General features: G+C 41.3%; 4 protein-coding genes across 4 annotated transcripts; all 4 read left to right on the top strand.

Moving 5' to 3' along the window:
• Positions 1-21,611: 21,611 nt before the first annotated feature.
• LOC109215149 lies at positions 21,612-23,081 on the top strand. The gene has a single exon (XM_019379170.1). The coding sequence runs from the start codon at positions 21,612-21,614 to the stop codon at positions 23,079-23,081; it is 1,470 nt and encodes a 489-aa protein (XP_019234715.1).
• A 14,943-nt stretch (positions 23,082-38,024) lies between these two features.
• LOC109215150 lies at positions 38,025-42,475 on the top strand. The gene is made up of 2 exons (XM_019379171.1): positions 38,025-38,438; positions 41,979-42,475. The coding sequence occupies exons 1-2, from the start codon at positions 38,076-38,078 to the stop codon at positions 42,186-42,188; spliced, it is 573 nt and encodes a 190-aa protein (XP_019234716.1). The 5' UTR covers positions 38,025-38,075; the 3' UTR covers positions 42,189-42,475.
• A 3,801-nt stretch (positions 42,476-46,276) lies between these two features.
• LOC109215148 lies at positions 46,277-47,248 on the top strand. The gene has a single exon (XM_019379169.1). It carries the CDS (start codon positions 46,277-46,279, stop codon positions 47,246-47,248), a length of 972 nt encoding a protein of 323 aa, XP_019234714.1.
• A 78-nt stretch (positions 47,249-47,326) lies between these two features.
• Positions 47,327-51,317, top strand: LOC109215147. The gene is made up of 4 exons (XM_019379168.1): positions 47,327-47,462; positions 47,618-47,751; positions 48,110-49,300; positions 51,015-51,317. Exons 1-4 carry the CDS (start codon positions 47,327-47,329, stop codon positions 51,315-51,317), a joined length of 1,764 nt encoding a protein of 587 aa, XP_019234713.1.
• Positions 51,318-72,089: the final 20,772 nt, after the last annotated feature.

Raw genomic sequence — 72,089 nt, 5'->3', positions numbered from 1 at the left:
TATTGTTATCGGTTCAAGTGCATTAATTGTCTTATTCCATTATTACTGTGATTCTTTATGTTGGCATTTTCCCTTATTGTGTTACTTGTTATTATTGGCTCGAGGTATCCTTGCGCAACATTATGTCTTGAATTTATGCTATAATTGCTACATGTTTATGTGACTTAATTGCTACTTGACATTTAGCATACTAAATATTAAATTGCCTATTTGCTCCTTAGAGTCCATAATTAATTGCTTCTTGTCATTACTTGTTTTCCTCAGTGAGTCATAATTATTGTGTACTTGTTGTCTTATGAATTCGTATTAATTGTTGCGTTTGTTGGAGTAAATTTCATTTGGAAGAACTATTGATTTAATGAAATGGGAGCGGGTGGTACGCCTACCACGAGATTTAATGAAATGGGAGCGGGTGGTACGCCTACCACGAGATTTAATGAAATGGGAGCGGGTGGTACGCCTACACGAGATTTAATGAAATGGGATCGGGTTGCACGCCTGCAACGAGTTGTGAACCGAGAGTGAAACCTGCCTTTGTTTTCCTTATCCTTGTTAGAAGTTGAATTTTGGTTTCCTGATAATTCTCTTGAGATTCTATTTCAACTGTTATCTCCCCGAAACATGTTTCCCCCTCCCATCCTTACTTGTTTATTCCTGCTTTACTTTTTGCTGTATATTATATAACTGCACAGGTTTATTTGGTGGTCCGGTCCTAGCCTCGTCACTACTTTGCCGAGGTTAGGCTAGGTACTTACCAGCACATGGGGTAGGTTGTGCTGATACTACACCTCTGTGCTCTTTTGCACAGATCGAGGTCCCGGATAGCAGCAGTAGCTCGGGAGCCAGCCTACAGTCCACCGAGACTCCGAGGTAGCCTTGCACGCGTCCGCAGGCCCGGCGTCTCCTCTATCTTATATTTCATTCTGTTATCTCATGTTTTCAAGACAAACAGTGTTATATTTCTTTCAAACAATTGTATTTAGTACTCTTAGTAGTCCGTGGATGATGTGACACCAGTTCTTGGGTAGAGGCACATGTTGAATTCCGCATTAGTGTTCAGCTTATTTAATTTAAGTCTTTCGCTTTAATTTCATATTCCGCTGTCATTTAAATATTTAACGCTTGTTGTTATGATTGATAAAAGGATTTAAAATAAAGTAGGTAGGAGTTTATGATTTGTGGCTTGCCTAGCTTCTACGAGTAGGCGCCATCACGACCCCCGAGGGTGGGGAAATCCGGGTAGTTCAGTTGGTATCAGAGCTCTAGGTTACACAGGTCTCACAATTCACGGACAAGCTCAGTAGAGTCTGAGGGATCGGTACGGAGACGTCTGTATTTATCCCCAGAGGCTACGGAGTTAGGAAAACTTCACACTTGTTCTTTCCTGTCGTGCGGTTTTATTTCTCAAATGCTAAATTGAAACCTCTACACTTGTCCCTTTGCGAATGGCGAGATCATGTACCGCTTCTTCAACTGAGCAGCAGCACAGACCAGTGATAGATCAGCTACGTCTTCGGAGGCTTTGTGGAGGTTGGATAAGTTTCACCAAGCTCTTCACTACTACATTCAGTGGTGCATCTACTGAGGATCCCCAGGATTATCAACACAGCTTTCATGAGGTTCTCAGAAACATGGGGATAGTTGAGACCAATGGGGTCGATTTTGCTACTTTTCGCTTGTCTGGATCCGCCAAGACTTGGTGGAGAGATTATTGCTTGGCTAGACCAGCTGGATCACCAGCTTCGACTTGGGAGCAGTTCATGCAGCTATTTCTGGAGAAGTTTCTCCACATCACACAGAGAGAGGTATTAGAGGGGGAGGCAGAGGTATTAGAGGTGGAGGTAGAGATGCTAGAGGTGGAGGTAAAGGTATTAGAGGTGGAGGTGCAGGTACTGTTCTGGTTTGTAGCAGAGAAGCTTCGATTTATTTCGCGTCGCATCTGGTCATGCCTAGTGGTTCTTTGAGGGCCCCTGTTTATGTGTCTACGCCGGCAGGTGATTCTATTGTGGTGGATCGCGTCCATTGTTCATGTATAGTGGTTATTGGAGGTCTTGAGACTCGTGTAGATTTGCTTCTTCTGGACATGGATGATTTCGATGTTACATTGGGGATGGACTGGTTATCACCTTACCACACTATCTTGGACTGTCATGCCAAGACTGTGACCTTAGCTTTACCGGGTATGCCTCGTTTAGAGTGGAGAAGGACTCCTGGTCATTCTACCCGCAGTGCTATCTCGTATGTAAAGGCTCGGCGTATGGTCAAGAAGGGGTGTTTGGCCTATTTGGCATATGTTCGTGATTCTAGTGTTGAGGTCCCTCCTATTGATTCTGTGCCCGTTTTTCGTGAGTTTCCTGATGTTTTCCCTTCAGACCTGCCGGGTATGCCACCTGACAGGGATATTGATTTCTGCATTTATTTGGCTCCAGGCACTCAGCCCATTTCTATTCCGTCGTATCGTATGGCCCCGCCTGAGTTGAAAGAGTTAAAGGAACAGTTGCAAGAATTGCTTGAGAAGGGCTTCATTAGGCCCAGTGTTTCGCCTTGGGGTGCGCCGGTGTTGTTTGTTAAAAAGAAGGATGGGTCAATGAGAATATGTATTGATTACCGGCAATTGAACAAGGTTACAATCAAGAATAAGTATCCATTGTCGAGGATTGATGATTGGTTTGATCAGCTTCAGGGTGCCTAGGTATTTTCAAAGATTGACTTGAGATCTGGCTACCATCAGTTGAGGATTAGGGCATCCGATGTCCGTAAGACAGCTTTCTGCACTCGGTACGGGCATTATGAGTTCTTGGTAATGTCATTCGGGTTGACAAATGCCCCAGCAGCTCTTATGGATTTGATGAACCGAGTGTTCAGGCCTTATTTGGATTCGTTTGTGATAGTCTTCATGATGATATTTTGATATATTCCCGCAGCCGAGAGGAGCACGAGCAGCATCTTAGAGTGGTTCTTCAGACTTTGAGGGATAGTCAGTTGTACGCCAAGTTTTCAAAGTGTGAGTTCTGGTTGAGTTCAGTTGCATTCCTGGGTCATGTTGTGCCAGCAGAGGGTATCCAGATTGACCCAGAAGGGTGCCCAATTAAGATGGTCGGACGAGTGTGAGGCGAGCTTTCAGAAGCTCAAGATAGCTCTGACTACGGCATCGGTGTTGGTTTTGCCCACAGGTTCCGGGCCTTATACAGTTTATTGTGGTGCATCTCGTATTGGACTTGGTGCAGTGTTGATGCAGGATGGAAAGGCTATTGCCTATGCTTCGCGGCAGCTGAAGATTCATGAGAACAACTATCCGGTTCATGATTTGGAGTTGGCAGCCATAGTTCACGCATTGAAGTTTTAGAGGCATTATCTGTATAGCGTGGCATGTAAGGTGTTCACAGATCACAAGAGTCTTCAGTATTTGTTCAAGAAAAAGGAGTTGAATTTGAGGCAGAGGAGGTGGTTGGAGTTGGTGAAAGATTATGATATCACCATTTTAAATCATCCGAGAAAGGCCAATGTGGTGGCCGATGCTTTGAGTAGGAATGTCAGCGCATTTCTTTCCTGTGGCAGTCTCCTATTCATCCGAGAGGTTAGCTGAGATCTATATTCGGGAGATTGTTCGTCTTCATGGTGTGCCCGTATCTATCATTTCGGATCAGGGTACGCAGTTTACCTCGCGCTTCTGGAGAGCAGTTCACCGAGAGTTGGGCACACGGGTTGGGTTGAGCACAGCGTTTCATCCTCCGATGGACGGGCAGTCCGATCGGACTATTCAGATTTTGGAGGATATGCTCCGAGCTTGTGTCATTGACTTTGGAGGCTCGTGGGATCAGTTTTTGCCTTTAGCATAGTTTGCCTACAACAACAGCTACCAATCGAGTATTTAGATGGCTCCTTATGAGGCTGTATATGTAGGCGGTGTCGGTCTCCGGTTGGATGGTTTGAGCCGGGAGAGGCTCGGTTGTTGGGTACAGATCTGGTTCAGGAGGCCTTGGACAAGGTCAGGATCATTCAGGATAGGCTTCGTACAACTCAGTCCAGGCAAAAGAGTTATGCAGACTGCAAGGTTCGAGATGTGGCTTTTATGGTTGGGGAGCAGGTATTGCTCCGAGTGTCGCCTATGAAGGGCGTGATGAGATTTGGGAAGAAGGGCAAGCTTAGCCCTAGGTTCATTGATCCAGTTGAGATTCTTGTCTTACGAGTAGGAGCCGGTGGCTATTCTAGACCGGCAGGTTCGTCAGTTGAGGTCGGAGAGTTTTCCTTCTGTTCGTGTTCAGTGGTGAGGTCAGCCTCCTGAGGCATCGACCTGGGAGTCCGAATCTGATATGCGGAGCCGTTGTCCCCATATTTTTCCCGACTCAGGTACTTCCTTCTTCTGTCCGTTCGAGGACGAACGGTTGTTTTAGAGGTGGAGAATGTGATGACCCAAAAGGTCATCACTCGCTTTAAATTAAAATCTGTGTTTCCGAGGCCTTGAAAACCTCGTTTAGAGTCACCTCAATTTGTGTGCGCAGTCCGGACGCGTAGCCGGAAAGCTTAAATATGAAAATCTGTGAAAAATGATAAAATTTGGCTGTAAAATGAGTTAATTTGACTTTGGTCAACGTTTTGGGTAAACAGACCCGGACTCATGATTTGACGGTCCTGGAGGGTCCGTAGGAAAATATGGGACTTGGACGTATGCCCGGAATCGAATTCCGAGGTCCCGAGCCCGAGAAATTAATTTTTAAAGGAAATTGTTTTCTGAAATTGTTTAAGGAAATTTGAAATGAAATTTGATTAGAACGTGTTGGTATCGAGCCCGTATTTTGGTTCCGGTGCCCGGTACAGGTCTTATATATGATTTAAGATGTTTCTGTAAAATTTGGTGAAAAACGGACGTCGTTTGACGTGATTCGGACTTAAATTGCTAAATTTGATACTATGAAGTTTGAGAAAAATGCTTTGATTTTGAGGGTTAATTTGTTGATAATGATGTTATTTTGGCGATTTGATCGCACGAATAAGTCCGTATGATATTTCTGAGGTTGTGTGTATATATGGTTTGGAGCCCCGAGGGCTCGGGTGAGTTTTGGATAGGCCACGGGGTGAAATTTTGGACTTAAGGAATTGCAGGCCTGCAGACTTCGCATTTCCCAAATATTTTTCGCAATTACCAGGCTTGTTCGCATTTTTCAAACTTTCTTCGCAATTCCCAGGTTCGCATTTCCCAAAGATTTTTCGCAATTACCAGGCTTGTTCGCATTTCTCAAATTTTTTTCGCAATTCCCAGGCTTGTTCGCATTTCCCAAACTTTTTTCGCGACTCCCGTGTTCGCAGTTCCCAAACTGTTTTCACAATTCCCACATCTGAGACCTGCAATTTTACGCTTAAACGATTTTGAACCCCATTTTTCATATTTTCTCAAACCCAAACACACTTAGGCGATTTTCCAAGAACAAGTCTTCTTCCAAATCAATTGTAAGTTAGTTTTTACTCATTTCTTTCAATCATCAACATCTTTTAACATGATTTCAACCTAAAATCAAAGATTTTCATGGGGGAAATTGGGTGTTTTGGGTAGAACCTAGGTTTTTCAAAAATTGGGGATTTGGACCTCAATTTGAGGTCCGATTTCAAAACAAATTATATATTTGAATTCGTGGGGGAATGGGTTTAGGTTCGAACCTCGGGTTTTGACCACGTGGGCCCGGGGGCGATTTTTGACTTTTTGGGTAAAACTTTGCAAAACTCATTTTCATGCATTGGGGTTGATTCATTTAGCACTTATTGATGTAATTAAGTAATTTGTGATTAGATACGAGCGAATTGGCGGTGGAATCAAGGGGTAAAGCTATAATTAAGACTTGAGTTGTGTTCAAGGCATCGAGGTAAGTGTTTGGTCTAACCTTAGCTTGAGGGATTAGGAGTTGAGTCCTATTTGCTATGTGATAATTGTTGAGTACGACGTATAGGCATGGTGACGAGTATCTATACGTTGGTGTCAAGTATGACCGTGAGTCTTATATTGTGATTTTCATGATTTCCTTGTGTTCTTCATACTTTGGTGATGATTTCTAGTTGTTGTGAAAAGTTTGTGGAAGGAATTGAGACCTTTGAACATTTTGGAGCATTGGCTCGAGTTATATTATGAATTGTGAAAGTATATGAGATGATTGAACCCTTTGGAGCACTGGCTCAAGAGGTGACGTGAGTTATGGAGTATAAGTGAAAGATAGAGAAAGAGTTATTTAAATGTTCCCTTGCCGGGATTTAATTATTTAATTGTTGTTCCCTTGCCGGGATTTAATTATTTACTTGTTGCTCCCTTGCCGGGATTTAATTGTTAAATCGTTGTTCCCTTGTCGGGATTCCTATATGTTCTTGTTTATTTCCCTTGCCCTTGTTTGTGATTGTTGTTTGGGTGAGGAAGAGTGTTAAAGCACGAAGGGTGATGCCGTGCATTGTTTGCTATTGTGAGGAAAGAGTGTAAAGCATGAAGGGTGATGTCGTGCCGCACGATGTACCGTTCCGTGCCAATTCTATTGATTATATGTGAGGAAAGAGAGTAAAAGCACGAAGGGTGATGCCGTGCACATTTTATTATTCTAATTGCTTTGGTGAGGAAAGAGAGTAAAAGCACGAAGGGTGATGTCGTGCACGTTTTCATTATATTATTGCTAGGTGAGGACGAGAGTAAAAGCACGAAGGGTGATGCCGTGCACTTGTCTTTGATTTTCCTGATTCTTGCTGATAATTGAGTTATGTTGTCCTTTACTTTTATTTACTGATTTTCTTGTTGTTATCGGTTCAAGTGCATTAATTGTCTTATTCCAATATTACTGTGATTCTTCATGTTGGCATTTTCCCTTATTGTGTTACTTGTTATTATTGGCTCGAGGTATCCTTGTGCAACATTATGCCTTGAATTTATGCTATAATTGCTACAGGTTTATGTGACTTAATTGTTACTTGACATTTAGCATACTAAATATTAAATTGCCTATTTGCTCCTTAAAGTCCATAATTAATTGCTACTTGTCATTACTTGTTTTCCTCAGTGAGTCATAATTATTGTGTACTTGTTGTCTTATGAATTCGTATTAATTGTTGTGTTTGTTGGAGTAAATTTCATTTGGAAGAACTGTTGATTTAATGAAATGGAAACGGGTGGTACGCCTACCACGAGATTTAATGAATTGGGAGCGGGTGGTACGCCTACCACGAGATTTAATGAAATGGGAGCGGGTGGTACGCCTACCACGAGATTTAATGAAATGGGATCGGGTTGCACGCCTGCAACGAGTTGTGAACCGAGAGTGAAACCTGCCTTTGTTTTCCTTATCCTTGTTAGAAGTTGAATTTTGGTTTCCTGATAATTCTCTTGAGATTCTGTTTCAACTGTTATCTCCCCGAAACATGTTTTCCCCTCCCATCCTTACTTGTTTATTCCTGCTTTGCTTTCTGCTATATATTTTATAACTGCACAGGTTTATTTGGTGGTCCGGTCCTAGCCTCGTCACTACTTCGCCGAGGTTAGGCTAGGCACTTACCAGCAAATGGGGTCGGTTGTGCTGATACTACACTCTGTGCTCTTTTGCACAGATCCAGGTCCCGGACAGCAGCAGTAGCTCGGGAGCCAGCCTTCAGTCCACCGAGACTCTGAGGTAGCCTTGCACGCGTCCGGAGGCCCGGCGTCTCCTCTATCTTATATTTTATTCTGTTATCTCATGTTTTCGAGACAAACAGTGTTATATTTCTTTCAAACGATTGTATTTAGTACTCTTAGTAGTCCGTGGATGATGTGACACCAGTTCTTGGGTAGAGGCACATGTTGAATTCCGCATTAGTGTTCAGCTTATTTAATTTAAGTCTTCTGCTTTAATTTCATATTCCGCTGTTATTTAAATATTTAACGCTTGTTGTTATGATTGATAAAAGGATTTAAAATAAAGTAGGTAGGAGTTTATGATTTGTGGCTTGCCTAGCTTCTACGAGTAGGCGCCATCACGACCCCCGAGGGTGGGAAAATCCGGGTCGTGACATAACCTAAAAAACCCTATAAAACAAACAAGACCTAGACTCTAAGACCCTAAGACCTAAGAGATCCCCATCCGCCGTTTCAAAGACCCCACCCCCATCATTTCTCTTTTCTTCTTCACAGCATCAGTCGATAACACAGCCCTTTGGACCTTCTTCTTCATGAAAACAATACAAGACTTTAGAACCTAGACCTAGAGAATTAGAACCAGCCGTTACACAAAAGACACCCCACCTAAATTCCTTCTTCTCCAGAGAGCTAACGCATGTAGAGACTTAGGGACCTAAGGCAAAGAATCTGAAAAGAGACCTAACGCCTAGACCCCGCCGCAGAACACCAAACGACCCTTCTCCTTCCTCTCAGCAAACCAGCGACCCCCTCATCCAAGAACACCCATCAGCAGCCGAACCCAACCAGCGACCACCCTCAAACGACCCAGTCTTCACCTCCACTTTGCCACCCAAATGAAGCTCCCCTCTTAAGAAATCAAAAGCGTTTCAGTGTGTGTATGGTCGACGGTCATGAAATCCGGCAACAGCAGTAAGTCCAACTCCAAACTCCCTGAAACTACACCAAATCCGCGTGGAAATCAGCTCAAAATCACTACCCAAATCCAGTCGAGTTGAATCAGTTTGGGTCGCCGATTCCGGTCCAGATTTGAAACGCAATCGAGGTGCTATTATCAAATTCGATTTCTAGTTCATCTTTGATTAATGTTGTTGCTGTATAAACACTGTTATAAACATTTGATTCTTAGAATCTCTTTTTTTTTCTTTTCATTTACGTTTATTGAAATAGTGTGTGTTGTCATTCATAAGTAACTGCTTGGATTTTATAGTTACATTGCATGCACTAAAGTATATGATTAGTGTCTTTTTATTTTATTTTTTTGTTTTTTTTTGTAGTGCTATAATTATATAAATTATATGACTCTTAAATTGTATTCTTAGTAGAGTAGTTGCTATGTTAGAATTACTGATTCTTTAATTTAGAACCTGGAATATGAATTGGTTTGAGTTGTTGGGTTTAGTTATACCAATTGGAATTAAAACGGACATTATCTTGAAACAAGACTGTGATTTAGGCTTTAGACATAATTAAATGGATCTAAGTATTACTGTATATGTTCTTATGTTAGTTCTAGCTTTATTTTGTCCGCTTGGAAAATTCATAACTAGTGTAGAAAATACTTTTAACATCCTAGTTTGCTCTAGGCGCGACTAAACTATCATCGTGATTGTGTACACGTTCGCGTGACACGGTTACAATTCTAAAAACCAATTCGGAGTATGCATTCGCGCAACTTCGATCAAACTTTTCTTAATAATAAAATTATTTTAATAGGCCGCTAATTTAATTTCAGTTTATATTTTGAGGTGTGCCATCCACAATTTAATCATTCATGGCCCTCATATTAATAACCTAGATATAAAAAAATGATAAATGTTCGTAGTTTGCTTTAGGCACATTAATATACTATCGTGGTTGTGGAGACGTTCGCGTGACATGACTACAATTTCTAAAAACAAAACCGGAGCATGCGTTCGTGCAACTTCGGCCAAAATTTCTTAATAATAATAAAGCGTTATTAATTGTGGACACGTTCGCGTGACATGATTTTTGACACGCCAAATAAATGGGTATATGTACGCGTGACCCGTTTCAAGATAATTTTTTAATCAAAAGAGGCAAATGCACATAGGTTTTAAAATCAGTAATTAAACAATTTTAATAAGCCAAGTATGATCAAAGCGACCGTGCTAGAACCACAGAACTCGGTAATGCCTAACACCTTCTCCCGGGTTAACAGAATTCCTTACCCGGATTTCTGTGTTCGCAGACCGTAAATAGAGTTAACTTCCTCGATTCGGGAGTTTAACCGGTGACTTGGGATACCATAAATTATCCCAAGTGGCGACTCTGATCTTTAAATAAATAATCTCGTTTCGATTGTCACTTAAATTGGAAAAAACTCCCTTATACCCCCTTCCGGGGTAGTAAAAAGGAGGTGTGACATCCTCAGCCACAGCGTGCTCCACCAGGTCCTCAGGCTATGATTAAAGCACCAGCTGCCACCCTACTTGCTCAGCCAGCCCGAGGTGGAGGTTGGGGTGGTAGAGGTCGCCCTAGAGGGGGAGGCCAGGACAGATACTATCCTGCTCGTATAGAGGTCTTTGCTTCCGATTCTGTCATTACAGGTATTGTTCCAGTTTGTCATAGAGATGCATCGGTTCTATTCAATACAAGCTCTACTTATTCCTATGTGTGCTCTTATTTTGCCCCACATTTAGGCGTATCTCGGGATTCTTTGAGTTCTCCTGTTTATGTATCTACTCCTGTGGGAGATTCTCTTATTGTGGATCGCATTCATCGGTCGTGTTTGATTACTCTTAGTGGTTTTGAGACCAGAGACGATTTATTATTGCTCAGCGTGGTAGATTTTGATGTTATCTTGGGCATGGACTAGTTGTCGCCCCATTATGCTATTCTTAATTGTCACGCCAAGACTGTGACACTGGCTATGCCAGGTTTATCGCGATTAGAGTGGAGGGGTACCTTAGATTACACTCCCAGCAGAGTTATTTCATTTCTTAAAGCTCAACTAATGGTTGAGAAGGGGTGTGACACGTATCTAACCTATGTGAGAGATGTCAGTATTGATACCCCTACAGTTGATTCAGTCCCAGTAGTGAGGGATTTCCCTGATGTGTTTCCAGCTGATCTTCCGGGCATGCCGCCCGACAGAGATATTGATTTTGGCATTGATTTATTGTCGGGCACTCAGCCCATCTCTATTCCTCCTTATCGTATGGCCCTTCTTGAGTTGAAGGATTTGAAGGAACAATTACAGGAAATGCTTGATAAGGGCTTCATTCGGCCCAGTGTGTCACCTTGTTTGTGAAGAAAAAGGATGGTTCTATGCATATGCGCATTGATTATCGCTAGTTGAACAAAGTCACAGTGAAGAACAGGTATCCTTTGCCTCGTATTGATGACCTATTTGATCAATTACAAGTGCCAGGGTGTTCTCCAAGATTGATTTGCGTTTAGGTTACCATCATTTGAAGATTCGGGAGCCAGATATCCTGAAGACTGCATTCAGGACTCGGTATGGTCATTACGAGTTCCTTGTGATGTCATTTGGATTGACCAAATGATGCATTTGATGCACAGTGTATTTCGGCCTTATCTTGACTTATTCATCATTGTCTTTATTGACGACATTCTAGTGTACTCCCGGAGTCGGGAAGATCATGAGCAGCACTTGAGGACAGTGCCTCAGACCTTGAGAGAAAAGAAGTTATAAGCAAAGTTATCAAAATGTGAGTTCTGGTTGGATTCCGTGGCATTTTTGGGTCACGTAGTGTTGAGTGAAGGGATCAAGATGGATCCGAAAAAGGTGGAAGCAGTGCAAAGTTGGCCCAGACCGTCCTCAGCTACAGAGATCCGGAGTTATCTTGGTTTGGCGGGTTATTACCGTCAATTTGTTGAGGGATTTTCATCTATCAGCGCCTATGACAAGGCTGACCCAGAAGGGTGCTCCGTTCAGATGGACAGAGGAGTGTGAGGAGAGCTTCCAAAAGCTCAAGACAGCTTTGACTACAGCCCTAGTATCGGTATTGCCTTCAGGTTCGGGGTCTTATACAGTTTATTGTGATGCGTCACGAGTTGGCCTCAGTGCGGTGTTAATGCAGGACCGTAGGGTTATTGCCTACGTGTCCAAATAGCTGAAGGTACATGAAAAGAACTATCATGTCCATGACTTCGAGTTAGCTTCTATTGTTCATGCCTTGAAGATTTAGAGGCACTATTTGTACGGTGTCCCTTGTGAGATCTATACTGATCACCGGAGTTTGCAGCATCTGTTCAAGCAGAAGGATCTTAATTTACGTCAGAGAAAGTGGTTAGAGCTGCATAAGGACTATGATATCACCATTTTGTACCACCCAGGGAAGTCCAATGTGGTGGCCGATGCTTTGAGTCTTCGGACACAAAGTTTGGGGAGTTTGGCGTATCTATCAGTAGCAGAGAGGCCCATGGCATTGGATGTTTAGGCCTTAGCCAGCCAGTTGGTGAGATTGGACAGGGATCTATCTTATGAGTTAGAATTGCCCTCGGAGTTGGAGTCTGTCCATCCGGTTTTTCACGTATCTATGTTACGGAAGTGCATTGGAGATCCTACCCGAGTGGTGCCCACGAATGATGTACAATTACAGAGGACTCATCATACGAGGAAATTCCGGTTGCCATCCTAGACCAACAAATCCGCAAGCTACGGAATAAGGAGGTAGCCTCCGTGAAAGTACTTTGGAGGAACAACAATGTGGAAGAAATGACTTGGGAGGCCGAGGAAGACATGAACTCTAGATATCCCTACTTATTTCCTCCTCCAGAAAAGGGTCCGACTGACACGTCATAACCATAAGTTACGTGTATAAATTCTTGTGTTGGTTATTGTCGTTGGTCATGTGAGGCCATTGTCGTTATTCATAATTATGGTCCTGTGTGGCGTTGGGTTATTAAGCTTCTATGGGGAGAATTGGTAGTAGTGTTGTTACAAAGGCGATCTTGCCAAAGTTATATAGATCACGGGGAGTTGAACATTAGAGGACGAATGTTTCTAAGGGGGGAAGGATGTTACATCTCGCGTTTTCGTATGTTAAAGGTTTCATCTTCAGTTAATTGACGTAGACTCGGGGATGAGATCATATTGACGTTAACGTATTTACGCTATTTATAACAAGCGATAAATAAGTGTTATGAAGGATAAAGGGGTGCACGAATTAAAGAAAACGAGTTTCGTTGAAAATGGTTAATTTGGGATAAAATACGCATCGAGCGATAATACCTGATAATTATGAACTAGTACCATGCAAGGTACCATATGATCACGGTAGTATAATGTATAAAGTATATTAAAAAAAATAAATAGAATTTTAAGTAATTTGTGACAATTTTTAAATTATGCGGGCAACTGGTTAATTACCGGATAATGGGACATTACCCAGTTAATTAATAAGTGAATAGAAATTTCTAAATTACACGTGGCAAGGAGCCACAAATTAAGAAGTGACTAAGTAGTCACTTATGCCTAGGTTGCAACCTAGCCTTAAGAGGGAATTGATGATTATCCAAAACAAGACTTATACAAGTCTTGTTACAATTCCATATGGAACAAAAATGAGAACAAAAGTAACGTTAGTCATTCCAAAAAAAGCAAGAATGCTTCCTTTCTTGGTTTGAAAGGTTGGAGAACAAAAGCTTAACAAAAATCGCTCCTCACTTCAACAAGCAAGAAGCTTGAAATTTTCGTTCAATTTGTTCAAAGAAGCAGAAGCTAAATCGTTCAACAATTTTAAAAAACAGAAGCTTAATCCGATTTTTGGGGTTCTAAGTTCAATTCACGAAGGTTTCAACGGAATATTATACGGAGTCTTCCCTGCTCTAGGTATGTTAAGGTCATCCCTTCTTTCTTTTGGCATGGTCCAAATTATATAGAAGAAACGAGCAAACGCACAGTTCCCATAAATTACTCTATTCATAGAAATACTAGGGGTGTCTATATTCTTGATTCCCCATGAGAATTATTATTATCTTCTGTTCATGGGTCTCAGAATAATACGCGTTATCTGGAAGGAATATTGAGATTATTACGTATTTTTCATGCATTTCACCCATTTATACATGTCCATTGACCCATGAACAGATGGAGTTATATACGCGTATATATGTAAATATATGTATATGGGATATGGGAAAAGGTTACGGCGTTATATACGCACCACCACCTGATCAGTTGGTATATGTTGATGATGTTGCCCACAGTGGCCGAGACGATATGATGGGATATCCTCGGTGGCTTGATGATATTATGTACACCCATACCTATGCATGGCAGGACATTTATACGCATGTGCATGACATTATAAATGTTTCAGAATTTACGAAGTTATTCAGATTTAAAGATGTGTTTCTTTATTCCATGTTTCATCTATGTCTTTTACGTACTAATTTTCATGCCTTACATACTCAGTACATTTTTCGTACTGACGCCCTATTTCACGGGGCTTGTATTTCATGCCCGCAGGTGCAGGTAGGCATGCTGACGGTCCCCCTTCTTAGGATCCCTGATTAGCGAGAGTTGGCGTGCTCCACTTGATCTCGAGTTGCGTTTGATTTTGGTACGATACGTTTGTGTGTGTGTGTGTATATATATATATATATATATATATATATATATATATATATATATATATGTGTGTGTGTGTGTGTGTGTGTGTATGTGTGTGTGCGTGTGTGTGTGTGTGTATGTATATATATATGGGTATGACGTGGCTCAGTCTCGTCTTTGTACAGTTATGTTTCTATTAGAGGTCTGTAGACAGTATGTCTAGTTGGGTTGTATGTGGCCTTCTCGGCTTTCAGTTTTTGATGTATAGTTGTATATAGCAGCCTTGCCGGCTCGCCCACTGTATTCTGCATGTATACGTACATATGCCTTGTTGGCAGGTTTTCTTCATGTATGTTACTTTCGTAATTCAGCAGATGTTATTCAGGTTCATATCTTAGACGCATGCTTAGGGGTGTTTGGATGTCTGTAGCTCATTTAGGCTTGAAATGGAGAAAGTCAATTTTTTGGAGTTTTGGGCTGGTAGTGAAAATTTTGATATCGGGGTAAAAATCCGATTCCGAAAGTTGGAGCAGGTCCGCAGTGTTGAATATGACTTATGTGAAAAGTTTGAGGTCAAACGGACGTGGTTTGGTTGGTTTCGGCATCGGTTGTAGAATTTTGAAGTTTCAAGTTCTTTATGTTTGAATTGGAGAGTGAATCACGATTTTTAGCATTGTTTGATGTGATTTGAGGGCCCGACTAAGTTCGTATGGTGTTTTAGGGTTGGTTGGTATGTTTGGTTGAGGTCCCGGGGGCCTCGGGTCAGTTTCGGGTGCTTAACATACGGAAAATGGACTTAGGAGAAGTTGCTGAGTTGTTGGTTCTGGTGTTTTCACACCTGCGGTGGGAGGTCTGCAGGTGCGGCCCTGCTGAAGCGAGACCGAGGTCGCAGGTGCGGGTTTGGCTATAAAGGCCAGGGGTCGCAGATGCGATGAGGGAGCCGCAGGAGCGGAGCCGCATCGTCGCAGATGCGGAGGTGAGAGGGACCCAAGGCTCCGCAGAAGCGGACGATTAGCCGAAGAAGCGCATCCGGCGATACGGACGAAGGCGCGCAGGTGCGGATTCTGGATTTAATGAAAACTCGCAGCTGCAGTCCCTGTCGCGGAAGTAGGACTGCAGATGCGGTCCTGGGAACGCAGAAGCGGAAATCGCTGGGCAAAAAAGAGGATTTTCGAGGGTTTGAAGTTCATATCATAAAATTCAATTTGGAGCTCGGTAGAAGGAAAATTTTCGAGAGATTTTCAAGGAGAGCTATTGGGTAATTATTCCTACCTCGATTTTGATCGTATTTCATTAACCTATTGTTGTATTCTTCATCTAATTAGGGGATTTGATTGAGGCAGTTGGGAAAATGGGGGAAAAGTTCCCCAACCAAGAATATGAGTTTTGAGTGGGATTTAGGCGTTGGTTTTGGATGATTTTTGTACGAGTGAATGGGTGTTCGTATTTGGTGACTTTTACCCGAACCAGAGATGTGGGCCCGGGGAGGCTTTTTGAGCGATTTTTTCTAATTTCTTGCCTTAGCTTAATTTCAATAGCTAGATTAGTTTCTTGTAGTTGTATTTATGTTATGTAATTGGTTTTGGCTAGATTTGGGCCATTCAGAGACGGATATACGTGGAAAGAGCATTGTGACAGATTGATTTAGCTTGGTTCGAGGTAAGTGGCTTGCCTAACCTTGTGTTGGGGAACTCCCCTTAGGATTTGGTATTGTTTGATATATGAGCGACATGTACGTGAGGTGACTAGTACGTACACGGGCTATTTTTTGTACAACTCCATTTTTCACTAAGTCATTGTTTTCTCCTTGTTCGAACTACACTAGCATATGCACTATCCTGTTTAGATTAGGGAAGCATGCCTACGTATTTTAACTGTCTATTTGAACTCTATGCAGCATGTTTAGTGAAATTTCCTGCTCTCCTTGATTTGAACTTAGTCTAAACTGTAGGTTTTCTTACTGTAACTGTTGTTTATATTGGGTTGAGCTGCATATTTACTTTGGGACTACGGAACGCTATTCCGGAAGATCCCCCTGCACCGCATATTTACTTTGGGACTACGGAACAGTATTCCGGAAGATCCCCCTGCACCGCATATTTACTTTGGGACTACAGAACGGTATTCTAGGAGATCCCCTGTACTGCATTTACGTTTGGGACTACAGGACGGTATCCTGGGAGATCCCCTGTTGTTATTTCTGTGTATTGAGCCTTTGACTTCTACGATTTCATTCCTGTTTAATTTCAGTCTTTATTTTATAATGATATTTTATTTCTGCCTTATTTTACTATATATTTTCCAATAGGGCCCTGACCTGATCTCGTCACTACTCGACCGAGGTTAGGCTTGGCACTTACTGGGTACCGTTGTGGTGTACTCATGCCCTATCCTACACATATTTTCCGTTTGCAGATCCAGGTACTAGCTATCATCCTCGAGTCTAGTTGCGTGGTTGCTGCTTCAGGAGACTTCAAGGTACATCTGCCGCGTCTGCAGACCTCGGAGTCCTCTTCTATCCCATTGTGTTGGTTTCCCCCTTGTTTTCTTCAGATATAAATGTATAGAGTAGTTAGAAACTCTTAGAAGCTTGTGACGCTGCGACATTCCGGGTTTTGGGAAAGATGATTATTGTATATGCCGAGTGGCACCGTTTCCGCTTATTAATTATATTTTTTAGCTGTTATCTTTGTGTTTTCATTTCATTTTCGCAATATTAGGCTTACCAAGTCGTAGAGACTAGGTGCCGTCACGACAGTTCACGGAGGGATTAACTAGGTTGTGACATGGATATGCAAAAGAGGAAGTGAATATGATGGAGAGATTCTCTATAAGACACATATACAAAGCTATGCAAGGGGAGTTTCAGAAGGTATCATGGAGAAAACTAATTTGTAATAATCATGGACTACCAAAATGGATCTTCATTCTGAGATTGACAATACAGGATAGGCTTGCTACAAAAGAAAGGCTAGCAAGATGGGGATTAATGTAGACAAAACATGCTCACTTTGTCAAAAAAAGAACGAAACTTTACAACACTTATTTTTTGAATGTAAAATATCAGCAACTTTATGGCAGCAACTCCTACAATGGCAAGGCATCCAGAGAGCAAAGCTTGATTGGCAGGAAGAGTTGAAGTGGATAGAAAAGAAGGCCAAAGGCAAAAGTAGCGAGGCAGCAGTATGCAGAATGTCGATAACAGCAGCAGTTTACCATGTTTGGCAAGAGAGGAACAATGTTATCTTCCAGCAGAAGAAGAGATCTGTTAAGGCCATCCTGAGACTAATCATTCAGGAAATACATGTTAGAGCTATGATGTTTCCTAGTCTAGATAGAATCATGAATACTTTGAATTGGTACCCTGAAATAGTATAGCTGAGAAGAGATGTAGAAGAGGGAGCGTAGCAAGGCTAGAAAACTCTTAGCTGGGGCCTTAATTACTGGGTATTGTTATTGTATGTCATTTATTTTATAGTTTTTATGCTTCTATCACTATTTTTATGATTTCTGCTGACGTTGCTGAAGAATTGTCTCTTCTTGTTTTATTTTCATCTTCCTGAGCCGAGGGTCTATCGGAAACAGCCTCTCTGCCCCATTGGGGTAGGTGTAAGGTCTGCGTACACTCTACCCTCCCCATACCCCACTTTGTGAGATTTTACTGGGTCGTTGTTGTTGTTGTAATGTGGTAAGTTACTAAAAGTTTCATGTCATAATTTGATAATACTAAGTTACGGATAATACAATTAGAATAATCGAAGAACAAAAAAATAATATAAATATTAGAAAAATATAAAATATAAGACTTATAAGTAGAATTATGATAAGAAAATTCGTACATATACTCATAATTGATAACAAATAAAGAGTCATAAAAGAAGAATATTAAACAAAGAAAGAATTCCAAACGATAACTAAAAATTCCATATTGAAAAACAATTAAAAAAATAAAGTAATATTAGAATATTTATACATAAGAATATATATATATATATATATATATATATATATATATATATATATATATAGTGTTATTAGTATAACACAAATAAAAATTATTAAAATATTATTATATTTTTAAAAAAGAAAATTAAAAGGCTTATCATTCTATTGAAAAAAGATATTACATATTTTTAATTACAAGTAGAATGCAAAATGAGAAAACTAATCAAATATCACAGTAGAAAAGAATGTATAAAAAGAGAGGGATAAAGATAATATTAGAATATTTATACTTTAAATTAATTAATAATAATGAGAGGTAAGCAAATAATTGTAACAACTAAATTTCGCTCCTGAAAAATAATAATCAAGACAAGAAATATAGCGACAAATATTATATTCAATTTCAAGTGGTGGGGTTACAATCTCTAAAATATCTCTAAATCTAAAGAGATGTAGTCCTCTGATTCTTCTCCTCACGGATGATGGTTCAAGAGCTTGAAAGCTTGATCTTGAACTTGACGGATTTCAGATTTGTAGTGAGTCACGAACAATTTGAAGGTCGTCACGAACCAGGATTTGGTGTTGGGTTATCACGAACGGAAGATTTGAAGCCGTCCGCCTATGACTTGAGTTCGCCTTTGGAATTTGACCACAGACGACGATTGCAGATATGGGTGGAGATTTTGATGCTATTCTTCAGAGCTTCTTTAGCCTTTCCTTCTGCTTATTTGCTTGTCTCTTAGCCTTCTCCCTTGACCCCTTTATATAGGTGTGGGGTGGAGTAGACTCCAAGAAAACCCTAGTGGATCATTGGGCTTGTGGCTTATGGGCCGGTCCATTTGATAGAAGACCAACTAACGGGTTAGCCCAATAATACATTGGACTTTTATTTAGATCAATATATTTTAGATTTAAATAGTCGACCCGATTATACTAGCTCATAGTATCATTTGGACTAATATGTATTTAATACATGATAAAATCCAAATTACTTGTGGATTTAAATTTAATAAAATTTTATTTGTCTACAAATGCCCCCTGCTTCAAGGCTTGTCGGGATGTAGGCTTGCCGAAATGAATGGCGAGACTTGAAGTACCGTTGATGATGACAATATTTCCCCCATCATTTTGTAAGATACCGCACTGATAATTGTTTACATGTTCTATTTTTGAAGAGTGAATTGACGTTATCAATGATTTGAATTGGCAACTTTTTACTTCATTCAGAGCGAGCCAAAACAATCCCTAATTGCAAGCTTGGCTCTTGTAGCTTAACTCCCCTTCTCCAGTGAAAAAAAAAAAGAAATTTGGTGGCCCTTCTTTTGTAGTATCAACTTAATTAAAGAATAATTAAGCTCATACTGAACTAAGTCAAACACATCCACCCAGGACAAATTAAAATTTAAACCGCTGGATTTACGAGAAATATTTGATTTATTCACTTGAATTCCGGTTCAAAAGGTATGCTTTCCTTGGAATATTTACTCAAAGAAAACTCTCACAACATAGTGCTCCTCCAATATACCGGATTCCCCTATCTCAACAATACAGGAAAATGAACATGTGATTTTGTCTTTTGTTTCATGCCACTGTATTTCATATCGTGGAATTGCAAAATTCTATCTTCTGAGCATAGTCTTGCAATATATTTTTGCACAAGCCTGTCTCATGCACTGGCTGAGAAAGGCACAATGACACAGTTGAGAGTACTGTACTGCACTGGCTGAGAATGGCACAATGACACAATGGCACCATGTCTTGCAGCATAAAATTTTATTTGTCTACAATGAGCTCACTCTTTCTTGATGCGTCTCCATCTCACAGTTTCCAAATGAGTATATCATTGTGGCAATTATGGATTCAAGATAAACTGCAGAACACTTATGCCATATATATAGTTGTCATGTTACATTGGAAAGCATGTCGCTATATAGTTGTCCGATAGCATCAAACATGGAAAATTTTGAAGCTTTTTCCACTTTCCCGTAACAACACTTGGGCTGACAATAATTTTCTTTTCCTACTTTGATGTCCTAGTTTCAAACCTATTCATGTACAAATCGGACATGATATTTCCTTATTTGCACATGCTAGTAGCTTGAACACCAAGAGTTTCCTTAATTTCTTCCTTGCTGGTTCCTATAAATTGGCCACTTTCTGCTTGTATCGTTACCATAGCAATAGTCCTCCGCTCTTTGATGAAAGCAACAGTACTGCTTTTTGGTTGGTTTCAAAGCTACTCTTCAATAGTTAGCAACGCAATCCCGTCGCTCGATTCTCCTTTGCAGCTGCTGCCAAGAATTTCAGCTTTGTGCGTCTTAACCAAAAAAATCATATCTTGGTGTAGGAATATCGAAATCACGAGTAGTTTACGGCTACAGAAACTAGACTAGGAGTACTACAACATGCCAAAGATTTGGATTTAAATTCATATTGTATCATCCCAGGTGAGCTTCGTAATCTTGGTTCAAGTTCTGTCACGCTCAACATTTCAGTTTTGCGCGTCTTAACCAAAAAAATCATATCTTGGTGTAGGAACGCCGAAATCACAAGCGGTTTGCGGAAACAGAAACTAGACTTCCAGAGCTACGACATAGGTAAAAATCATAATCAGAATATGCTGATATATTCCCAGATGTTTTCTCGAATTTAGGCAATATATTAAGACATGCTGCCCCATTCTGTCTTGCTGTTTTTTTTTCATAGATTCTTCCCTTTTTTTTTTTCGCAGACTCTCGGAGCAGCACATAGGGCTGCGAATTCCATCAGCAAGGATGCGTTTCATCGACCACGATACACCATACCCACACCTTGAGATTATTAGCGACAAGCAGAACCCGCGCGCCCAAGTTCTAACTTTAAAAGTTCATCCTCCGGTGATAGGTGCTTTCCCGCTCGCCAGAAAGCCACTTGACGCCTCCCTTGATCTTGCAGAATGGTCGACTAGAGAGACGAAGGATGCATTGGACAGATTTTCGGGCAAAGCAACCAACATGAAGGTCCTACTTTTGAAGTCCTCCACCCATCAAAAGGTCGCGTCTGCTAGTCCTCCTCATCGTGATTACGATGGACGTCTCTCCACTTGGAGTGTTCCTCCTTCCGGATTTGGTGAAGTTCGCTATACGTCCAAATATTGGGAGTGGGTAGAAGATATTCTTGCACGCAACAAGTTGACTCTGGATGGCATCAAGGTCTATGACGCCATCTTTGCTTCGTTGTTCACATATGACTACAATGAGAATGTCCTCCGTGCCTTTTGTGAGCTTTGGCGTCCATCTACCAACACAATTTCTACCTCTATTGGTGAACTCTCCATCTCTTTGTGGGACTTGCGAGCAATCGGAGGCCTCCTAGTGCATGGGTCTTTCTACGACGAAGTTATCCCCTCGGCTAAGGAGTTGACGCAAGAAGACGATCAAGGAAAACCTTTCCTCCCGAGAAGTTGTCTGCACCTGTTTTCGGCATTCCACTAACTCATGAAGGATGATGTCCATGAGGTCTCCATTCGTGATTGGGTGGAGTTTTGTTTTTCGAGGCCCGAGTAGGTATGCCAAGCCTCCGCAAAAATCATCAAGGAATCGGACTACAAGGCCGAAATTGAATCATAATCCTTCTGGAAATATTGACGCAAGCTTCCTACCACGAACCGATGAGGAGAATGCCCTCTTTATTGAGCTTGGCGTGGAGGAGTCACTTAGAGCTGAGACTTATTTGGCGGCTTTCCTTGCATGTTGGCTTTGCAAATTTGTGTTCCCCAACAAGAAGATTGACTACATTCGTGCTAGTGTCTTCAAAATTGCGAGTTTGATGGCTCATGGAGAGAAGTGTTCCTTGGCGGTTCCCGTCCTTGCAAGTATTTATCATGGCTTGAAGGAGGTCTCCACTTCTCAAGATTTGGGCGCCTGCAAAGCACTCTTTCCTATTCATTATGTATATGGATGGATAGGAGCATATTTTGACACCTACTATCGTGTTAAGCGTCCACAACGAGGTCCGCAGATGTGCAAAGTTTCTGGCGAGAAGATGGCCAAGCATTTCGACCTTAGTAATGCCCGTGAGTTGTTTCAACAAGTTAGTGCGCGACAGCTTCACCATTTGGCTATGCTACAAGGGAGGGAATTGCATCTTACCGATCGTGACGAACAATCGAATTCTTGGAGTGACTTTTTTTTAAGTCTTCGCTCAAGCTTCATCACCCTTAGGCATGATGACATTCATATTGTGGAATCTTACAGCCCGCATAGGTTTAGTCGTCAATTCGGCTTTTGTCAAGATGTTCCTGGCAAACTCATAGAGAGACCCTATGACGGCTCGCTGAAAATGCTAGTGCAATTCTGGGATTCTTGTGTTCGTCTTGGAGGTTCGTCAAAAGTTATTGTCCCTACGCGTCCATCAGAAGAGGGCCCTCTAATGACTCGTGAGTATGCAGATTGGTGGTCAGCTCGTCGAGTGCACTCTTCCCGACAAAGCGCTCATATCATTTTGAAAGTTCCAAGGAAAGATGATATTCCTTTATCCTCTAAAGATGATCAACGTCAAAAGGACACCCACGGAGGGTCATCCAAGTCCAAGTTAAGATCTAAAGATCCTTCGCCAAGCACCAAGCTCTTATCCGAGTCTACCCTTTCGACTGGCGGGGATGCCCATGTGGACAAAGGAGCTAAAAACGTTTTGTTGAGTTCCAAGACAACTACTGCCACTGTGGAGGTGACGAACAATCCTTGCAAAAGGAAAGCGCCTCCTACTTCACCAAACAAAAATGTTGCGAAGGAACCCAACGTCGCTCCAACAAACGAGGAAAGGACTCAAGCTTCTGCTTTGCCCAATGAGATTTTGAATGTTAGTGCAACTTCCAGTTCGAACGAGAGTGATGTTAGTCATGACATACATTGGAATCGTTCAAAGAAGAAGGCTAAGGACACGAGCCATAGTGAGTTTGCACTTGGATGCTCTTAGTATCGATACTGGATTTTTCGTAGAGGGCGACCCTAGCTCAACGATGCCGTTGTCTGAACTGGAGAAACGAGTAAATATTATTTCTTTCAAATTTACTCCCTTTCTTTTTCTTTTTGAACACTAATTAATTATTATTATTTTTTTGTTTGCAGTTGGGCGTCAATGAGTTGTATGATGATGTACTTGGTGACGACATGGTGGAAGACTGTGTTACAAGCCCAAATTCCCTCGGTGTGGTCGCAAAAAGTCCTCACACTTCATTTGATGGTGTTGAACATCATGCTGCAAACAATGCTCCGTCGACAGATTTGAGTCTACCCAAAGAGTCGAACCTCGTTCTTCCAGAAGATGTTGTGCCTTCCAAGCCAGCCATGACGAGTAAGATGGAGGTTGCCGCAAGTCAAGCAAAACGTCTAAAAGCCTTCGAGCCTACTCCATGGCCGTTGCATCTTGATGCTCCAAACTTCAAGCCACAAGAGACTATTTCCCGTATTAAACTTTATTTTGTTAACACGATGTGGCATACCTTGTGTGAATGGATCGAAGGGTTCTCTCTTGATTCTCTGGATAGCTTCACAAAGTTGGAGGAAAGTATTGCTTTGAGTCTTGAGGAAATTAAGAAAGAAAATGTTATTGATACTTCTACTTTAGAGGCTCTTGTCGAGGCTTTCTTCAAGACGTATGCAGATTACGATGCTTTAAGATCGTCCAAGATGACTAAAGAATTCCACCAAGAGTCACTTTCTGATGCGCGACGACGCCTCGATGATGCAAAACAGGAATATGAAAAAGTGAGCGAGTCTGTAGAAAAACTTCAAGCCAGTCTTGTGAATGTTGAACAACAGCTAGCTTCCTTGGCCTCCAGAAAGAAGAAGATCGTCGCGCTCTTGGACAAACAACAGGTGAAGTTGGCTAAAAGTCAAGAGAACGTTGACGTTACCGAAGGGGAGATTTATACCATCGAAGCCAATCATCCATTATCTGCCGATGAAGCAGAGAAATTATCCCTCCTGAAAGGGGTAGTTGAGACAAGCCACCAACAAATCCTTAGCTTCAAACCTTTTCCATGATTTTAGAGTTTTTTTTTTCTCTCTCTCTCTTTTTTTTTGCTTAGGATTCTCGACTTGCGATTTTTTTATAACTAATATCATATAATGGAGTACTTATGTCTTGGAGCAATAAAAGTATCTTTATTTTTTTTTAATATGTGATATCTCTCTTTGAGACATGGATTCCCTCTGTTACTCCCAATCGTTTCCTTCTTAAATTTCAGCATATGTCTTGTATGTTGGTTTTGTTGTTTCGCGACAAAGGATTCATATTTTGCTGCAGGAGACTTCAAGTCATGAGCCACTTGCTTCTACCGAAACTAGACTCATAGGACTGAAACATATCAAAAAATTAGCACGAATCTCCTTTTGTATCAGCTGAAATCAATTTTCAAAGTCGATCTACACGTCTGGCCCGTGTTCAGCTTACAGCTTTGCGCACTCTGCGCAAAATAAATCATATCTCGAGATAGGAGCATCCAAATCACAAGCCGCTTGCGGTGTCAGAAAATAGACTCGTAGATCTAAAACTCATATAAGTTTCATAGCAAAACTCCTTTAGGACTGTCAACAGAAAATTCACGAAATCGACTCAACTGCAGTGAATTTTCAGATTTGCGTACCTTCGGCGAAAATAATTGTATCTTGAGCTAGGAGTGTCGGAATTGTAATCCGTCCGTTCCGTTATAAAGTAGGCTCGGAGCTCTAAAACTTATACAAATTTCATAACAGTACTCTTTTCGGACTGCGAACAGAAAATTCACGAAGTCGACTCAACTGCAGTGAATTTTCAGATTTGCGTACCTTCGGCGAAAATAATTGTATCTTGAGCTAGGAGTGTCGGAATTGCAATCCGTCCATTCTGTTAGAAAGTAAACTCAGAGACCTGAAGTATCTACAAATTTCATGGAAGAACTTTTTTTGATCTACCATCAGAAAATTCGCGAAGTTGACGCGACTGCAGTTAACTTTCAAATTCGCATGCATATAGGAGTCTTTGCGGCATAAGACCTTCTGGATTAGTCAAAACTCCAGATCATGTATTCCACACATTTTTTTTTGAAGCTTATGCGACTGAACTTAGAATGAAACTCTAAGCTGCCTACGTACCTCGGTGAAGAGGATCAAGTCATAACGTAGTTCAAAATGGGTGAGTTTTTCTCTTTTTTTTTTTCTCTTTTTTTTTTGTGTCCTAACTTTTGCCTAGGCCGCCTCTTTCGAGGTTTTCAACCTAGCGGACTCCCTCTTTTTTTTTGGGTGCCATTCGCAGTTTAGGCTCGTGCGGGCGAGGAGCATTGCAGCATGCAGTTTAAGCTCATGCATCAAGGAGCGTCATGACTTGCAGTTTATGCTCGTACGTCGAGGAGCATTTGTTCTTCAAGGATAGTACCTCTTCAAAAATTTCCCGTTGATAGGGCCAATTCTCATGCCATCTGCATCAACTAACTTGTAAGCTCCACTTGAATAGGCTTCTTGCACAACATATGGACCATCCCACTTTGAAGTGAATTTGCCCCCAGATTTGCGAGAGGTGATAATAGGTCTTCTTACTGCAAGAACTTGATCGCCAACTTGGAAGGACCTCAAGCGAACCTTTTTGTTGAAAGCATGAGAAAGACGAGCTTGATAACATTCAACACTTTGTTGAGCTTCTTTCATTATGCGAATGGGAAGAATGTTAACTGCAGATCCGTCATCTATCAAGATTCTGTTTATCCTCAGCTCCACACATAACCGACCATAAACAAAGGGCGATTGTGTGGTGTCTCACCAAGTAGGAGATCGTCTTCAGTGAAGGTGATTTTTGCATTACAGACATCTGCTTCTTGGAAGGAGAACTCAACAAGACTATTAGACAGTGATGGAGAGAGTGTTGACTTGACTTCGTTCTTTTCCTCTTCTTCTTTATCCGCATTACAGCACAAGGCTTTGTCATCATCGTCAGAAATCCTCATGCGAAACCAACTCGGCAAAAATTCTCCCAAAGTCACCGGGTGGCGTGGCTTTTGGTGATGGTGTGTCTCTATCTCCACCTTCTTTGGGTTCTTAACCATTTGTAGCTTCTTTAGTCTTATCACCATCTCATTCCTCGTAGGTTGCTTCGTTGATCCTTTTTGCAGACTCGATTTGCGGCGTCTTCGCCGAGTCACCAGGGTCCATCCTTCTTCATCAGGTTGATCAACTCGGACTTTGTCATTCTCCAACAATTCTTTATCTTCATTCCCTTCACAGGTGCATATCTCAATCGGATCGAATGAGCCAAAGGTAATGGACACATGGTTTGTGCTTTCCTTTTCGTCTTCGAGCTCGATCTTCTTTTGACGAGCCAAATCCATAACTTTGCCCTTGAAAACAAAGCACTTCTCAAGAGGGTGACCTACAAGCCGATGGTATTTGCACTAATTCGGGTCATTGTTTTTCTAGCTTCATCTGGCCGCTTCATCTCTGGCAGCTCAATAAGCTTTAACTCGAGGAGTTCTTCAAATATTGCAGGCACATCAGAGTCTAGAAATGGGTACTCCTTTTCTTGCATCTCTTTTGAGAGTCAACTTTCCGATNGTCAGTTGCGGCCAAGATGTATAGATGTCCTCCAGAAGATTTCGGAAGTGGTCCAACAATATCCAATCCCCAAGCATCAAATGGCCAAGATGCAACAGTAGGGTGTAACATTTCAGGGGGTTGGTGTATAAAATTTGCGTGAAACTGGCAAGCCTTGCATCTTCGAGCATAATCTAAGCAATCTTTCACCATTGTCGGCCAGTAGTAACCCATCCTCTTAATGTGGAAGTGGAGCTTCGGCCCGGATTGATGTGATCCACAAACTCCAGAGTGTGCCTCTTGCATAACTTGAGTTGCTTCATCTTCCTCTAAACATCGCAAGAGAACTCCCTCAAATGATCTTCGATACAAAGTGTCTTTGTAGTAAAGGAAGCGAGGGGCACGCCGACGAATTTCGGTCTTTCTTCTTGGATCTTCTGGAAGTATCCCATAACATAAGTAGTCGATCATGGTTTGTCGCCAATCAACCTTCACAGCTTCAGCGATGGCTACCAAACGCTCGAGCTTGCTTTCTTCATCCTCGTTCTCATCTGGCGGCACTATCCATTTTTGGCAGATAGTGATTTGTGTTTGGCCGGGCAGAGTCAATGTCGAAGCTAGAGCAGCTAAGGCATCAGCTTTCTTATTTTCCTTCCTAGGCACATGCTGAAGAGTTACGTTGCCAAGCCATCCAATCAATTTCTGTGCATAATCATAATAAGGACGTAATTCTGGCTTTTTGACCTCGTAGCTACCTAGCAATTGATTGACCACTAACTCAGAGTCTCCAAAAATATGTAATTGGAGTTGTCTCATATCAACGGCCATCTCAAGCCCAAGTATGATTGCTTGATATTCTGCAACGTTGTTGGTGCAATGTTGCGTTAAGGTGAAGGAATATGGCAAGACTTCTCCTTGAGAAGTGATAAACACAACACCTGCACCGGCTCCTTCACAATGTGCGGCACCATCAAAATACATTTTCCATGGTGGTTGCACTTCGATGACCATTGCATCCTCATCAGGTAGTTCATCAGTCAACTCCCAATCATCAGGAATTGGATGATCTGCCAAGAAATCTGCTAAAGCTTGTCCTTTCACAGCTTTTTGTGGGATATACACAATCTCGAATTGTTGAAATTGGAGGTACCACCTTGCTAATCGATCGTTGAGTACGGGTTTTGACATAACAAACTTGATCAGGTTCGCCCTTGAGACGAGACGGATGACATGAGCTTGAAAGTAGTGCTTCAGCTTTTGAATTGTGAAAACCAACGCCAGACACAACTTTTCGATCGGAGAATACTTCAGCTCATTTGGGGTCATCATCCTACTCAAGTAGTAGAGGGAATTTTCTTTACTTTCACCATTTTCTTGGGCCAAAAGGGCTCCAACTGACCTTTCTTGGGCTGCAATATATAGAATCAATGGCTTTCCTGGTATAGGGGCTGCCAGAACTGGAGGTTTCATCAAGTAGGATTTGATGCTTTGGAATGCATTGCTACAAGCTTGGTCCCATTCAAAAGGTATGCCCTTTTTCATGAGACGGCTAAAAGGTTGGCACTTCCCTGCTAGATTTGAGATGAATCTTCTAAGGTACGCCAATTTTCCTTGTAGACTTTTTAGTTCATGTATATTTTTGGGCTCGGGCATCTTCAAGATTGCATCAACTTTGGCTTGATCTATCTCAACCCCTCGATGTCGAACAATGAAGCCAAGGAATTTTCCAGAAGTAACTCCAAAGGCACATTTCAACGGGTTCATTCTAAGTTGATATCTCCGGAGTCGTTCGAACACCATTCTTAAGTCTTGCAAGTGATCTCCTCTCTTTCTTGATTTCACCACTAAATCATCCACATAGCATTCCACATTCTTGTGGAGGATGTCGTCAAAGATATTTTGCATTGCCCTTTGATATGTGGCGCCGGCATTCTTCAAGCCAAAAGGCATTACTTTGTAGCAATAAATGCCTTTAGGAGTTCGAAACGCAGTAAGCTCTTCATCTTTTGGTGCCATACGTATTTGATTGTAGCCAGATGATCCATCCATGAAAGACATTGCCTCGTATCCGGTGGTGGCATCAATCATAAGCTCTAGAATGGGGAGCGGAAATTCATCTTTAGGGCATGCATTATTGAGGTCTCTAAAATCGACACAAACTCTAATTTGGCCATTGTTCTTATTCACAGGAACAATGCTTGAAATCCATGAAGGATATTTAACCTCCCGAATGAAACCAGCTTCGATGAGTTTATTGACCTCGGCTTCGATTGATGGGATCAATTCTGGCCTGAAGCGTCTTTGGGCTTGCTTAACAGGACGAGCTCCTTTCTTGACTGCAAGATGATGAACTGCTACTTTAGGATCTAAACCTGGCATCTCTTTGTAGCTCCAAGCAAAGACATCTCTATATTCTTTGAGTAGCTCCACATAAGTGTTTTCTTCATCTGTGGTTAATAGGGCACTTACATAGGTGGGCCTGGAGTCTTCTGCAGTGCCAAGGTTGACTTCTTTCAATGCATCAACAGTCATTTTAATTCCTTCTTCTAGTTCCGCAGGAGCGTCCTCGACATCTTCGTCTTCTTGAGGATCACCATCACTAAAAGATATATGGCCACACCAAGAGGCATCTCCCAAATATTCGTCAACTTTCCTTAGGGATGAAGTGTATTGCTCCTCATTCGCAGTAATGTGATATGAAGATCCTACACTTTCTTCATCTTCGTCGCGCTCTCTAGTATGTACCACTGTGCGAGTCTTCACTTTGAGTACCTCTCCGCATGAAATCAAAAGTTCTGATTGTCGCCTCATTCTGGAAGGGATCAGGCTTTGACACTCTTTGGAGATACTTTGGACTCTAGATGGCAAAGGTCTTCTTATCTCTTCATAATTTCTTTGGGACTTGTTCTTCTTCCTTTTCAATGACCCCAACCTCTCAAATACAGAAGTTCTTGTAGTTGGTTCTCCAAGTCGATCAAAGACAGAAGGCCTTTTATTAGGATCAGCGGGTTCATCTTCCGTCGTGATATAGTTAATACTTGCTCTTCTAATGGAGATGCGAACTGGTGGGGGTTGTTTGTAACCTAGACCCTCACGTGATTGCTTCACCACATGCTCCTTGTCCTTCATCGTGTTTGCTTTCCTAGTAGCTTCAGGTGGGAGCTTCCCTAGCTTAGATGGTTCATTGGGATCATATCCAGCNCTTAGCCTATCTTTGCAGTTAAGGCTTGCATTCCTCCATCGATTGATAAAGTCAATAACTGGTTCATCTTTTCGTTGGCGAGTGTTCGTAAGTTCCACCATGCTCACAATACGCCTCGTGCTATAAAAGCGATTGAGAAACTCTTGCTCCAATTGGTCCCAACTATCAATGGATCCAGCCTCGAGGTCGGTGTACCAATCAAAAGCATTCCCCTTTAGTGAGCGAACGAACTGCTTGACAAGGTAATCTCCATAAGTCCCTGCATTGTGGCATGTCTCAGCAAAGTGCGCGACATGTTGCTTTGGATTTCCCTTGCCGTCCAACTGCTGAAATTTGGGAGGTTGATAGCCGGAAGGCATCTTCAAGCTATCGATTCTCGCAGTATACGGATTTGCGTACGTGAGAGAAGACTTTGAAGCGACCTCATACTTATCCTTGATAGTTCCCATAATGAATTCCTTCAATTGTTCTATGGGAATTGATCCTTCGGAGGAGACGTGAAGTTCTTTGGCGGATGACACTTGTTTTGTTGGAGGATCAGCCTTCTCGTGGACTTCAAGAAGCTTTCCAGGTGCATGACTTGATTCTCCATCCATCATGCTTTCAGCTATGCCTGTCAATTTTGCGATACGGACATCTTGATCTTGAGCATACTTTGTTAAGCCATCAATCGCCTTTGTCAGGTTTGCAAGTTGCTCCTCCATTGTCGAAGTGTTAGTCATCATTGCCTCCATGATTATTGTAGATGATGAAGAATAACCGAGACCTTCCCACGGATTGAACTCAGTTTGGAACATGTCATGTGGCGAGATTGGCGTAGAACCAACACTTAAGACTTCATCATCAGGTTGGGTAAGCTGACTCTTGGTATTGTATAAAGTAAGTTGAGCAAGAGCTTTCTCCACAACTTCTGCAATATTATCTCCTCTCTCTGACTTGCTAGCAGAGGACCTTTCTTCTTCGGATGATGAAGATCTCAAAGCATACATTGGTGCAGACGACACTTGGAGTGCTTGTTGTCCCAAGACGCTCGCCTTGCTCCGGGTGATTGGCCCAAGACTCCCCATAGTAACGTTCAGGATACTTTCAACGTCAGAAGAGAACTTGGAGTCAGCAACTTTTGAGTTGATCTTCTTTGAAGCCATCTTAGTGATCTTGAATGTTGAGAGCTGAAAAGAGATGAGAGGTAGAGATAGTCCCACCGGGCGTGCCAAAATTTGTAACAACTAAATTTCGCTCCTGAAAAATAATAATCAAGACAAGAAATGTAGCGACAAATATTATATTTAATTTCAAGTGATGGGGTTACAATCTCTAAAATATCTCTAAATCTAAAGAGACGTAGTCCTCTGATTCTCCTCCTCACGGATGACGGTTCAAGAGCTCGAGAGCTTGATCTTAAACTTGACGGATTTCAGATTTGTAGTACGTCACGAACAATTTGAAGCTCGTCACGAACCAGGATTGGGTGTTGGGTTATCACGAACGGAAGATTTGAAGCCGCCCGCCTATGACTTGAGTTCGCCTTTGGTATTTGACCACAGACGATGATTGCAGATATGGATGGAGACCTTGATGCTATTCTTCAGAGCTTCTTTAGCCTTTCCTTCTGCTTACTTGCTTCTTTTTTAGCCTTCTCCTTTGACCCCTTTATATAGGGGTGGGGTGGAGTAATCTCCAAGAAAACCCTAGTGGATCATTGGGCTTGGGGCTTATGGGTCAACCCATTTGATAGAAGACCAATTGACGGGCTAGCCCAATAAAATATTGGACCTTTATTTGAATCAATTAAATAAGATTTAAATAATTGACCCGATCATACTAGCCCATAATATTTACTTTGACTAGTATGTATTTAATTTATGATAAAATCCAAATTTCTTATGGATTTAAATTTAGTAAAATTTTAATTGTCTACAGAGAGTTATGGCTCTCAAATCAGCAAAAGAAATCTGAGATTATCTGAAGGGAGAATATACAGGAGATGAAAGAATACGAGGCATGAAGGTGTTGAATTTAATAAGGGAATTCGAGTTGCAGAAAATGAAGGAATCTGAGACTGTCAAAGAATACTCAGATCGGTTGCTTGGCATTGTTAACAGGTAAGATTGCTTGGTACTAAATTTAAAGATTCAAGAATTGTTGAAAAAATTCTTGTTACGGTGCCTGAAAAATACGAAGTATCCATAACTACCTTGGAAAATACAAAGGATCTATCCAAGATTACCTTGGCAGAATTGTTAAGTACATTGCAGGCACAAGAGCAAAGGAGGCTTATGAGGCAAGATGGTATGGTTGAAGGAGCCCTGGCAGCCAACCACAAAACTCAAAGCAAGAGTAATAATGTTAAAAAAAATTACCCGCCTTGTCAGCACTGTGGCAAAAAAGGTCATCCACCATTCAAATGTTGGAAGAGGCCAGATGCAAAGTGCANGAAACTTTACCTAACTAGCTTATAACTTTATGGTATCAATCTGCTTGATAGGAAGGGTTAATTCTCTCAGTGCATCTTTTTGGAGGCTTGATGATTCTCCTTCATCTTTCTTCACTTTTGGGACGTAACGAGATAAAGGAGCTATTTTCTTGCCTTTGGCCTTTGTGATGTCATCAACTTTTACTCCATTCATGATGTGGTTCTTCAAGTAGAACTTTGCATCACCGAAGTATGCCTCGGCTTCAGCGAACGGCTTGTCGTCAGCAACTATCTTCTTCTCGACTCCATCTTTATTATATTTCAAACATTGGTAGTAAGTTGATGGGACAACTTTGTTCTCGTGTATCCACGGCCTGCCAAGCAACAAATTGTATGAAGTCTTTGCATCAATCACATGCATCCATGTGGTTGATTGCATATCTCCCATGGCGATCTCCAGCTTGATAGCTCCTATGGCCCTTTGTCCCCCTTGATTGAATCCTTGAATCATCAGTCGGCTTTCAGAAAGGTCTTTAGTTGAGATGCCGAGTTCTTTCATTATGCGAATGGGAAGAATGTTAACTGCAGATCCGTCATCTATCAAGATTCTGTTTATCCTCAGCTCTAGCACATAACCGACCATAAACAAAGGGCGATTGTGTGGTGTCTCACCAAGTAGGAGATCGTCTTCAGTGAAGGTAATTTTTGCATTACAGACATCTGTTTCTTGGAAGGAGGACTCAAGACTATTAGACAATGATGGAGAGAGTGTTGACTTGACTTCGTTCTTTTCCTCTTCTTCTTTATCTGCATTACAGCACAAGGCTTTATCATCATCGTCAGAAATCCTCATGCGAAACCAACTCGGCAAAAATTCTTCCAAAGTCACCGAGTGGCGTGGCTTTTGGTGATGGTGTGTCTCTATCTCCACCTTCTTTGGGTTCTTAACCATTTGTATCTTCTCTAGTCTTATCACCATCTCATTCCTCGTAGGTTGCTTCGTTGATCCTTTTTGCAGACTCGATTTGCGGCGTCTTCGCCGAGTCACCAGGGTCCATCCTTCTTCATCAGGTTGATCAACTCGGACTTTGTCATTCTCCAACAATTCTTTATCTTATTCCCTTCACCTGTGCATANAAGCGTCTTGTTAAATGCTTCGGCTAGTCCATTTGCAGCAGCATAATACATTGACGAATTACGTTGCTTGAAGCCGAAAAGTTCACAGATCTTGGTCATCAATTTGTTATCGAACGGTTTGCCATTATCTGTTATTATATAACTAGGAAGCCAAAACGATATATGATGTTCACTCGAATGAAGTTTGCAACATTCTCTTTCTTCACTTCCTTGAGAGCGACAACCTCGGCCCATTTTGAGAAATAGTCAGTTGCGGCCAAGATGTATAGATGTCCTCCAGAAGATTTTGGAAGTGGTCCAACAATATCCAATCCCCAAGCATCAAATGGCCAAGATGCAACAGTAGGGTGTAACATTTTAGGGGGTTGGTGTATAAAATTTGCGTGAAACTGGCAAGCCTTGCATCTTCGAGCATAATCTAAGCAATCTTTCACCATTGTCGGCCAGTAGTAACCCATCCTCTTAATGTGGAAGTGGAGCTTCGGCCCGGATTGATGTGATCCACAAACTCCAGAGTGTGCCTCTTGCATAGCTTGAGTTGCTTCATCTTCCCCTAAACATCGCAAGAGAACTCCCTCAAATGATCTTCGATACAAAGTGTCTTTGTAGTAAAGGAAGCGAGGGGCACGCCGACGAATTTCGGTCTTTCTTCTTGGATCTTTTGGAAGTATCCCATAACATAAGTAGTCGATCATGATTTGTCGCCAATCAACCTTCACAGCATCAGCGACGGCTACCAAACGCTCGAGCTTGCTTTCTTCATCCTCGTTCTCATCTGGCGGCACTATCCATTTTTGGCAGATAGTGATTTGTGTTTGGCCGGGCAGAGTCAATGTCGAAGCTAGAGCAGCTAGGGCGTCAGCTTTCTTATTTTCCTTCCTTTGGCACATGCTGAAGAGTTACGTTGCCAAGCCATCCAATCAATTTCTGTGCATAATCATAATAAGGATGCAATTCTGGCTTTTTGACCTCGTAGCTACCTAGCAATTGATTGACCACTAACTCAGAGTCTCCAAAAATATGTAATTGGAGTTGTCTCATATCAACGGCCATCTCAAGCCCAAGTATGAGTGCTTGATATTCTGCAATGTTGTTGGTGCAATGTTGCGTTAAGGTGAAGGAATATGGCAAGACTTCTCCTTGAGAAGTGATAAACACAACACCTGCACCAGCTCCTTCACGATGTGCGGCACCATCAAAATACATTTTCCATGGTGGTTGCACTTCGATGACCATTGCATCCTCATCAGGTAGTTCATCAGTCAACTCGGCCCTTTGTCCCCCTTGATTGAATCCTTGAATCATCAGTCGGCTTTCAGAAAGGTCTTCAGTTGAGATGCCGAGTTCTTTTATTATACGAATGGGAAGAATGTTAACTGCAGATCCGTCATCTATCAAGATTCTGTTTATCCTCAACTCCAGCACATAACCGACCATAAACAAAGGACGACTGTGTGGTGTCTCACCAAGTAGGAGATCGTCTTCAGTGAAGGTGATTTTTGCATTACAGACATCTTCTTCTTGGAAGGAGGACTCAACAAGACTATTAGACAGTGATGGAGAGAGTGTTGACTTGACTTCGCTCTTTTCCTCATCTTCTTTATCTGCATTACAGCACAAGGCTTTGTCATCATCGTTAGAAATCCTCATGCGAAACCAACTCGGCAAAAATTCTCCCAAAGTCACCGGGTGGCGTGGCTTTTGGTGATGGTGTGTCTCTATCTCCACCTTCTTTGGGTTCTTAACCATTTGTAGCTTCTTTGGTCTTATCACCATCTCATTCCTCGTAGGTTGCTTCGTTGATCCTTTTTGCAGACTCGATTTGCGGCGTCTTCGCCGAGTCACCAGGGTCCATCCTTCTTCATCAGGTTGATCAACTCGGACTTTGTCATCCTCCAACAATTCTTTATCTTCATTCCCTTCACCTCTGCATATCTCAATCGGATCGAATGAGTCAAAGGTAATGGACACATGGTTTGTGCTTTCCTTTTCGCTTTCGAGCTCGATCTCTTTTGACGTGCCAAATCCATAACTTTGTCCTTGAAAACAAAGCACTTCTCAAGAGGGTGACCTACAAGCCGATGGTATTTGCAGTAATTCGGGTCATTGCTTTTTCTAGCTTCATCTGGCCGCTTCATCTCTGGCAGCTCAATAAGCTTTAACTCGAGGAGTTCTTCAAATATTGCAGGCACATCAGAGTCTAGAAATGGGTACTCCTTTTCTTGCATCTCTTTCAGAGTCAACTTTGCATTGTCTTGAGAGGATGTTGTTTTCATACTCTGTTTCTTGCTCACCTTGGTAGTGAACTTCAAAGGAGAGGCATTGACGTTCATGGATTCTTTGCTTTCATTCTTGGGTACGAACTTGCTCCATTTCTTGACTTCTTGCTTATCCCTTCCCTTGCGAGGTTCGTAGATGGGCAGCCCTTCATTTCCCGTAGAAGCCATGCTCAACTCCATATCATGAGCACGGGTGGCAAGTTCTTCAAATGTCCTGGGCTTAATTCCTTGCAAGATGTAACGAAGTCCCCAATGCATTCCTTGGATGCACATCTCTATGCTAGAAGCTTCGCTTAGCCTATCTTTGCAGTTAAGGCTTGCATTCCTCCATCGATTGATAAAGTCAATAACTGTTTCTCTTTTCGTTGGCGAGTGTTCGTAAGTTCTACCATGCTCACAGTACGCCTCGTGCTATAAAAGCGATTGAGAAACTCTTGCTCCAATTGGTCCCAACTATCAATGGATCCAGCCTCGAGGTCGGTGTACCAATCAAAAGCATTCCCCTTTAGTGAGCGGACGAACTGCTTGACAAGGTAATCTCCATAAGTCCCTGCATTGTTGCATGTCTCAACAAAGTGCGCAACATGTTGCTTTGGATTTCCCTTGCCGTCGAACTGCTGAAATTTGGGAGGTTGATAGCCGGCAGGCATTTTCAAGCTATCGATTCTCGCAGTATACGGCTTTGCGTACGTGAGAGAAGACTTTGAAGCGACCTCATACTTATCCTTGATAGTTCCCATAATGAATTCCTTCAATTGTTCTATGGGAATTGATCCTTCGGAGGAGACATGAAGTTCTTTGGCGGATGACACTTGTTTTGTTGGAGGATCAGCCTTCTCGTGGACTTCAGGAAGCTTTCCAGGTGCATGACTTGATTCTCCATCCATCATGCTTTCAACTATGCCTGTCAATTTTGCGATACGGACATCTTGATCTTGAGCATACTTTGTTAAGCCATCAATCGCCTTTGTCAGGTTTGCAAGTTGCTCCTCCATTGTCGAAGTGTTAGTCATCATTGCCTCCATGATTATTGCAGATGATGAAGAATAACCGAGACCTTCCCACGGATTGAACTCAGTTTGGAACATGTCATGTGGCGAGGTTGGCGTAGAACCAACACTTAAGACTTCATCATCAGGTTGGGTAAGCTGACTCTTGGTATTGTATAAAGTAAGTTGAGCGAGAGCTCTCTCCACAACTTCTGCAATATTATCTCCTCTCTCTGACTTGCTAGCAGAGGACCTTTCTTCTTCGGATGATGAAGATCTCAAAGCGTGCATTGGTGCAGACGACACTTGGAGTGCTTGTTGTCCCAAGACGCTCGCCTTGCTCCGGGTGATTGGCCTAAGACTCCCCATAGTAACGTTCAGGATACTTGCAACGTCAGAAGAAAACTTGGAGTCAGCAACTTTTGAGTCGATCTTCTTTGAAGCCATCTTAGTGATCTTGAATGTTGAGAGTTGAGAAGAGATGAGAGGTAGAGATAGTCCCACTGGGCGTGCCAAAATTTGTAACAACTAAATTTCGCTCCTGAAAAATAATAATCAAGACAAGAAATATAGCGACAAATATTATATTCAATTTCAAGTGATGGGGTTACAATCTCTAAAATATCTCTAAATCTAAAGAGATGTAGTCCTCTGATTCTTCTCCTCACGGATGACGGTTCAAGAGCTTGAAAGCTTGATCTTGAACTTGACGGATTTCAGATTTGTAGTACGTCACGAACAATTTGAAGGTCGTCACGAACCAGGATTTGGTGTTAGGTTATCACGAACGGAAGATTTGAAGTCGTCCGCCTATGACTTGAGTTCGCCTTTGGAATTTCACCACAGACGACGATTGCAGATATGGATGGAGACCTTGATGCTATTCTTCAGAGCTTCTTTAGTCTTTCCTTCTGCTTACTTGCTTGTCTCTTAGCCTTCTCCCTTGACCCCTTTATATAGGTGTGGGTGGAGTAGTCTCCAAGAAAACCCTAGTGGATCATTGGGCTTGAGGCTTATGGGCCGACCTATTTGATAGAAGACCAATTTGCGGGCTAGCCCAATAGTACATTGGACTTTTATTTAAATCAATCCATTTTAGACTTAAATAATCCACCCTATTATACTAGCCCATAGTATCATTTGGACTAATATGTATTTAATATATGATGAAATCCAAATTACTTGTGGATTTAAATTTAATAAAATTTTATTTGTCTACAGTAATGTAATAATATTTTTCGGCATTTAGATGATTATTGTATTATTATCCAAAAAAAATTCTTTTATTAATTAAATTTTATTATTTCTCTATATAAATAAATATTTCAANCCCTTTTCCCGTAGTTCTCTCCCTTCCGTTTCTGTGTGTCATCGCCGGCCTCCCGACATGGTAGAGATCGAAGAAGCATCCACCGACGCCGATGAGGTGACTCCACTTTTAAGTAACCCGAAACCCGATCCGAACCATTCAACTCGGACTAAGTCGGTTCGGACCAAGGTTCCGGAGGTCAAGGTCCACCTTTATCGGCAAGGCAAGGGTCCTATCGACGAATTCACGTTTCCCTTAGGTGGATGGGACCAGGATCAGCTGGAGGTTCGTGAAATTCTCGACAAATACGGGTTCAAATCGGTCTATGCCTTCAAACCGGATACGGGTCGGGGCGTTCCCATCAGATTCAACCCCCGTAACGGCCGATCTATTCTTACCTATAGAGATGGATCCGAAATCCATATTGATGGAGAGCCTAAGGTACAATCATTTCACACAATATGCAATTAAGCAAATTAGCATGTTATGTGTTGCATTATCTTTTGCTTCTCGTGATGTTAGTGTCAGAAGTGATGAAATTCAGATATTTCTTATTAACTAATGTAAGTTGTTTGGTTTGCGGGATAGTTATGTAAGGATTATTGCATGAATTGTTATCCAAGGGTGGTCTAGTGCTCAATGTAGTGGGTTGAGAATGATGAGGTCTCGGTTCAAAATACTATCTCCGTTTCAAAAAAGAATGACACTGTTTTCTTATTAGTTTGTTTCAAAAAATTGGCACCTTTCAATAATTCCTTAATAAGAAGCATTTATAATCGCATAAATGCTATGGCAGGTTTCAGACCTTAAGTTTCAAAAGTTTTACAGCCATAAAAATGCTATGGCTTATTTAAGACTACATATCTCAAAAGTCTCCCTTTCTTTATTAAAGTTTGTGCTAAGTCAAACTAAGACAATCTTTTTGGAACGGTAGGAGTAGTATTTTGAACCTGATGGACATAGTTACCCTGATAGCTAGTGGGAGATAATGGGTACGTCGTGGAATTAGTTGAGGTGCACCCAAGCTGGCCTCAACACCATAATTATATAAAAAGATGCGTGAATTTTTGTGTGGTAAATATTTAATTTAGAGATTGTTACGTAGTGAATAATAATAATAATAATAATAATAATGGGATTGTTATGTGATTATTAATAATATATGGACTGTTAGGTAGGACTCATAGGAGTTGCCTACTTTAAGTGCATTTTAGTGTTAAGATACTCTTGTTGAGGCACTTGTTAATACACTTATTATTACCTCCCATTTTGTCGCACATAAAATGATAGATATATATTGCATAAATTCTTTAGTTATTAGCAATGCGGTTTAATACTGCAAACCAAAACTTGCATTAGTTATTCAGTGATTTATACCAAAAATCAATCTTTGTATTAGCTTTCTAGAGATGGAATTAGTATTGCTGCATTTGATGCTGCAAATCAAACTTTATATAGTAACACAGAGTTTCCTTGGAAACTATTTTAGCTTGTGTACATACCAAACAAGCCCTAAATGCATAAATCTCTGATGTGATTATGTGAACTAGGATAGTGTTTGGTTGTCTTAGAAGATTTTTGAATGAAATTTAGGAAAAAATGGCTCTTTGGAGACATCTGGTAAAGTTGGTAATATTGGAATGATACAGAGAAGATAAACTGATAAATTTTGGAAAACATAAAATAGTTCTTTTAGGCAAAGTGGCATTTGGAGAAATTGTATCATCTTTGGCAATTAAGTTTGGATGAAAGTATATTGTTTGGTATATGATAGATCGTAAATTTTCCAGAGGATGTGGCTTGTACTCTTTATTTTATTTTTTCCAATTGGTAATATTTGGAAAAGAGTTATTGGTTGAGGATTCATGGTATGATGGTACTTCTAATGAAGTTTCATTAACTCTATTACAGCTTGGCTGTAGGTGAAGAAGCTTTTATCTATTTTGGAAAATTTTCATGTTTATCTTACTTAAACCAGATGAATCTGGAGCTTATTTTAGAAGGAAGTGTTGAGATAGAGCGCTATCCACCCTATGGAGCAGAATGGTTTTGCTTTTTCTTTTTTTGGTAAGGGAATTAGGTTCTCATGGAAAAAAAATTACGACTTCTTGATACTGTTTTAAAAGACAACTTGCAAGGAGCCCTCAAGAATGCTTGGGGCGAGTGTTCCTTGGGAAATGTCACAAGGGAAATTCAGGCTTCATTGCTCGAGGTTGACAAAGCGTCTCTGACTTGTATGCCTTCTGACGTGAGGCTTTGATATGTCTTGGAGGTCTCTTTCCTTCTAATGGATAAAGTTGATGTTTGGAGGGGAAATAAAGGAAATGGATATCCTCTGTAGGTTTACCAAGTTAAAAAAAAAAAGATGGTGCTAACAATGCAAAATTTCCAATTCTGTGAGTTGTATGCCTTCTAACATAAGGCTTTGATGTGTCTTGGAGGTGTCTTTCCTTTTCAATTGAAGAATAGGATGTTTAGAGGGGCAATTAACCATCTAGAAGTAATGGAATATCCTTTGTAGGTTTACCAAATAAGAAAGTATGGAACAACACTAGTGGAGGCAAAAAAAAAAAACTGGGAGATATCTTCCCATCTGTCTAAGTCTTGGGGGGCAAAATTGTTCGGTTCATGTGCTGGGGGAGGTAGCAGGTACCCAATGGAATAGTCGAGGTGCGCGCAATCTGGAGTAAGAAAATATGGAACAAACCATATTAAATTTCCTCCATTCTGCACTATCTTGGTACTGGATTATTAACAATATTACTTATAGAAAAAAAGTAATATTTCTAATTCTTTGAGTTGTATGCCTTCTAGTGTGACGCTTTTGTAATGTCTCGCTCATGTTTTTCCTTTTTAATGGAAAAGAAATGTTTACTACTCACGTGTGTTTTTCGTTTTCAATGAAAAACAATTGCTTAAATGGGGCTAGGCGAAATGCATATTCTCTATGACTCTATGAGTAGCAAAAAATAAAATGTGGAGCAATCAAATTAAGAATCCCATACTTCCTGATTTATGCTCATATGTGTTCTACTTTGTATTTCTTCAGAGAAAAAACTTCAACAGTTATTTACTAGTAATAAGTGGTTTGAGTGGAGAAGGTTTTATTTTTAAGGTGCCATCTAGTTCTTTTTCTTTTATAAAGAGATTTTCCCAGGAAATTTCCATTTTTTGCTGCCATTCTTTGCTACCATTTTTTGCTAGAGCTTTTTGTGATCAGAGCCTTCAGATTAAATGATTTTTACATCAGAAATCAGAAGTGAAACTGAGGATATCTGGAAAGGAAGCAGAAACTGCCTAGTTGAAGAAGGTTTATATGCTCTAGTTTTGCAGTTTGGCATTTCAATCTCAAAATTGAAATGGCAAAATAGCCGTGCTCTTTGTGTCAACTTGATCTATCTATAAGCATGAGTATAAACATGATCTGTAGTCACCCATTTATATCTTGAATCGTTTGCAAGAGGTTTTCTTGAACTGCAATATGAACTTTTGACATTGTTGGACACTTTCCAGAAACTGTTGAAAGGATATCTAAATTTGATATTACTGCTAGTTTTCCTGAGAGCTTACATTGAAAACAACAATTGGCAAACGGGAAGACTTTACTTGAGATAAATAAGTTCTTCCATAAATCGGTTATCAGGGGAAAAAAACTCTGTATCAATATGCATGCTAACATAAATAAGGCGCACATTAGCAGGCCCTAACAACGAGAGCATGAAAGGAAATTGAAGGGAACTGCTCTCCACTCTCCATAATGAACTGAGAATATATTATCCCTTTTATAATCAAGATGCATTTCTTAGACCAAGAAAGCTCAACTAGATGTGAAAATGTCATAAAATGACTTTACCAAGGCGCTCTTGACACTTCAATGACCATATCTACTTGCAAGTATTAGCTTATTTCACACGGTTCTCCACAAAATAGATTGTTATATGCATAGATGTGATTTTAATAGTTTGTCTTCTTTGATTATAGGACTCCTTGATCAAACCTATTACCAGGATATTGGTCGGTGTTGCAGTGATCACCATATTGATAGTATTGGTGTTGAAAGAGACTCCACAATGGGCAGAAAAGTTGAACTTCACTGGTGGTAATATCCCGCCATGGGTCCTGGCCGCTGTGGTCATCTTGTTCACACGTGTGAGGAAGAGGACTAAGAATTTCTTTGAAAGACGCCTGTGATGAACTGGTGCTTACCACAGGCAACTGAATTTTCTCAAAAATTTGTATGCTTTGTTTGTCTTTCTCACTATAGTTTTTGGATTTGCATTTTATAAGCTAATCTAATCTTATAATCCAGTCATGTACATGCCATTCCTTTCTTTTTCTTGTTGGAGAATTTTTGTTATCACCCCGAATGATCTGGCAGTGACTGGATTCTCAGATTGCTTTTGTGACAATACTATACTATCAGCTCGTTCTCTTGCACCATGAGAGACGCTATGTATGAAAGTAACACCTTGTCTCGAGCTTGGGAAGATTTGTTGATCTGATAAAAGTACACATCCTCTCAAACTTGGAAACAATACTGCGTCTGATAGAAGTAAGACGGGAACATTCAATTTGATTCAAACTCAGGGAACAATACTTAACTTTTGCCTAGTTTCTGTAGTTGTTAACTGGAAGTCTAATGTGGGACTGCAGAAGACAAGTTATGCAGACTGTTAAGCTGTAAAATCCATACCATTACTCCTGTCAAAGGGGTTTCCCTCAATCTTCTCAGTTTTGCAATTTTAGGAGAAAAAGAAACCTGTGTTTCATTTCCAGGGCGTTTAACTAGTTCATCTCGGAGTCAAGTGCCTGAGTCATTCAGATCCTATGGAAAATCTCGACGACAATGAAGCAGATGTATGAAAGAAGAATAATATGCTCTTTGTTCCTACCTTTTGAGAATACATATGAAACACACGACAAATTTCAGCAGGGTTGGCAGAGTTACTCAGTACACGTGTTGATGTGAACCAATTTGACTAGAACTTCAGTGATCATCCCGAAAGTGAGGACACACAAACAAATGATAATTTGATTATAGCCTTAAATGTCTAAGTATACTCCAGTCAATACTTAAAATTTTAGAACAAACTAATTTACGTTGAGAAGTGTACACTAAATATAAACTCTAATTTGGATAAAAGTTGTCCTAACGTACTTCCTCTAAATTTTAAAATTTACCGTCTGAGCTGTACAAATATGAATATGATTTAAATTGACGAATATTTTAAAAATTAATTTTAACTTCCACCATCAGGGGCGGACCCATATGGTGTCAAGCGGGTTCAGTTGAACCCACACTGCATATATTGATAAATTATATTTGAAACAGCGAAAGTACATATAGAATTAAAAACTTGAACCTACTTCAAAAAAGTGTGCTTTCTGTTGAGGTGGCAAAGAGGGTACGAGTGTGTGGAAGGTACTGTTATCGAATCCCACTTGTGGTGCCTGTTTCTTTTGTTTCTTTTCTATTTCACTTTGTTTTTTTCTTGAAATTAATAAAATTATTCTACAGTTTTATCTATTCCAAAAATTAATCTATCTACAAAGTGAATTTTGGTTGTTTCTTTGTTACATTTTGATAAAACATGAAAGTATATTTGTTTAAATTATTTAAGAACAAAAAAAGTGATCAAACACTACTTGTCTTACCCGACACTACTTATATGAATAGCCGCCGTCATCTTTTACTGAACCCGTTTGTATAAAATCATGAGTCCGCCAATGATCCACCATAATTCTAACCTTCCATATTTTATTCAAGACGGGGCTGAGAGCGACTGTAAACTCTAACAGTGTTAGTTTAGCATGAAGTTAACTATATTAATTCGTGACTTGATGTTGGCATGTTTGGTCATATATGTTCAAACCCATTTAACATAGCAGGAAACATACAAGTGAAGTTTTACTAGTAATGTCTTGTTTCCTTGAACCTTCCGCTTTCACTCTCAAAGACCAAAGTGGATAGGGATTAACTTCTAAAAGTCTTTAGCCGATGTATTAACGTGATTACATGAATTTGACACACGCGGAGGCATGATGGGAGAGAGAAAAAGAGAATCGCAATTTCAAAACCCATTGGCCGAACTAATACGGATAATTCATGCTTATAAAACTAGTTCCTCGAACCTTCTTATTGTGGTTTGTTTAACCTTTTTGAGAATTGACTATATTGAAGAAAAACGTTGACTTATTTGTTTTAAAATCCTCAAAAACCATATGTTACTTTTTCTTCTCCCTTTTTGTGTCTTTCTTGTATTTTCAAGAGATATATTATACGATATTATTAATTTTAGTTGAAATATGGACTATATTTGTTTAGTTCGATCGGAAAGTAGATTGTTGGTTTAGTTAAAGTCAATATTTGCACTAACTCGCGCTAATTGGTCTTTTTTGGCAAATAATTAAGCAGCTTAGTTTACTTTATCATTAAAGACAATCAATGTTATTTGAGCGGGAAAACACAAGCACTACAAAAGGTCACTAAATTTACCATGTAAAGATGAGTTGGAGACTTTCTCTCTCTTCGCTCCAGCTTCTCTCTAAGCGCAGGTTAGTCTAACGTGCGCACTGGAGGTCCATGGGAAGAGGGCGAGGTCAGGGAAGGGGAAGACCTAAGAAGGAGATACAGATTGCGTTTGGAAGTGCTGTGCATGTTCAATCCAAGGTGACTGCTTCAACATCCAAGCAATCAGCTGCCAAAATTTCAATAGAACAGTACCCAGATCCGGAACCTTCATCGAGTTCAGCTGTAGAGAAGAGGCTTATAGTGGAGATGGTGGATGCAGACAAAACTCCACTACCAGAGAGATCTCCGGTGGAAGATGGAAAACAATTGAAACAAGTTGAAGATCCAGTCCAAAATGTACCTATTCAAGCTCAAGAGGATGAAGGCCAAACAACGAGAATTACTGAAAAACAGGAGGCAAATAAGGAGGCTAATGAAGTGAAGGATGAGGCTGTTAAACCAAAGTGGAACTCCTTATTTGCTAGAAACAGAGCTGCAGAGAATAGTATGACCCTACGATATTTCCCGCCTCAAATCGTTAATGGGGAAACGATAGTTCAGCTTGAGAAGAATGAAGTGGAAAAGGAAGCGGAAAAGTGGAAAAATGCCCTCATTGTCTATGTGATGGGGGAAACACCAGGATATTCACTCATGCATAGGTACATTTCTCAAGTGTGGAATTCTATACCTATGCCAGATTTGTATTTGCATGAGGAAGGGTATTATGTGGCTCGATTTCATGATATGAATGAAATTCTATTTTCTGGGCCTTACACTATTAGAAATCGACCAATTATCTTGAAGTCATGGACCCCTGCATTTGATTTCAGTCAAGAGTTTATGACAGAGATTCCATTGTGGGTGAAGTTTCCCAAATTACCTATGAGTTGCTGGGGATGTGGATCTTTAGGCAGAATAGCTAGTGCATTAGGGAAACCTTTATTTGCAGATGAATGTACGACTAAACAAACAAGGATCTCATATGCTAGAATATCGATTGAAGTTAATGTATCTAAGCCACTACCCGACACAATAGTAATTATGGAGCCAAATGGACAAAAATTTCAGCAAGAGGTGGTATTTGAATGGAAGCCCCAATTCTGCCCTCAATGTCTAACTATTGGGCACATATGTTCTATGATACCCGAGCAACAAGTGATAGAAAGGCCAATGTAGAATAGAAGAAGAGGTGAGCAGAAGAAGGTGGTTCAGGAATGGAAGCCTAAAGATATACCATCTACGAGCCAAATGGTAGATACACAACAACTTGTCCATGTAGAAGTCACTCAACCTGGAGCTAATGAGGATGTGAACAAGCTGCAACAACATGACACTGGATCACATAGCAAAATAACAACACCAGAAGGAACAGTAAGGAATGCTTCTAAAGGTAAAGAGCAGGTGCCTAGCCCAGAGCTGAATTTGATCAACTTCCCACAGTTGAGTGTTGTTATGTTGAGTAAAGCAAGGAACGGGACTGCAGGGACAAAACAAAGAGAGGTGCAGAGAATAAGACAAGTAGAACCTCCTAATCTGGGGGGTCTTATCATTGCTCAATGACTTGGCTCATATGGAATATTAGGGGTGTAAATAAAGTGTATAAACAAAAGAGTTAAAGAAGTATATAAGGATAAAAAATATCAAAATTCTGGGCCTGCTGGAAACCAGGGTTAAGCAACCTAGATGTTCAAAAATAGCTAGAAATATTGCTTTAAATTGGGGTATTATCAATAATTACTCTGCTGCTGTAAATGGAAGAATTTGGTTGATGTGGGATCAAGGTGAATATACTATAGTTGTTCAGAAGGTGGAAGCTCAGTTAATACATTGTGAAGCTAGAGATATCTCTAATAATTTTCAATGTGTTCTGACTATTGTTTATGGATTTAATACTGTGGAAGAGAGGAAAAGCTTATGGACCAGTTTGCAAGATATATCGAGAAGTACTAACTGTCCATGGTTAGTCTGTGGGGATTTTAATGCAATGTTAATAACTACAGATAGAAGGAGCTGCCATCCTGTGACCTTCAGTGAGGTTAAGGATTTTGCAGACTGTATTAATTCCATATTACTAAGTGAGTTACAATGGAAAGGTGATTATTACACATGGTCAAATAAGCAACAAGGAGTGGAGAGAGTAAGTAGCAAAATTGACAGAGCCTTTAGTAGTCATGACTGGATGATGAACTGGGGCCATATTGTTTTAGAATATGATCTGCCTAACATATCAGACCATGCTCCAATGTTGTTAACCTTACGCAATGTGAATCAAAACATCAGAGCTCCTTTCAGATTTTTCAATATATGGTGTGGGCATGCACAATTTCTGGAGATAGTGGAGACACACTGGAAAAAGCAATTGGGTAGGGACCCTATGCAGAATGTCTGGAACAAGTTGAAGGCAATGAGATCAGTCTTCAGACAACTGAATCAAAAAGAATTTCAAGCAACTACAGAGAAGAATGATAGGGCAAGAGATGAACTTCAAGGAATGGCAGCAATGGGAGCAAACTATGATGACAGTCTTGTGATTAAAGAAAATGAAGCTCTAATGAAGTTAGAGAAATGGAGCCTGATTGAGGAGAGTATACTAAGGCAGAAATCTAGAGCTCAATGGATACAGCTAGGAGACTCAAATTCAAAGTATTTTGTTGTAGTCATGAAGGAAAGAAGTCACAGGAAGCAAATCAAGGAACTCAAGTCATTGAAAGGCGATAAGCTATTGTCTGATCCTAAATGAGCTAAAAGAGGAAATTGTGTCATTTTATAAAGGGCTAATAGGGATCTCTAACCTTTCAAGGCAGTCAACAAGTTTACAATGAGTAAGGGACCTAAGCTTAATCATGAGCAACAACTCCTTCTGTGTGCACCAGTTACTGATCAAGAGATAGCTGAAGGATTGAAAGCAATTGGGAATGATAAATCCCTAGGGTTGGATGGGTATAATTCTCATGGTATATAGTTGGTCCAAAGATCACAAAAGCAGTAAGAAGGTTCTTTGAATGTAGCAAGATGAATAGAACTATCAATTGTACTTCTGTCACTTTGATTCCTAAGAATGATCATCCTGCTAATGTGAAAGAATATAGGCCAATTGCTTGTTGTACAGTGTTGTACAAAATCATCTCTAAAATTCTTGCATCAAGACTCCAGGAAGTTATTGCATCAGTTGTGTGTGAAGCTCAGACTGGATTTATTCCAGGAAGGAAGATTTCTGATAACATTTTCCTTGCCCAAGAACTGGTGAAGTCCTATACAAGGAAAAATGTATCTCCTAGGTGCATGATAAAAATAGACCTTCAAAAGGCCTATGATTCAGTGTAGGTGTATCTGGAGCAAGTACTAGATGAGCTAGGATTCCCTAGGCAGCTCACCATATGGATCCTAGAATGTGTGAAGACAGTGAATTATTCTATTCTGGTTAATGGAGAACCTACAGCTCCTTTTAATGAAGCTAAACATGGGGATCCGATTTCTCCATTTCTCATTGCAATAGCCATGAAATATCTTAGTAGGAACCTCAATGCAATGAAGGGAAGCAAGGAATTCAAGTATCACCCAAAGTGCTCTAAGCTATCAGTGACTCATTTGTCATTTGCAGATGATCTATTGTTATTTTCTAGGGGGGGATGTTGAATTTGTGGCCACTCTGAATAGGTGCTTCATGGAATTCTCAGATGCACCAGGTCTTCAAGCTAACAAAGAGAAAAACTCCATTTATTTTGGAGGGGTAGCTCAAGGGGTACAGGATCAAATTCTAAAATTCTTAGGATTCTTAAAAGGAGAACTTCCCTTCAAATACTTGGTGATACCTCTAGCTACTAAAAAGATCTCATTAATGCAGTGGCAACCATTGATTAACAAGATGGTATCTCGAATCACTTCTTGGACTGCAAAGAAGCTTTCATATGCAGGAAGATCTCAGTTAATTCAAACTGTCCTATTTGGTATCCAAGCTTACTGGTCCCAATTGTTTGTTATCCCCTCAAAAGTGTTAAGTACAATTGAGGCCTACTGTCGAAGCTATCTGTGGTCTGGCACAAACACAATCACTAGGAAGGCTCTAGTAGCTTGGGAGAAGGTTTGCACTCCAAAGTCAATGGGTGGACTAGGCTTGATAAACATGAGACTATGGAACAAAGCTGCAATAGCTAAAGCTAGTTGGGACATTGAACGAAAGGCAGACAGGCTATGGATCAGATGGCTGCATGCTTACTACATCAAGAATCAGCAATTTGGTCAAATGGTTACCCCTCTACAGGCTGGTTGGATGGTAAGAAAAATGTTTGAGGCTAGAAGTACATTGGCACTGATTCAAAACAACACTGCTGGCAATTTAATTAAGCAAATATATCTTCAGCTAATTGGGAACAATGAGAGGATTCCATGGAAGACATTGAGATTTGGGAATGATGCTCGTCCAAAAGCTCAATTTACAGTATGGCTACAAGTGCATGGAAAACTTCTGACTGTTGATAGAATTGCTTCCTGGGGTATAAATGTTGATCATGTCTGCAATCTATGTAATAGTCACAATGAAACGAGAAACCATCTATTCATGGAATGTCCTTATTCTACCAAAGTCTGGGAAGGTGTGCTAAAATGGATGAAGGTTCCTAGTTTCAAGATAACACAATGGGAACAACTGAAGAAATGGATCATTCAAGGAGCAAAGGGTAAATCACAGAGAGCTCAAGTATTCAAGATGGCATATACAGAATGGGTGCATACAATATGGATTGAGAGGAATCAGCGCAGATTTGAAAGTAGATCAAGGAGTTCAAATCAACCGGTGAGGAAAATTGCATATGTGTGTAATATCCGAGCATCTACTAGAATTAAAGAAATGGTCCAACAGCTTAGTATTTAGTTAGTTCTAGTAGTTAAGTATTTCTTTGTGGCTTAACTAGATAGCAAATTGTGATGTAGTCTTGCTATGGTTCCTTATTTGTAAACATTCTGGTGGTTAATAAAAAATTTAATTACCAAAAAAAAAAGATTATATATTTTTCAGATTTTAAGTATTATGAAAATACGAAAAAGAATTAAAAATCAATACAATACAAGTTGAGCCTGCTTTTCGAAATCATTTCCTCAAATTTTTATACAATTCATTTTTTTTCCAAATGATCAAATACAGTAACTCTTCTCTCATTGCGGTAATTCGGTTTTATTTACCCATCTCTATGGTGCAGATTTTGGACTTTGTCCATTTTCCAGTGTAAATTAGGGGTGTGCATTCGAATCGGTTTATCGATAAATCGAATCGATTATTTGTTATCGGTTTATCGATTTATCGATTTCGATTTCGATTTCAAAATTTTCCTTATCGAGTTATCGATTTCGATTTCGATTTTGTCCTCTTCGATTTATCGGTTTATCGATAAACCGATAAGAAATATAAAAAAAAATATATTTTTTTTTTTTACCCTTATTCTATAATACCCTTTCCTTTACCCTAAGTCCCTAACCCTATTATTTCATCTACCACATTAAGGAATGATCATACTTAAAGCTCAAGGGAATGAAGTTCAAATTAATGGAAAATAGAATTAGCCGTGATGATGTATTTTTTTTTTATACCGTTGGAGTGTTGGTGGCATACATTTGATCCCTTACTTTAGTTTCGTTGCATGTGCTTGTTGACACAATTTTTATGTTATAAACGCTGTTCGTCTTATTTTAGCTTCTTTTGGTCCATATTAGTTAGGCGTGTTTATAGCGATATACTTTCCGTGGAATCCCGCAAATTTTCTTATTGGTGTAATCGATAACTGAATCGATAAGCCCCAAAAATCGATAAATCGAAATCGAAAAAATCGAAACCTTATTGAAACAATAACGATAAGCATATGTACAAATCGATAATCGATAAGTAATTATCAATAAGGGTCAAAATCGAATAGATAAATCGAATGCACACCCCTAGTGTAAATGGAAAATGGACTAATTATTCTATTGATTTTTGCCAAGTTTTGATGTTAACATTAGTATAGAAAGATATTTTAAGAGCATAATAGAGACAATGGTGAAAGTATCACCATCATGCCCGATTTTTATTAGATTTGATTGATACAAAATAGAAAAGAACAAAAATTGCAGTTCGAGAACTGTCTGCCTCATATATAATGCACACAACTTAAAACTATTCAACGATATCAATAGCGATATGTGTTCACATTCTGTAGCCAATGTCAATTAACGAGAATTGCATGGATGGTTCCTTTTTTGCGCAAAGCAATATATATTTTTCCCTTTCAACGACGGCTGTAAACCATCCCAAGCGAACACGACACAGCGGGGCAGGCGGGCAGCTTATGTATTCTCCCTATTCAATTTGCATGTTACACATTATACTAAATCAAACAAATTAAATTAATCATAATTAGAGCTATAAAATTATAGTGAGACTAATGCATAATCACTTAATTATGACTAGATGATTGTAAACGGCCGAATCGGGCTTGTCCTTATTAGTATGACTAGTCGAGACCGGGGCGTGACAGGTCAAGGTTCGACCCCATGTCATACCGGATCATGACACGAAGTTAGATGGCCAAGCTCGTGACTCAGTGACCGATCGAGATCGAGATCAGCCAAGAGCGAGACCGAGCGGGAAAGAGATCGAGCAAGATCGAGGGAAGCATGTCGAACCAAATAACGGAAAGCCAAGATATCCGCGATTAGGCGAGGATCACGGCGCAAATCTCGCCACGTATCAAGGAGAGGCCGATTTATCAGTTGATCATGGGATTTCTTACCGTATTATACTAGGAGTAGGACTCCCCTACTATATAAAGGGGAGTTGATCATTTGTATTCATCATCATATTCACGTTACATAAAGCTATATATTCACTTTCTCTTAAGCTCTCAATATTTCTGTTATTGTGTTCATGCGTTCCGGCGAAATATTCACTTAATTCGAGGGCAGTCTAGCTCAAGGATTAAAGCTATACATTTTATTTGGTTTGCTTCATTTATATTCTCAGTTAATTTCATTGTCAATTTACGTTTTCTCTCAATTTGTGCTAAGTAAATCACGTACCCTTAAAACCACAGTAAAAATTCATTCTTATCCGTTTTTAGGGTAAACAATGGCACCCAACGTAGGGCTAAGGATAATAGTGATTGTCTGGTATAAATTTTCGTAACACACTATTTTACGCTTGTTCTTTGAAATGTCTTTGATTACAGGAATAAAAAATGTCGAACTCTCAGTCAGCACCTCAACACATTGACAATGATCTAAGCCACTACGGCGAGAAAGAGAACATTGCACCAGGAAACGTTGTACCCCCTGCTGGACTCGATGGAGTTCCGGCTGTAGATCTGATCGACGTCAGTTCGCATGTAGCCATCAATGGAAATTTGTCCGTCGATCTAGTAAGCATCGTTCGTGGAGTTACCTGATCAGGTGCTCAGAATGCACATGGCAGTGAAGATGGCGGGATCACCCTGCGGGTAATCTTTGAAATGTTGCAGGCCCAACAGGCAGCAATAGCTCAGCTCCAAAATCAGAACCAAATGCCAAGCAGGGTCGAACTTGATCCATCCCAAGAAGTTATACACAAGGTCGAATCGGCTTCAAGAAAATCAAACGAGAAGGAATCGGAGACCAATTTTGCTATTATAAAGATGCTCGAAAAATTGACAAAACGAATCGAGACAGGGGAAAAGAAGATTGGGGAAACTGATAAGAAGGTGGAAACCTATAACTCCAAGGTCGACCAAATCCCGGGGCACCCCAGATATTGAACGGACTAGATTCGAGAAAGGTTGTACAAAAACCTTTCCCCCCCCCCCCAAGTGCGGATCCGAAGCCAATGCCCAAGAAGTTCCGTATGCCCGAGATTCCTAAGTATAACGGGATGACTAATCCAAATAAATACGTCACCTCGTACACGTGCGCCATCAAAGGAAACGACTTGGAAGATGACGAAATTGAATCCGTATTACTGAAGAAATTCGGGGAGACTCTATCGGAGGGTGCCATGATATGGTATCATAATTTACCGCCTAATTTTATTGACTCGTTTGCTATACTTGTAGATTCTTTTGTAAAGGCACACGCCGGAGCCATTAAGGTCGCAATAAGAAAGTCAGACCTTTTCAAGGTAAGGCAGAAGGACAGCGAGATGCTCAGGGAATTCGTATCTCGGTTTCAAACAGAGAGAATGGATTTGCCACCGGTCACCGACGATTGGGCTGTTCAAGATTTCACTCAAGGTCTCAACATTTGGAGTTCCATAGCTTCATAGCAGTTGAAGCAAAATTTGATCGAGTATCCAGCTGTCACTTGGGCCGATGTAGTTAATCGATATTAGTCGAAGATCAGGGTCGAGGATGATCAACTAGGGACTCCTTCTGGGTCCGTTTATCCTAACAGGCCCATAGATAGAATCAATAGGGATATCGACCGAGAGCCAAGGTCGAATAAAGATCGATATCAACTGTATAACGGAGACCGTAGAGGCAGCGGGTCTGGACGAAACTTTGCATGGAATGAGAGGAGAAATGCGAGGTCAAAGATCACGAGGACTCATGAGCAAGGGTGGTTTCGACAGGGATGCCGGGCCCAATGAAGCGCCACGACTGTCGGAATATAACTTCAATGTAGATGCATCCACCATCGTATCAGCCATCGGACGTATCAAGGATACTAGATGGCCTCGACCTCTACAAACCGATCCGGCCCAGAGAAATCCCAACAAAATATGCAAGTATCATGGCACCCATGGCCATAAAACAAAAGATTGCAGACAACTAAGGGAGGAGTAGCCCGGTTGTTCAATGAGGGGCATCTTCAGGAATTCTTAAGCGACCGGGCCAAGAATCACTTCAAAAATAGATATTCCAGTAGACAGAACGAGTAGGAAGAATCACTACACGTGATTCATATGTTCTTTGGAGGGGTCGATACTCCTCAAGGACCAGTATTAAAGCGCACCAAGGTGTCGATCACAAGGGAGACTCAAGTTATGAATAAGGGATTGAACAACCTAACAATGACGCACTGGTAATATCTGTACTTATGAATAAGACTCAAGTTAAACGTGTTTTGATTGATCCAGATAGCTTGGCCAACATAATTCAATAAAGGATCGTAGAACAGCTCGGCTTTCAGGATCAGGTTGTACCCGCGGCCCGAGTTCTAAACGGCTTCAATATGGCATGTGAAACCATCAAAAGTGAAATAACTTTGTAGTAAACATGGCTGGGACCATCCAAGAAACGAAGTTCCATGTGATCGAGGGCGATATGAGGTATAATGCTATATTTGGGAGATCATGGATCCATAACATGAGAGCAGTGCCTTCGACCCTTCACCAGGTTCTAAAATTCCCAACGCCAGAGGGAGTCAAAACATTCTACGGGAGCAACCCGCTGCCAAGGAAATGTTTGCCATCGACGAAGTGATACCTATATCGGCGCTCTCATCAACAAAAGGGTCAAGTTCGAAGGGAAAGCAGGAGGTTAAATAGCAACCACAAACACCGGCCTCGACCCAACCAGAGGAGCAGGGGACGTACGAGGATGATGACTATATGATACATTGATCCTTCATAATCCCCAAAGATTCTGACGCCACAAAATCAATTGTCGAAGATCTGGAACAAATCATACTGGTCGAGCATCTGCCCGATCAAAAGGTATACCTGGCACGAGGTTAACTCCCGAGCTCAGGAAAAATCTTATTCAATTTTTTATTGCTAATATGGATTGTTTTGCCTGGTCCCATCTCGATATGACAGGGATCCCACCGGAGATCACTACTCATAAACTAAGCTTGGACCCGAAGTTCCGCCCGATGAAACAAAAAAGGAGGCCTCAGTCCGAGGTCAAACACATTTTCATCAAAGACGAGGTAACCAAGCTTCTCAAAATAGGATCCATCCGGGAAGTAAAATATCCCGAATGGTTAGTGAATGTAGTAGTAGTCCCTAAAATGGGAAACAAGCTTAGGATGTGTGTAGACTATAAAAACCTAAATAAAGCATGCCCCAAGGATTCTTTTCCTTTGCCTAACATCGATCGCATGATCGATGCCACGGCCGGCCACGAGATCCTCAATTTTCTCGACGCCTATTCCGGGTACAACCAAATACAAATGAACCCGGAAGACCAGGAAAAAACTTTGTTCATCACTAAGTATGGTACCTACTATTATAATGTAATTCCATTCTGACTAAAAAAATGTTGGTGCAACCTATCAACTCCTAGTAAACCGAATGTTTGAAGAACAGATAGGGAAATCTATGGAAGTTCATATTGATGACATGCTAGTTATGTCCCTGCGAGCAGAGGACCATTTGAAGCATTTGCAGGAAGCTTTCAGTATACTGAAGAAATACAACATAAAGCTCAACCCGGAGCTTCGGGGTCGGGTCCGTCAAGTTTCTCAGATCAAAGCAATCGAGGATATCGCGGTAGTGGATAATGTGAAGGCCGTACAAAGGCTAACCGGGCGCATTGCAGTCCTGGGTTGATTCATCTCGAGATCGTCCAACAGAAGTCATCGATTCTTCTCGTTTCTGAAAAAGAAGAACAACTTCACATGGACCCCAGAATGTCAACGGGCTTTGGAGGAACTTAAGTGATACTTGTCGAGCCCGCCGCTGCTTCAAACGTCGAAGGCAGACAAATAACTATAATTATATCTAGCACTATCATAGATAGCGGTATGGAGTCCTAGTCTAAGAAGAACAAGGTACCCAATTCACTATCTATTATGTTAGTCGGACCCTAGGTGAAGCCGAAACTAGATATCCTCATCTAGAAAAGTTAGCGCTCGCTTTGATAAGCGCCTCTAGGAAACTCAAACCGTACTTTCAATGTCATCCCGTATGTGTTGTAACAACTTATCCCCTTCAAAATATTTTTCATAAACCCGAACTTTCGGGACGATTGGCTAAATGGGCCGTAGAACTCAACGGGTGCGATATGTAGTATCGACTCCGAACAGCCATCAAGTCTCAAATCTTGGCAGACTTCGTGGATGACTTCACGCCGGCCCTAGTAACTGAGGTTGAAAGAGAGTTTTTATTCAACTCAGGTACATCTTCGGGGATCTAGACCCTCTTTACGGACGTGCTTCGAACGTAAAAAGGTTCGGACTCGGCATCGTGCTAAAACCACCCATAGGTAACGTTGTTAGACAATCTATTAGAACTGTAAAATTGACTAACAACGAGGCCGAATATGAGGCCATGATTGCAGGTCTCGAACTAGCCAAAGGCTTGGGAGAAGAGGTGACCGAAGCCAAATGCGACTCCCTCCTCGTTGTGAATTAGGTTAACGGAACCTTTGAAGTTCGAGAGGAACAAATACAAAGATACTTGGATAAGCTACAAGTAACTCTACACCGGTTCAAGGGATGGACTTTGCAGCATGTGCCTCGAGATCAAAATAGCAAATCTGATGCCCTCGCAAACCTAGGCTCGTCGGTCAAAGACAAGGAACTCAATTCGGGGGCTATCGTACAACTCATGAGCTCAGTGGTCGAAGAAGGCCACACCGAGATAAACTCCACGAGCTTGACCTGGGATTGGAGAAACAAATACATAGAGTATTTGAAGAACGGAAAACGTCCTTCAGATCCAAAGGAATTGAGGGCCCTGCGCACGAAGGCAGCTCGATTTAGCTTGTCTGAAGATAATACCTCACTTAGAAGGATGTTCGACGGTCCGCTAGTAATATGTCTGGGATCAGGAGATACCGAGTATGTTTTGAGGGAAGTCCACGAAGTCACATGTGGGAACCACTCAGGCGCGGAATCACTGGTTCAAAAGGTAATTAGAGCCGTTTGAAGGAGTTTGTGCAAAAATGTGATAAATGTCAAATACATGCTCTAATGATTCATCAACCCGAGGAGCTGTTGCATTTGGTTTTATTCTCGTGGCCCTTCATGAAGTGGGGATGGACATCGTCGGCCTTCTTCCATCATCACCAGATAAGGCTCAATTTGTTTTATTTATGACTGACTATTTCTCTAAATGGGTTGAAGCACAGGCCTATTAGAAGGTCAGGGAGAAAGAAGTCATCGACTTCATTTGGGACCACATTGTATGTCGATTTGGAATACCATCCGAAATTGCATGTGACAACGAAAATAGTTTATTGGCAGCAAGGTGACCAAATTTCTCGAAGGCCTCAAGATCAACAAGATTTTATCAACACCTTATCACCCTAGCAGGAATAGGCAAGCCGAATCGACCAACAAAACCATAATTCAAAACCTCAAGAAAAGGTTGACCGACGCCAAAGGAAGATGGAGAGAAGTCTTGCCCAAAGTCCTTTGGGCATACCGCACAACTTCGAAGTCCAGTACTGGGGCTACCCCGTTCTCTTTGGTTTATGGCGCCGAAGCTTTAATACCGGTCGAAGTTGGGCAGCCGAGCATCAGATTCTGATATGCGATGAAGAAATCAAATGACGAGGCCATGAATACGAGCCTAGAGCTATTAGATGAACGACGTGAAGCTGCCTTTGTTTGATTGGCTGCCCAGAAACAACGAATCAAGAAGTATTACAATCGAAGGGCCAAGCTTTGATAATTTAATGTTGGGGACTTGGTACTGAGGAAGGTCACGTAAAACACCCGAAATCCAAATGAAGGAAAATTGGGTCCGAACTGAGAAGGGTCGTACCAGATTCTTGAAATCACAGGAAAAGGATCCTATAAACTCGGAACCATGGACGGAGAATAGCTACCGAATAATTGGAACGTAACTCATCTCAAACGATATTGCTGCTGAGGTACGACCCCATTTCAATTCTTTCTATCTTTTGACTAACACTTGCGGGTTATCAACGAGGAGCGGTACGAAGCCTTTAGGTCTGAGAGCACGCGTTGCACTCTTATTCCCTTGAACCGTTTTTGTCCCAAATGGGTTTTTCGGCAAGGTTTTTAACGAGGCAACAGCGGATCGTGCTACCTTAGAATTGAAGGCCGACCACAAATTGGTATCAAAGACTGTGTTTATAGTATCCGAAATTTTTCTACAATCAACCTCAAATACGAGGGGGGTGATTTCCCTCGGATATTGAATTATTCTAGGAAGGAAATTATTTCAAAATGAAAGGGTCTCAATAGGTAGGATTTATTGTTAGGGCCAAACGGTCAAAACGAACCATGCCCACATAGATTACTCGAGCCCTGACAGAAAACATATACGCATGTGTATTTGTTTTTTACCAGAATAAAGAGAAGTACTTTCCTTGCAACTATTTATGTCTTGGAAAAATTTCCACTTTATGACCCCATACTTTTGATCTGTTATGAAAACGAGCCCAAGGGCCAATGGCAACCAGAGTTCGGATAATCACCCCAACACTCGGGGACTACCGTCCATAAAATAAACTCGGATCAAACTATTGAACATCGAGGGCATAAGACCTCTTAGGCAACCCTCGAATTTCAAAGGTCACGGCCATACTCATTCGGGGACTGTTATCTTAGGCAAGCCTGGATAACTCGGAAAAGCGAGCTCAATGGTCTCAGCCCGAACCAAAAGGCTATGAACCATTTAACACGGTTTGGAGACGTCCGAAATCCGAACAAATACTTGCCTTCGAAAAAAGAAAAAATTCTTTCACAACAGGTTCTAAAGGCTACCTCGGCATAACCTTAAACTTAAGATATTTTTGGGAAAAAACTTCGGTAAACACCGAAACCAGGTAACGCCTTAACCCAGAAGGGCAATAAAGGCCAGGTTTGTTCGAACCCTCGAACACAACCTAACTATTTTGTGCTAAGGCATTCCAACCTTTGTGTATACAAGCAATAAAGCAAAGGAAAAATTTTAGAGCCGAAAATGGTGGAAAGCCTTATATATATATATATATATATATATTTTATAAAAACGATCGTTTCACAAAATGCCAGATCGGCCAAAAACAAAAGAAAGTAAAATACAAAGGCCTAAGGGCTAATTTTACTTCGAGTTCGAGAGATCATTCTCACTCGATTAGAAGCCTAAGGGCTATCTTATTTCGAGTTCAGGCAAGACCTCACTCGACTATTAAAGCCTAAGGGTTACTTTTATTTTCGAGTTTGAGAAACCACTCTCACTCGGTTATCAAACTTAAGGGTTACCTTGATTCAAGTTCAAATAAATGATCTCACTTGACACAAAACCGCCTCGGTTCGAATTCAAGCTTTCGATCTAGGTTTACCGATCAGGAATGGTCAAGGATAGTACTTAACATCGGTCCTTACCATCTCAAAGCTTCGAATGCGATCCCATTATTTCATGATAAGGCACTTTGACCTTTGTATAAACTAACAAAAAGGCAGCAAATTCAGGAGCCATGGAAGGGAAGAAAGTTTTTAACATATATCTCAAAAGCCTTTATACAAGGATCATATGGCCCAATTAAGAGTTGTTTGCAAGGGCCGATCGGCTTCAAAATAAAAATAAAAAATTACAATAATTACAAAGCCTAAGCAGCATGGTCCTTATCAAAAGAGGCATCTTCGCCCTCAGAGTCTTCTCCACCGCCGGATTAGCTCAAATTCTTGGAGTACTCCTCGGGAAAAGCCAACTTACGAGCCTTTATTTCCTCTACCCTAGCAATCTCGATTTCAATAGATATATCAAAATTTTGATCACGTTCCCCCTCGAGGGCCTCCCTTCGAGCTTTCTATCTCGCATGATCCACCATGCTCTTGGCCTGTGCTAGGGTGGCTTCGACATCGACCTTGTATTGGGTCGCATTAGCCTGGGCCTTATCATTGGCCGCGGCCACCTCAGTCTGGTGACATCGAGCTCTTTGGCCAAGTTGGCTAAATTGGACTGAAGCTCCTCGATTTTCTTTGCCTGAACCAAGGCATTCTCCCTTGCAACCCAAAGCTGAGACACGGCGGACTCCAGCTTTGCTTGGACGACCTCCTTTTTTGAAGCTAAGATGTCCACACACCCCTTGAGCTTTTCAGCCTCGGATTGTACTTCATCTATTTGCCTTTAAAGGTCCTTGATCTGTTCGAACCTCTGTCGAACATATAGAATCGGATCGTTAGTTGTTATCTCCAACTCATCTTTACTATCATTAAGCACTCGGAATACCTGCTCGGCCATCTTAGCATGCTCATCTCGAGCCGTCACCAAATCTGCCTGAAGCTTCTCACTGAGAAGCTTGTAGGTATCACATTTCTCCATGAGGCCCTGAACCTCATCCTTGCGCTCCTCTCAGATTCGAAGGAAGGCCTCGTGATGCAACACCGAAGCCTCCGAGTAAGGAGGAAAATGTTAGAACAATCTACAATTCGAAGTTTTAAAAAGATAATGGAATGGCCATCGAACTTACCGATTCAGAGGTGTTGAGCCTCGTTGAACAAACAAGCGTCTGCCACCGCATCCATCGCGGCTGATCCTCTTTGGTCACCAAGTATCTCAGGTAACTAGCGATCCCCACGGGGGGAGAGAAGACCCGAGCATTGATAACTACGGATTCTAGCCTATCTTATGCTCTCTTTTGCTTAAGTTTCGGATCATAAATGCGTAAAAGTATTCGCGAAAACTAACTTATTGTGCTTGTATATAGTGTTTGGTCAAAATGAAGCAAGAAAGTCATAACCAGCTCATAAAGGAGTTAAAACCTGCACAAGTTCAAAGCTGGAATAAAAGCGCTGACAGCGGAGGAAAAGGGCGGCCGCAGAAGGTTCACCGCTGGGGCGGACACAATTACGCTGACAGCGGAATTGAGATTCAGAGAGGCATTTTAGGGCAAAACAGATACCGCTGACCGCGGTGAAATAGCGCGGCAGCGGAACACTTGACGCTGCCACGGTGTTAATTGCGCTGAGGGCGAAAAAGAGATTCAAAGACCTTGGAAATTTGAGATTAACTGGGAAACGCGGGCCGCGAACATTTTACGCGGCCGCGACTGAAGCCAACGCTGAGGCAGACATTTTTACGCTCCCAGCGGAATCTAGCCCAGTCCCAGTTCAAGATGGAAGAAACGCGGTCCACGCTCGCTTTTGCGCGGTCGCAGAAGTCCAAGCGCTGAGGCGCCCAGTTTTCCGCTGACAGCGGAACCTCCGTAGGGGTATTTTTGTCCGAAAATTTTAGCTGTGTATAAATAGTTCTTTTTCACATTTTTAGGTCATCTTTTGTTTTGAGGAACACGTGAACCACCGTACTTAGCTGTTTTGAGTAATTTTAGAGTAGCTTTAACCATTAATCTTGTATTTTACTCTTGTAATTACTTTTTATGGGTTATATTTCATCTCCATCTTTGATTTCTACCTTGATTATGAGTAGCTAAACCCATTAGCTAGGGTTGTGAGCCAACCCTAGTGTGGGTATTTAATGGGTCTTCAATTTTAGGGCTTAATTGTTTATGGGTTAATGATATTTAGCTTGAATCATGCTTTAATTGTTGAATTGGTGGTTGCAGACACTGATTCGTGCCTATATGACTTAGACTCTTCTTGAGAAAGAGAGACTAAGTCTAGGAAATTCAGGCTAACAAGGAATTGGGGTGCATTCAAGAGATTTGTAGCCCCAATTAAAGGGTTAAACCTAGAGATAGTAATACCGACTTGAGCCAATTTTGCTTGCATTGTTTGGACACCCAATTGGGCTTGAGAAAGCCAATTCGAGCAAAGTCACTCGAACTACCGAGAGGTATAGAGTGAGTAATTATATGCAATGGTTATATCATGATCCCAATTATAACAAGTTTGTCCTAAGTTTTAGACCCCATTAGATACTCGCCTAGGTGTAAGTCACTTCCTTAGTATCTTTTATTAACTGAGAAAACCCTTACAAAAACATTATACTTAGATTACTTTCAGCATTCATTAGCATAAAAGTAGAATAGAAACAAAACAAAACATGGATAGAAGTGCAATTAAGAACAACACGCATAGCTAGATTGGATAGAAACCCAATTCCCAACCAATATTATCTCCTTGTGGATATCGATCCCGACCTTTCGGGTAAAATCTGCATCGACCACTCTTTGCCATTTTATAGTGGTATAGGGTTGGAGCCGGTCATTTTTTGGCGTTGTTTCCGGGGAGCTAAATGGCTTTGGCTATCTATCTGACTAGTTTTGTGTCTTGTTTTTCTTTCCTTCTGTTTTACTAACTTGTGTGAGTTAATCGATTCAGGTACAACATGGAAAACAATGATCCTACTGGAAATGTTCCGGGGGAGGAGGTAGATGATAATGCTGAAGATGAGGTCCCTCTAGTACCTCAAACTCAAAGAAGAGGCCACCAGGGCAATGACAATATTCTAGACCTCCCCCAGTTCCTCCGCGAGTAGCTCCTCGGGTGCTTCCAAATGAAGGCTACGCAAGTGCAATTGTCCCACCCCGGATCCGGGCAATTTCCAGATTACAAATGTTATATTGACTTTATTGGAGCAATGAGGGTACTTCACAGGTGCTCCCATCAGAATGCATATAAACATCTCAAGGGCTTTGTGGATACCTGCTGGGGAAGAAAACGGACAAATGTGTCGGATGATGCATTGAGATTGAGATTGTTCCCTTTTTCACTTAGAGGGAAAGCTTTGGACTGGCTCGAAAGACTTCCCAACCATTCCATCACTACGTGGGATGAGTTGGCCGATAAGTTTATAGCTAAGTTTTTCTCGCCGGGGCATATGGCGACATTGAGAGATGAGATCCTGGCCTTCAAACAGGAACCTAATGAACCACTTCATGAGATCTGGGAAAGGTACCGGACGATGGTGAAAGAATGTCCGAACAATGACATGACCGAAGCAATGATCCAACAAACATTCTACCATGGCATTAACATAACCAATCAGTGTGTAGTAAACCAGCTAGCAGGGGGAAACTTTATGAACACACCTTATGCTGAGGCGTGTGAGATATTGGATGAGATGGCAGATACTTCCTCGGCATGGCAAAGCCAAGCTAATGTGCCACAAGGTGATCCCACAGTCACTCACCTACACAAAGAGCTCCATGACCACTGCCAAGCAATAGCAGAGTTGACTACAACAATGAACCAGTTGGCAAAAGCTCAATTGCAGCAAGTTCATGTGCCAAGACAAGTAAATGCTATGGAAGGGGTAAACATGTTGGTCAACAAAAGGCGACAAAGAGGTCAACAAAGTCAAGGAAATCCAGATCAATATGAGCAGGGTAGTAGTGGTTTCAACCAAGGTGATGGGTATGACGATCAAAGTGAAGCAGTCCAGTATGTGAACAATTACCAAGGACAACGGGGCAATGCTCCAAACCAACAACAACAGTGGAGATCCCAAGGAAATTGGGGGAATCAAAACCAACAAGGAAATAGTAACTGGGGGAACACCAATCAAAATTGGGGCAACCAGAACAACCAGGGCAACTAGGGTGGCAACAATAGCAATTGTGGAGGAAACAACAACCAAGAGGGTTGGAATAATGGTAATCAAGGGAATCGGGGGCCGGGCTTCCAAAGGCCTCCGATGTATCAACAACCAAACAACCCGCCTCCATTTCCGTCCCAAGGTCCTAGCTCGTCAAACAATGAGATGGGAAGGATTGAGATGATGTTTGAGAAAATGATGAAAAAGAACGCCGACTCCGATGCTCAGTTGGCGTCCCATAATACTTCTATCCGAAACTTGGAGGTTCAACTTGGCCAGATTTCGCAATCTTTGAACACTCGCCCTAAGGGGGCTCTACCTAGTGATACAGTAGTAAACCCGAAGGGTAGGAATAATATCGGGCATGCAATAGCGGTAATCACAAGGAGCGGTAGAGGTGGTGAAGTAAATACCTCCAAGCAAAAGGAAGTTGTGAGTGTTGCGGTTGAAGTGCAAGATGATGATGTTCCAATAGTTGATGAGCAAGTGAGTGAAGAGAATTTGAATGCTGAAGTGAGAATTGATATTCATGATAATGAGGTGGAGACTCAAAATGATGTGAACCCGTCTAGGGAACACGTGATAGACATGCCGAAAACGGTAGTGCCCAAGGCTAAGGCTCCCTTCCCAAGGCCTCCTCCACCTTACCTTCAAAGACTTGCGAAGCAAAAGAATGAAAACCAATTCAAGAAGCTTATTGAGATGATAAAAAGCTTGTCGATCAATGTTCCTTTGGTGGAAGCTCTTGAGCAAATGCCGGGATACGCCAAGTTTATGAAAGACTTGGTGACTAAAAAGAGATCTATGAATTGTGAGACCAATCAAAATGACTCATCAAGTGAATGCAATTGTACACTCGATGGCTCCAAAGTTTGAAGATCCCGGAGCATTCACCATTCCATGTACCATTGGGAGCGCGGATTTTGCAAAGGCCTTATGTGATTTAGGAGCAAGTATAAATTTCATTCCTTACTCCATGTTCAAAACTTTGGGTATTGGTCAATCGAGAGCTACTTCAATGAGATTGCAAATGGTGGATAGAACAATGAAGAGGCCACTTGGTATTATTGATGATGTTTTTGTCCGTGTTGACAAGTTTATTTTGCCTGCGGATTTTGTGATTCTCGACTGCGAAGTCGACTACGAGGTGCCTATAATATTGGGGAGACTTTTCCTAGCAATTGGGAAGGCATTGGTTGATGTGGAAGCAGGGGAGCTCACCTTCCGGGTGGGTGATGAAAAAGTTGTCTTCCATGTGTGCAAATCAATGAGGCAGCCGAATAGTAGTGAGGTTTGTTCATTTGTGGATCTTGTAACGGAGGTGATAGTTGATGACACGAGTGCCATGATCAATGTGGAGGATCCTTTGGAATTGGTATTGTTGAACCATGTTATGACGGAGGATGAAGGTTTGGTGGAGTGTGTCAATGCATTGCACGGAATGGGTTCTTACTCTTATGAGCCCCGTAAGCTTTCCTTGGATCTTGAGAACAGAAAGACTCCGCCAACAAAGCCCTCAATTGAGGAACCTCCCATATTGGAGCTGAAACCTTTGCCTTCACACCTTAGGTATGAATTCTTGGGCCCTAGTTCAACTTTACCTGTTATTCTTTCTTCGTGTCTTACTAACATGCAGGTAGATACCACCCTAGAGGTGCTCCAAAGAAGGAAGAAGATTGGATGGACTCTAGCTGATATTCGGGGAATAAGCCCCGCCTTTTGCATGCACAAGATTATTCTCGAAGATGATGCCAAACCCTACGTGGAACATCAAAGGAGGTTGAACGAGTCTATGCAAGAGGTTGTCAAAAAGGAGGTGATCGAGTGACTAGATGCAGGGGTTGTGTACCCCATCTCGAATAGTTTGTGGACTTCACCGGTACAATGTGTGCCGAAGAAGGGTGGTATGACTGTGGTCACCAATGAGCAAAATGAGTTGATTCCCACCAGGACTATCACTGGATGGAGGGTGTGCATGGACTACCAGAAGCTGAATAAAGTGACCCGGAAGAATCATTTTCCATTGCCCTTTCTGGACCAAATGTTGGATAGGCTTGCCGGGCGTGCCTACTACTGCTTTTTGGATGGGTACTCAGGTTACAAGTAGATTTTGATTGCACCGGAGGATCAAGAGAAAACCACATTCACATGCCCGTACGGGACCTTTGAATTTTCACGGATGCCATTCGGTTTGTGTAATGCACCGGCTACATTGCAGCGGTGTATGATGGCTATCTTTACGGACATGGTGGAGGACTTCTTGGAAGTGTTCATGGATGATTTTAGTGTTGTGGGAGACTCCTTTGAAGAATGCTTGAAGAATCTCGACAAGGTGTTGGCCCGATGTGAAGAGACAAATCTAGTGCTCAACTAGGAAAAATGCCACTTTATGGTCGAGGAGGGCATTGTCCTCGGCCATAAGATCTCAAAGAACGGAATTGAGGTGGACAAGGCAAAGATTGAAGTGATTTCAAAGCTTCTTCCTCCTACTTCCGTCAAGGGAGTTAGGAGCTTTCTTGGGCATGCGGGTTTCTACCGAAGGTTCATCAAGGACTTTTCAAAGATAGTGAATCCCTTGTACAAATTATTGGAAAAGGATGCAAAGTTCATATTTAATGATGAATGCGTGAAAGCTTTTGAAATTCTCAAGTACAAACTGATAACCACTCCCATTATTACCGCACCTAATTGGAGCTTACCTTTTGAGCTCATGTGCGATGCAAGTGATGTTGCGGTAGGAGCAGTCTTGGGTAAAAGAGTGAACAAGATGTTTCACCCGGTGTATTATGCAACCAAAACTATGAATGGTGCCCAGGTTAATTACACGGCGATGGAAAAAGAGTTGCTAGCCATAGTGTTCGCCATGGAGAAGTTTAGGCCTTATCTCATGGGTGCCAAGGTGGTAGTTCATACTGACCATACAGCACTTCGCTACTTGATGACAAAGAAGGATTCTAAGGCTCGGTTGATGAGATGGGTTCTATTGCTTCAAGAGTTTGACCTTGAGATTGTTGATCGAAAAGGATGTGAAAACCAAGTGGCGGACCACTTATCCCGCTTGGAGGAAGAGGGGAGGCCCCATGATGGGCTCGAAATTAATGATTCATTCCCGGATGAGCAACTCCGCTGCGTATCTTTGAATAGTATGCCTTGGTTCGCTGATGTTGCTAATTTTCTTGTGAACGGCATTATCCCATGTGAGCTCTCTTCTAACCGAAGGAAGAAGCTCAAACGGGATAGTTTGGATTACTACTGGGACGAGCCTTACCTGTTCAAGATTTGTAATGATGGTGTGATCCGGAGATGTGTTCCGGAAGAGGAGCAAATGAGTATTCTTGAGGCTTGCCATTTCTCGCCCTACGGTGGTCATCATGGTGGGGCGAGAACTGCTTCAAAGGTGCTCAGTTGTGGTTGTTATTGGCCTACATTGCATAGAGATGCTAGTGAGATGGTGAAGAGATGTGATGAGTGTCAGAGAGATGGTGGAATGTCCAAGAAAGATGAAATGCCTCTCACCACTATTCTTGAGGTTGACATATTTGACGTGTGGGGAATTGACTTCATAGGACCTTTTGTGAGTTCATGTCGTAACACGTACATCTTGGTTGCTGTTGATTATGTTTCCAAGTGGGTTGAAGCCGTAGCTTTGCCCAACAATGAAGCACGGAGTGTAGTGGCTTTCTTAAAGAAGAATACTTTTACAAGGTTTGGCACTCCTAGGGCGATCATCAGTGATGGGGGTTCTCATTTTTGCAACAAGGCCTTCGATACTTTACTTTCCAAGTATGGTGTCAATCACAAGTTATTAACCACTTATCAACCCCAGGCTAGTGGGCAAGTTGAGGTCTCCAACAGGGAGATAAAGAGCATATTGTCAAAAACTGTCAATGCAAATAGGATTGATCGATCAAAGAAACTGGATGATGCTTTGTGGGTTTACAGGACTGCTTACAAGACTCCAATTGGTATGTCTCTGTACCGGTTGGTATTTGGGAAAGCGTGCCATCTTCCGATTGAGTTAGAACATAAGGCCACGTGGGCACTGAAGAAGTTAAATCTTGAGTGGGATGTTGCAGCAAATCTCCGGGTAGAGCAACTCAATTAACTTGATGAGTTTAGGTTCCATGCCTATTCCAGCTCGTCCTTGTATAAGGACAAGATGAAGTACTTACATGACAAGTATGCCCGAAGCAAGGAATTCAAGGAGGGTGATTTGGTTCTTCTACTCAATTCTCGGTTACGACTGTTCCCGGGTAAGCTCATGTCAAAATGGAGTGGCCCTTTTGAAGTGGTGCATGTAACTCCGTTTGGTGCCCTTTATTTGAAAACAAAAGTGGTGAAATCTTCCGAGTTAATGGGCATCGAGTGAAGCACTATCTTGGCAAGTTTGATGACAGCCACGCGGTGGCAATGATCCATCTCAAGTGATTGCTGGTAACCTGCGTCGTGCCGCGATATTAAATCAGGCGCTTCTTAGGAGGCAACCCATGTGTTTTTCATTTTCTTCTTAGTGTAGGATTTGTTTTGGACTAAATGGTTGAGAGAATGGTGTAGGAATTTTTGATGCAATGCAGGACTAACACTGGAAAAAGTTGGCTAAGTCTATAATTGGACCGCTGACCACGCTCAAAATTTCGCGGTCAGCAGAATCATTTTCGCGGAGGCGTTATTTGGTAGTGGACTCGGACTTGAAAAGTCCAAAATGTGAACTCTCTGAAGTTTGAACCGCGTCTGCGGTGTCTTTTTCGCGGTCAGTGGACCTCTTCCGCTCCCGCGCCTACTTTTTCGCTCTCAGTGGTAGGGTTGAACAAGCAGCTCTTCAGAACAGGTAAAAGCGTGGACCGCGGTGGAATTTCGCGGCCGCGCCAGGTAATATCTGCGGGTCCTAGTTTGTCGGAACAAAGTCCTCTAGGGGAGGCTCCGCCACAGTTCCGTCACCGGAGGGCCTTGATGAAGGAGAGGTTTCCTTTTGCGGAACTATTTATGAAGTCTTAGCCATTTTACTTTTATGAAGGAGAATGGAAACTCAGAAGAAGCACTTGGAATTTTGCAATGAAACAAGCGAAGGAACCCGAAGATCTGAGAATACAAATGTCACGACCCAATATCCCTCCAAAGGAGTCGTGATGGCACCTAGTCTCTAAGACTAGGTAAGCCTAACATAAACAGAAATAACGACAATATTTACTAACTTCGAACAATTCCGAAATAGAAATCTCTGAACAATTTTTAATCCCAAAATCGGCAGTACAAGTCATAATTCTTTCTAGGAGTAGTTTTACAAAGTGAATGCATCACTGTTCCAGAACAAAAGGAAATAATGAAAATAAGTACAATAGAAGGCGACTCCGAGACCTGTGAATGCAGCAACAGGTTTACCTTGAGTCTCCACAGAAACAATCTGCACAGCTACTAACGACCGAATACCTGGATCTGTACAAAAATGTACAGAAGTGTAGTATGAGCACACCACAGTGGTGCCCAGTAAGTATCAAGACTAACCTCGGTGGAGTAGTGACGAGGAACAGTCGAGACACCTACTGGTCTAATAAGCTGAACAGGATATGACATACAGCTAACAAGATAAAGATAACAAAGTAACGCCAATAGTAGGAAGAAATCAAATTACAAACAGTAGAGACGATAAAGGGAAAACACAGATGGTAACGAAAAGTAACCAAGTAAATTAACACCAACATAGCTGGGATACAGACAAGTAAAAATGTGCTCAAATAAGGAAAGCAATGTTAACTCAACCAATCGCATCATTCCTAATACACAATTCCGACCATTCCAATCCTCGAAGTCTCATATCAAAATCACAACTTCCAAACCTTTAACACACATGGCACCTTGTACCCACATATTTCCCTTTCACTTTACACGGCAAAATTAACGTGCTACTTAATACATCATATCTGTATCAACTACTAATTAAGATGTTCAAGAAGTTCCATCTATATTTCATAAAGTAAATTTATAGTTTCAAGACCAAATAGGAAACCAACGAGAAAGAGGAAGTTATTTTTATTAATTTTTTGAAATCCTTTGAGTGAAGAAAATAACATTTTCGTATAAAATTCAAAATCGAAAAGCTATTTCATTTAATATTTATTAAGTTAAAAATAACAACATTTTAATTTTAAATAAAATAGAGGAAAACCTTAGGCAAGTGAAGAAGATTAAGATGGGGAAGCAATTGAGATAAAATATAATGATTATTAGAAATAGTAGATACTAAAATATACGACGAGTTATAACTTAAAGCCACACAAGGAAGCATGATATAAATTCCTTCATTTTAAATCACGATATTACGAATGACTCAGCAGGGCAGGAGGAAATGACTCAACGTAGTAAGTTTACTTTGAAAATTAATTCACCGGAATAATAGTATTAGGAAAAGAACTCAGGAAATGATGGCAAGTCAATAAGTCAATGACAATAACTCGATCCTCAAAACTCAGTGAAACCAGAAATACAAATTATAAAAGTCTTGCACGAAGAAACTAAAGTCAATACAGTAAATCAAGGGATACCAAAATACAAGATATGTTGCGGCGCGCAACACGATCCCACCATATAATATCAATTCACCCTTATTCCTCCTCAATATATCACCCTTATTCCTCCTGTTGCGGCGTGCAACCCGATCCCACTGTACAATATCAATTCACCCTTATTCCTCCTCAATATATCACCCTTATTTCTCCTGTTGCAGCGTGCAACCCGATCCCCTCGTACAATATCAATATCATAACAATAAACATAATATAATGCAGCGCGCAACCCGATCCCACCATATAATATCAATTCACCCTTATTCCTCCTCAATATATCACCCTTATTCCTCCTGTTGTGGCGTGCAACTCGATCCCACCGTATATAATTTAAATCAACAACTCAATGACAGGAATCTCTACCACCAAGAGTATGAGTACATGGCAACAAGAAAATCACGTAAAAATTAAAGGAATACAACAACCTTTACAAAATAACAAGACATATAAGGCACGTGATAACTACACAGGCAACCACAAAAATTTGGACATGTAGCATATATGCACAAAGTAATAGAGGAACTCACAATTATGAAGTAACAAAACCATAAGTAAGGCAATCACTTCAATCAAGGAAAATAAGGGCCAATAACAAGTAAGAGGCAAAGAAGTGCTAACAACTTGGTATAGAGCATGTAGAGGAGAAGCTGGCAAATAGGAAACTCAATCATATCAGAACAACTCAATCATCGCGAAGAAGGAAAAGTCCACTGCCAAAAATGTACTACGCGATCGCGTACAGTGGGGTGCGATCGCGAAGGGAAAAGTTGATGGCCCAGAAATTGAGCTACGTGAACGCGTTATTCAGCACGCGAACGCGAAGGAGGGAAAGGAACACTTACGCGTTCGCGGACAGAAGAATGCGAATGCTTAGAGTAAATATCATCTACTCCAAAGTTACACTACGCGATCGCGAAGGGATGGATGCGAGCGCGATTAAGGAAACCAAATATCACAAAACAACAGTTCAAAAATAGGAGGAAATGGCCCGTAGCCCATCCGAAACACACCCGAGGCCCCCGGAATCCCGTCTAAACATACCAACAAGTTCTACAACCTAAGACGGACTCACTCGAGGTCTCAAATCACATCAAAAAACGTCGGAACGACGAATCGCACCATGAATCAAACTTATAAACTTTCCAATCTTCCAACTTCTAAAACTCGTGCCGAAACCTATCAAACCAACCCGGAATGACGTCAAATTTTGCAGACAAGTCTCAAATGACATAACGGAGCTGTTCCAACCCTCGGAATCGGATTCCAGCCCCGATATCACAAATTCCAATGACTGGTCAAACTTCTTCATTTTCCAAAACTCCAACTTTCCAATTTTCGCCAAAATGCTTCAAATTACTCTACGGGCCTCCAAATCCAAATCCGTACGTATGCCTAAGTCCAAAATCACAACCCGAGCCTATAGGAATCACCAAAGCTCCAATTTGAAGTCAAATACTCAAAAGTCAAATATTGGTCAATTCTTTCAACTTCAAGCTTCTCAAATGAAAGTCACTTCTAAAAATCCTTTCCGAACTTCTCAAAAACCCAAACCGATGATGCACGCAAGTCATAATACACTGTGTGAAGCTACTCGTGACCTCAAACTAATGAACCGAATGCAATGGCTCAAAATGACCAGTCTCATCGTTACAACAAAGCTTTGATGAAGGGGAAGGATTTTGAAGACTAGAGTGAAGAGGATTTGGAAGTAAAGTTTGAAAAGTGAAGAAGAAGGGTATCTATAATTGCACAATGACGGTTCAAAGCCGGTAATGGCCGATCGTCGACTGACGGGCATTAAATGCCTAGGAAACTATACCGACGAGACATTTCGGTTACCTCTGCTGCTTGCGCCATGGTGCTTACGTCATGATATATTGAAGTGAAGATCGAAGGCTCAAATCGTTTCTTGTCATTACTGTCCAAAAATGAGGGGACTATCTGTATACGGTCGAATCAGGCTTGCCCTTTTTAGTATGAGTAGTCGAGATCGGGGCGTGACAGGCCAAGGTTCGACCCCATGTCGTACCGAATCATGACACGAAGTTAGATAACCAAGATCGTGACTCAAGGACCGATCGAGATCGAGATGAGCCAGGACCGAGACCGAGCGAGAAAGAGATTAAGCAAAATCGAGCGAAGCATGTCGAACCAAAAAATGGAAAGCCAAGATATCCGCGATCAGGCGAGGATCACGGCGAAAATCTCGGCACGTATCAAGGAGAGGCCAATTTATCAGTTGATCATGAGATTTCTTACCATATTTAAGATTGTACTAGGAGTAGGACTCCCCTACTATATAAAGGGGAGCTGATCATTTGTATTCATCATCATATTCACGTTACATAAAGCTATATATTCACTTTCTTTTAAGCTCTCAATATTCATGTTACTGTGTTCATACTTTCCGGCAAAATATTCACTTAATTCGAGGGCAATCTAGCTCAAGGATTAAAGCTATACATTTTATTTGGTTTGCTTCATTTATATTCTCATTCAATTTCATTGTCAATTTACGTTTTCTCTCAATTTGTGCTAAGTAAATCACGTGCCCTTAAAACCACAGTAAAAATTCAATTGTTATCCCATTTTAGAGTAAACAATGATAAAAGTTTATACGCGAGATATGTGTGTTGGATTCATTTATTTGGTGTAAACCCTGAAAATGCTGGTAAGCTACCCCTCCC

This window comes from Nicotiana attenuata, unplaced genomic scaffold (genome assembly GCF_001879085.1).
Source record: "Nicotiana attenuata strain UT unplaced genomic scaffold, NIATTr2, whole genome shotgun sequence".
Lineage (NCBI taxonomy): Eukaryota > Viridiplantae > Streptophyta > Magnoliopsida > Solanales > Solanaceae > Nicotiana > Nicotiana attenuata.
This window is presented reverse-complemented; position numbering and strand designations above follow the sequence as displayed.

Excerpts from the sequence above, each read along its gene's own strand:
- LOC109215149 (XM_019379170.1), top strand. The coding sequence starts at position 21,612 with ATGTCCATGAGGTCTCCATTCGTGATTGGGTGGAGTTTTGTTTTTCGA.
- LOC109215150 (XM_019379171.1), top strand. The coding sequence starts at position 38,076 with ATGGTAGAGATCGAAGAAGCATCCACCGACGCCGATGAGGTGACTCCA. Across the intron at positions 38,439-41,978 it reads ATATTGATGGAGAGCCTAAG|GACTCCTTGATCAAACCTAT; the intron begins GTACAATCATTT and ends CTTTGATTATAG.
- LOC109215148 (XM_019379169.1), top strand. The coding sequence starts at position 46,277 with ATGTGGGATCAAGGTGAATATACTATAGTTGTTCAGAAGGTGGAAGCT.
- LOC109215147 (XM_019379168.1), top strand. The coding sequence starts at position 47,327 with ATGAGTAAGGGACCTAAGCTTAATCATGAGCAACAACTCCTTCTGTGT. Across the intron at positions 47,463-47,617 it reads GGATGGGTATAATTCTCATG|TGTTGTACAAAATCATCTCT; the intron begins GTATATAGTTGG and ends CTTGTTGTACAG. Across the intron at positions 47,752-48,109 it reads TTTTCCTTGCCCAAGAACTG|ATGATCTATTGTTATTTTCT; the intron begins GTGAAGTCCTAT and ends TGTCATTTGCAG.